Source organism: Prunus persica, chromosome G1, assembly GCF_000346465.2.
Source record: "Prunus persica cultivar Lovell chromosome G1, Prunus_persica_NCBIv2, whole genome shotgun sequence".
NCBI lineage: Eukaryota > Viridiplantae > Streptophyta > Magnoliopsida > Rosales > Rosaceae > Prunus > Prunus persica.
This window is the reverse complement of record NC_034009.1, coordinates 20477534-20549476: the sequence shown is the minus strand read 5'-3', so window position 1 is coordinate 20549476 and position 71943 is coordinate 20477534. Positions and strand designations below refer to the sequence as shown.

General features: G+C 37.0%; 7 protein-coding genes and 1 long non-coding RNA gene across 15 annotated transcripts; 5 read left to right on the top strand and 3 right to left on the bottom strand.

Annotated features, from left to right (window-relative positions):
* Positions 7757-8662, top strand: LOC18790237. Its single transcript, XM_020555408.1, has one exon. The coding sequence runs from the start codon at positions 7757-7759 to the stop codon at positions 8660-8662; it is 906 nt and encodes a 301-aa protein (XP_020410997.1).
* LOC18789006 (endochitinase EP3) lies at positions 22117-23741 on the top strand. Its single transcript, XM_007223762.2, has 2 exons — positions 22117-22466; positions 23187-23741. The coding sequence occupies exons 1-2, from the start codon at positions 22157-22159 to the stop codon at positions 23591-23593; spliced, it is 717 nt and encodes a 238-aa protein (XP_007223824.1). The 5' UTR covers positions 22117-22156; the 3' UTR covers positions 23594-23741.
* Positions 29199-30976, top strand: LOC109946734 (eukaryotic translation initiation factor 3 subunit A-like). The gene is made up of 6 exons (XM_020555405.1): positions 29199-29211; positions 29304-30158; positions 30249-30481; positions 30576-30663; positions 30769-30855; positions 30953-30976. Exons 2-6 carry the CDS (start codon positions 29370-29372, stop codon positions 30974-30976), a joined length of 1221 nt encoding a protein of 406 aa, XP_020410994.1. The 5' UTR covers positions 29199-29211; positions 29304-29369.
* LOC109946860 lies at positions 31043-31406 on the top strand. The gene is made up of 2 exons (XR_002269940.1): positions 31043-31183; positions 31345-31406. It is a non-coding gene; the product is annotated as an uncharacterized LOC109946860 (long non-coding RNA).
* On the bottom strand, positions 32496-34857 carry LOC109946731. The gene is made up of 3 exons (XM_020555396.1): positions 33702-34857; positions 32839-33546; positions 32496-32683 (listed from the first exon to the last, which is right to left on the bottom strand). The coding sequence occupies exons 1-3, from the start codon at positions 34807-34809 to the stop codon at positions 32496-32498; spliced, it is 2004 nt and encodes a 667-aa protein (XP_020410985.1). The 5' UTR covers positions 34810-34857.
* On the top strand, positions 37446-38753 carry LOC18791427 (endochitinase EP3). The gene is made up of 2 exons (XM_007222453.2): positions 37446-37911; positions 38225-38753. The coding sequence occupies exons 1-2, from the start codon at positions 37491-37493 to the stop codon at positions 38629-38631; spliced, it is 828 nt and encodes a 275-aa protein (XP_007222515.1). The 5' UTR covers positions 37446-37490; the 3' UTR covers positions 38632-38753.
* Positions 38721-39331, bottom strand: LOC18788234 (PHD finger-like domain-containing protein 5B). The gene has a single exon (XM_007224960.2). The coding sequence runs from the start codon at positions 39296-39298 to the stop codon at positions 38966-38968; it is 333 nt and encodes a 110-aa protein (XP_007225022.1). The 5' UTR covers positions 39299-39331; the 3' UTR covers positions 38721-38965.
* LOC18791159 lies at positions 60370-68122 on the bottom strand. Of its 8 annotated transcripts, none has more exons than XR_002271241.1 (9): positions 67874-68122; positions 67408-67552; positions 62512-62883; positions 62370-62404; positions 62161-62253; positions 61954-62076; positions 61361-61837; positions 60882-61143; positions 60370-60803 (listed from the first exon to the last, which is right to left on the bottom strand). XR_002271241.1 is itself a non-coding variant. In XM_020562193.1 (9 exons), the coding sequence occupies exons 3-6, from the start codon at positions 62638-62640 to the stop codon at positions 61448-61450; spliced, it is 735 nt and encodes a 244-aa protein (XP_020417782.1). In that variant the 5' UTR covers positions 62641-62883; positions 67408-67552; positions 67874-68122; the 3' UTR covers positions 60370-60497; positions 60683-60803; positions 60882-61143; positions 61361-61447. The 8 variants fall into 8 exon arrangements, 5 of the variants coding, with proteins under 5 accessions (XP_020417782.1, XP_020417794.1, XP_020417779.1 ...); XR_002271242.1 differs by having other exon boundaries at positions 61361-61773; positions 67874-68121; XR_002271243.1 differs by having other exon boundaries at positions 61361-61761; positions 67874-68121.

Genomic DNA, 71943 nt, shown 5'->3' with positions numbered 1-71943 from the left:
CCTATTATCTATAATAAAGTGAAAATACAGGCAATGACCATCACTATAGCAGATTATACAAAGATCTAATAGCAAGTAATACACAACAGAGACGACGGGTTTTAAACAAAAACAGACGTATTTGGCATATATAGACGACGGATTTTCAACAGACGTCGTCTAATATAAGTAATACAAACGACGGTTTATGAAAAAACCGTCGTGTATAAGTAATACAACGACGGTTTTTTCATAAACCGTCGTGTAATCGTCGTCGTATGCCTAAAAAGGCGTCGTGTCTCAGTTTATTTTCAAGAACCCAAAACCCATTAAGAACACAACATATATATGAAACCAAGCAAGAAACCAACATATACATGAAACCAAGCATGAAAACAATAAATCTATTCCCAATTCAACATAACATAGGGTGATTAAAAGATCCGACAAAATTAAAACCATTCCCAATTCAACATAACAGATAATGTAATCCATGAACCCATTAAACATAAAATCCATGAACCCATTAAACAGAAAATCCATGAACCCATACCTATAAGCACATTATTAACAGATCGCAAAGCATATACCTAAAACCCTTTAACAAAACAAGCAAGAAACCAACATATACATGAAACCAAGCATGAAAACAATAAATCCATTCCCAATTCAACATAACATAGGGTGATTAAAAGATCCGACAAAATTAAAATCATTCCCAATTCAACATAACAGATAATGTAATCCATGAACCCATTAAATAGAAAATCCATGAACCCATTAAACAGAAAATCCATGAACCCATACCTATAAGCACATTATTAACAGATCACAAAGCATATACCTAAAACCCTTTAACAAAACAACCTAATATCATTCAATGAATTTACAAGGGGAAGATAGGGTTTGTACTTACAGGTTGGACGAGCTCACAGATTCGACGGAGCCTGGAGAGTGCAACTTTTAATTAGAGCAGAAGTGAGAGAGCGAATGTTATGTTGCGCGAAATCTGAAAATTTTAGGGTTCAGGGTTAGAAGTATAAGAATAAGAGCCAAATATAAAAAAATTTAGGGCGCGCGAAAATTTTTAGAGCGCGCGCTCTTTAAAACGTCGAAAGAAAAACCATGGCGAAAGTTCTACAAGAACCGACGTAAATGTAATATTCCACGACGAAAACACTGAACGTAACGCCGTTTATTTTGACGTTCATTTTTCGGATTAATTTTAAATTTATTTTGAATATTTTGATATAAAGACGACTGAAAAACCACGTCGAAGTTAAGAAATTGAAAACGTTGTAAATTATAATAGACGACTTACATATTAAAATGACGTCGTTTAAAGTGGAAACCATGTCGGATATTTTACTGCACGACGTAACATATGTATTCCACGACTCAACCACCGTCGTTAATAATTAATATCCTAAACCCTTAAAACTAAATTATATAATTTTAAAAATTAAGTTTATAAAAGGGTTTATGGTTTTACAGCCTAATATATACCCTATACTACCCAAAAATTATATTTTAAAAATAAACCCCAATAAATAACAACCCTAATCTCTAAACCCTAAACCATAAAACTAGAAGTGATTTTATGACTCATCAAAACAATTTTGTTTTGGATGGTCATTTTAAATTTTTGTTATTCAAAATGAATTTTTTCAAGGTTTGGGGGGAAGAAAATATATCAATGACTTCATAGGAGTTGACTTTGCATTTTTCTGATTTATTTTAGATTTATTTTGAATATTTTGATATAAAAATAATAAAATATTCTTATCACAACAACAAACCACGTCGGTGTTAATAAATTTTAGACGTTGTAAATTGTAATAGACGACTAAGTTGCTGAAATGATGCAGTTTAAATGAGAAACCATGGCGGATATTTAACTATCCGACGTAAAATATATATTCCACGACTTAACCGCTGTCGTTACAAAGTACTACCCTGAACCCTTAAGAAATTGAAGACGTTGTAAACCATAAACGACTCAATTGTTCAAAGAACGTCGTCTAAATATCCTTTTACGTCAGATTTGGTTAAAACGAAACAACAAAAAACGACGGCTTTTGACTTTATTACCTCGTTGGAAAAGTATTACACGTCGATTACGCAATTTGTATGTTTTTTTTTTTTTTTAAATTTAAGAAAACCTCAACAAATTTTTACATTATATATTATAGACAAAATTTGTACATTATACATACATATCAAGTGTTCAATAATTCCCCTATTCCAGGTGAAGGCAAACAAACTCTGACCATTCATTCCGGACTTCATCAATTGCTTCTTGGGGGTATGGCGCTTCCTGTTTTCCCTTGGCATACTGCATAAACAATGACTATTAGGGTTTATAAATAAAAAGAAATTCAATCACAGACGACGATATTTTTCATAACCGACGTACTATATCTATTCAACGACGGTAATTTTACATGGCCGTCGTTGATAATACAAAAAACGACGTAAAATGTATGAAGGTAATTTCTTCTTACCTTCTTCTCAAACCCCAAGGAAGGATCCATGATGATGTCCCTCATGAAGCGCATCACATAATACCCGCATTCGACATTGCTGGGTTGCTTTGGTGTGCCTGACAGAGTTTTCCAAATGACTGCCTTACGGCCTGGTCTGGCTATGTGAGAATTATACATTTTTATAGCACTGTTCACAATGTTTTTGGCCTCTTCATCGACCACACGATTTCCTGGCAGAGGATCCAGAAAATAGACGGTTTCTCTCTTAGCTCTTACAATCAGCAAGATCCAATGACAGCTGCACAAAATTAATATAAAAACGATGGTTATTTACAATAACGACGTATTATAATATTTCACACGACGAAATAAAGTAGCAGTCGACGACATTTTACATTTATCACGACGATAAATAACTACCGACGTGGTTAGTAGTTTCAAACGACTCAATAAAATAAAACACCGACGTGGTTAGTTTATACGCTGTAATTTATTGAAAATCATAAAAACAAAATCCTGTTAAGGAGACTAACCCTGGATTGTAAGGCATCAGGAAAATCTGTTCACCGTCAGTCTTCTGAAGTCGAGCTGCCAGTAGGCGTGATCTGTCAGCTATTGTGCCAGAGCTGGCACTAACTGTAGCAGGGTCGATAAAGCCAACCATAACGAGTGTAAAGCTCTTTTCAAAACATCGTGCAAGTGCCTAAATATATAAAATAATATAAACAAGTCAGCACAAAAAAACACACGACGGTTGAATAATCAACAACTTTAATAACCTGTTTAAAGAAATAAAAAAAATGACGTGGTAATTCAATAAAAACGACGGTGGTAAATACTAACGACGTGGTTAGTTAGTTAAGACGACGCAATAAATAAACCAACGACGTATTATTTTAGAATGACAAACCTCATATATACAAAAAAACACGACGGTTATGTATAACAAAATGACGTATTATAAAATTTCACACGACGTACTGAAATAGACAACGACGTTATGATATACTAACGACGTGGTTAGTTGGTTAAGACGACGCAATAAATACACCAACGACTTATTATTTTAGAATGACAAACCTCATATATACAGCAATGACAGTGGCTCCTATTTCTTCCATGCCTGCAAATTGTGTAATATCTTCAGGCAGGAGGAAGGTATCGCGCTCTAGACCAAACACCTCCTTATCAATTGTAAAGTGCAGGGTCTTATCCTGAGGCACGAGTGTCGTTTCCACATAACGACAAAGGGAATTTAAAGAAGATGGCGCCTCCATATTTGAATAATCAACAACTTTAATAACCTGTTTAAAGAAATAAAAAAAATGACGTGGTAATTCAATAAAAACGACGGTTTAAGGAATAAAACGTCGTCTGAAAACAATTTAAACGTCGTCTGAAGAAACCGTCGTGGTGAATAATTTATTACGTCTTAAAAAAAATTCCGCCGTCTAAGTTGTAAACAAACGACGGTTCAAAGAAAAATATCGACGTCTGGAATTTTGAAAAACAAATAAAAAAGGCAAAGTTATGTGAACATACCTGGTCGTCATCTTCTTTCTCCTTTTCATCATGTTTTTCTTCTGTCTTCCCTTCATCTATTACGTCGGGAATGACTAACTCCGTCGTCTAAAAACCACAAAGTTTTAAAATAACGACGTTTAATGGTGTGTAAAATAAGTAAACTAAATACGACGTGGTATTGAAATACAAACGACGGTTTATGTTTAAAATCGTCGTGGTATGTATTTCAAACGACGGTTTTATTAATAATAACGACGTCTAATGGTTTTTAAAAAAAGAGAGAATTCAAAGTTCAGATATGTTACCTTTTCTTCCTGATGTTTCCCATTTTTGGCAGTATCATCCTCAAAATGCTGGGATCTCACATCACCTCCAGAGCAGCTTGCTTTGTCACACATTGGATTTTTGGGACTTTGGCTAATTCTGGGTTTAAGCATGCTTGGATCAAAATTGGGAATTAATTGGGAAAGCTGACTCAGGAAATGCTCCCTCTCAGCCTCTACCAATTGTTTCGTTCTAGCCTTCATCCTTAAAGCCTCTTCCCTTGCCTTAGCCTCCATCTTTTTAGTCTCTTCTTGAAGGAGAACTCTTAAACTGTCCTTCAAACGGTCGTCAAAGCTCACTCTCTGTGGTTTGGGTAAATTGAAATATTACCTTGGTGAGATCCCAGCACCTACTCCTCTGACTCTGCCTGGATGCTCGGGGCCCAAAGCCATGGTCAGCACATCATTGCTGCCAGAAACAGTGACTTTGCCTTCCGAGACTTGTTTTTGCAATTCATCCTAAAACAAAGATATATAAAAAAGTAAGAACAAAAACACACGACGATTATTTATATACAAACGATGTATTATATAATTTCACACGATGCAATAACATATAAATCGACGTTATTATAATTTATCACGACGGTAGTTATACCGACGTGGTTCTCTTTTTAAAACGACGAAATTAATAAACCACCGACGTCTTATGCTTTATTTACAGATAACAGAGGGATGATTCAATATTCACACCTTTAACGACGTAGTTTAAAACATTTCGACGTAGTAATTTACTACAGACGACGCGAAAATGAACCACCGACATCTTATGCTATAATTACAGAAAACAGAGTTGTGATTCCTGATTTAGACCTTTAACGACGTTTTTTAAAATATGTCAACGTGGTAATATCATTCACACGACGCAAAATATAACATAAGACGTAATAAGAATTATTCACAGTTTAATAAAAATTTAAAACAGAGTGAGTAGGCTTACAATTAATTTTGCTTTCTCTGCCACCTTTGGATCAGGGATGTTACCATGTTTGTCCTGTCTAGCTCTCTTCCATAAGGTAGATCGATCAATTTCTACCCCAGGCATGGTTTCCTCCAATTGATCCTCCAAACCAGCATATCCTTTTCGAGACAATTGATGATTGTACTCGAGTTTCTCCCTAATCTGTGCATGTTGAGAATGCACAAACTCAAAATCTTTGGATAACCTTGAAGCTACAAAGGCATCCCATTGTGCTTTCTCTATGAATTTATATGTTTCAGGGGGTTGGCTTAATCTCTCCCTGTCATTGGTGTATGGAAGGATATATTGCCTCGTTAGTGTAGACTTGAAATCCTTCCATTTCTTGGCAGCAGAAGCTAATACAGAGCTCTTGCCCCCTTGACCTACCACAAAAGCAAGGTCAACTGCTTCCCAAATCTGCTCCTTTATATCCTTAGGGATTTGAGCCCATTTCATGTCCACAAGTGGAACTCTGGAGCGTGCCAACACACCAATGTAGGACTGCATCTCACTATGTGCTTGGCCAATTCCTTTCCCCCTTTTATTGTACTCAACAATTGGCCTCAGTTTCTGAAGTTTTCTCTTCACAACACGAGGCATTGTGCTCATACCTCGACCAGACTTTGAATCATCAGAGATTGTTGTCGTGCTGGTTCGTTCTGTCTCAGCAGATGATGAAGCAAACTTCATCTTCTTCGAAGGCTTCACTTGAGGAGGTACCATTCCAAGGTCCTTACCTCCATTTTTCTTGGAGCCAGAATCCTTATTTTGGTCTTGGTGAGAAACTATTTTTACAGACAAAACTGCAAGTGAAAATATTTCAGGAAAAGATTAAGAACACAAACGACAGTTATTAATAAAATACGACGTATGATATGATTTTAAACGACGCAATGAAATAATCTCAGACGTAATAAATGTTTAAAACCAAGGTAATTAAACAACGACGAAATAATTAACTATAAACGACGTGATAATTAACTATACACGACGAAATATTTATATAACGTCGTGGTATTGATGTTCACACGACGTCAGTCGTAATATACCGTCGTCTATATAAGGATCCAAAACCCTTCTTTCTTTCTCTGTGAATGTTTGATTGCAGATTTAATTTTTCTGAACCATGGTTTTTGTTTTCTAATTTGATAAAATACAAGGCCAAGAAAGAAAGTTTAATCAGGGGGAGCATCCAGAAGTATGCTATACAAATTGTTGTACTCTTCTTTCTTCCTTCCATCAGTTCTCTACCTTACTAGGTATCCTCCAAGCAAGGTTTTAATGAGGCAACCAATCTAGGGACATGTGGTCTCCAAGGGGGAGTGTTGTAAAGAATAAACATGTGGAGCCCACATGTATGGGGCCCACAAAGAAATTAAGCAAAATATTTTGGAAGCTTATCACATGCACACTCACGGGCATCATTTTCTCTGCCTATAAATAAGGCATTATCTTGCCTTTGCAGTGTGACCAAGAGAAAGATAGAAGAGAAGACAAAGAGAGGAAAGAAAGAAGGGAAAAGAGAAAAGAAGAGAAAGGGAAACGAAAAGAAACAAAGAGAGGAAAGAGAAGAGAGGAAAGAAAGAAGGAAAAGAGAGAAGAGGAAAGAGAGAAGAGGAAAGAGAGAAAAGGAAAGAGACAAGAGGAAGAGAAGGAAGAAAGAGGAAAGAGAGAGCAGAGAGAAATTCTCCTAGAGAGAAAATTCAGTGAGCCACACATGTTGTAAACACTAAAGTTGTAGCCATATTATTTTATATAGTGAAAAGTTACTGCTGCTGCTCTCCGAGGACGTAGGCATAGCCGAACCTCGTTAAATGCTGTGTCTCATCTACTTTACGTGCAGCTCAATATTCGTACATATTCCAAATCATTTTATAACAAAATTAACTAAGTAAATGCAAAGAAATAAGATTGCAAAGTCGCATAAATATGCTCCTATCAATATATATATATATATCTTTAACTACAGTCTACAGTAACTTTATGCCAATTTTATAAAGTTGTTGTTGATACTTCTCTAAGTTGGAAACTTGCTTCTTTTCTGAGGTGGGAATAAATTACAGTGAACACTACTGAGAATAACTTTGCCACTAGCTTAAGAGATATGCATTCGGATTTCTCAAGCTAAGAGATCTTTCATTTCCAACTACTTGGTGCCCCGCCAGTATAATGATATATCATATAAACCAAATAAATAATCTTTTGTGGCAGATTTTTTTTTCTTTTTTAACAAAACAAATTACGGAAATTAGAAGAAGAAAAAAACAAAAATAGTTCTCATACAATATTCCCTCCCATCTCTCTCTCTCTCTCTCTCTCTCTCTCTCTCTCTCAATTTACTTTATGTAGCCTCTATATACTTATACACAACGTGTAGCTTAAAATCATATCCCACACAATTCATTCCCATGCAATTCTCCAAATCCATCAATTAATTTATACAAATACCTCCAAGTAGCAATTAAACCCATCAAACTCAACCCATGGCTGATCATCCTCTTGTTCTGCAGATACATCCACCACTACCGCACCTTCAGCGCTCCTCGAGCACGGAGCTGGGTTCAGAACTAGCAAATTCATCATCAACACCACCACCAGCAAACCCCATGGCAACAAATCCTGAACAGTTTGTGTTGCAAATTGGACAATCATCAAGAGCGCCACCACAGCATGAAGGTATTTTAAACCTCAAGGTAGTTAAGCCAATTTTGCTACACATAAACTCCTTAACACCATCACCAAACCCACCACCACCAAAGCCAGAAAACCAAAACCATGATCTCCCTGCACCATCTGATGATCAGAAACAGCAACTTAATGCTACAACACAGTCAAACCCAGCTGTTGATAAAATGAAGATTAATAAGAACCAAAAATTAAGTACTGCAGGAAACCTTGCAAACCTTTTACCCACTGGCACAGTTCTTGCCTTCCAAGCCCTCACACCTTCTATTTCCTACAACGGCCGATGCCACACGTTCAACAAGTACCTTGTGGCACTTGTCATACTAGCTTGTTCTGTCATATGTTTTGTGTCATCCTTCACTGATAGCCTGCCATGGGAAGGCAAAGTTTATTACGGCGTCGCCACATCCGAGGGTCTTCGTGTTTTGAACGATGACGATCACGAGATTGATAAAAACGAGGACATTCGGCAGGAGTTGAAGAAGTTGCGCGTCAAACCAAAAGACTTTATTCATGCGTTTGCGTCGGTGTTTGTGTTCTTGATCTTTGCTTTTAGCAGCTCAGAAGTGCAAGGCTGCTACTTTCCTAAATCAAGAGAGTTGGAGTATTCACTCGTCATATATTTACCTTTAGTGGTTGGCCTTTTCTCAAGTTTCTTGTTCTCCATTTTTCCGACTAAACGCAGAGGGATTGGCTGTGTATGAACAATCATGAAGTACACCAAAATATATATAAAGTGCGGTCCTCCGCATAGGATATATATTCTACCTTTTATTTTAGGGATGTAACAATTTGGTCCCTATCTATTTACCCGAAATCTGCTAGCACTCGAAAGAGATAAATAAAAATGGAACTTGCACCTCAAGTAACCAGATTCATTGTTTTTATGCCTTCATTGGTAAGCACTTTAATATTTTCTGGCAAAAAAAAGAGATAAGAACTTTAATATTTATCCAACGCAAACAAAATCAAGGGAGTCAGACTGAATCTGGAATGAAACAACATGATCAAAACTAGAAGCAAATTATCAAATTTCAAATGGTTATAACAATGAAAATAACAATACCATTGGAAAACAAAATAAAAACAAAATAAAGTAAATTAAATGACTAGGATTGGGCCGAAGGGTTGACTATTAGGACATTCTGGAATCACCAAAACTATCAAGAATCACGATTGGGATTAAACATCACCCAGAAATTATACACATGCAAAGTTGTGCATAACAATCTTCAAGAAAGATGGATGAAACTTGCAGGAGTTGTCAACTTGAAATCTCAAGAACAAAAGCAAAACATTATTGTTTGGAAATTGTGTGATCGATGGGATTTGTTGAAATTTGTTTGAAATCAATTGTGTACGTAGAGATCCTCAACTATTCTTCTGACTTGCTTACATACTTGACAAAACCCTAACTTGAACATAAATCTAACTTTTCTTGGCAACTAGGACTACTTAGTGTGCAAGACTTCTATCTTCACAAGAATCCCTATTTAAATCAGATGAAACATATCATAATTTTATATATTTCATCCATAAGGAGAAAAAGCCTTATCATAATTTTACCATATTTTTGTATTTGACCAACTAGTTACTAAATTTATTGATTTAATAATATTGAAAAGTTATTGAAGTGTGGCCTACAGCCAGAGTACCTAAATGAGTCGTTAAGTCATTGTATCTGTGATATTGGTCATAGCTAGCTAGTAATATTATTTTCAGTTTTTAGTTTGCAATTTTCAAGTTTCAGTTTTCACTTTTATAAAACTTCAAACATAAACTTTGTTTGGTAACTATTCAAGTTTTCAAAATAAAAGAAAAACTGAAAACTATTTAAAAGTTATTTGGTAATTAATTTATGTTTTCAATTTTATGTGGAACTTGGAAGTGAAACTTTTTCTTGAGGTCAAATTGTGCATTTGAGGTTATAAAATGAAAGTTCATGTTACAAAGATTTTGTATCATTTTTCGTTAATTATTTGAAGTTAGGATGAATTTTTGTGAATTTTGAATTTGGAGGTCCCGAGACTAGGAATTGGTCCATTGCCAAACACAACAGTGGAGCGGCAGGGTCCAAGTAAGGAGGTCCCAATACCTAGTTTTGAAACTAGAGTGCAATGCATATGTGGTTATGTCAAATTGATGAATGAAAAATTAGTGTGAAAAAATGAAAACTAAAAACACTTTAAAGTTGTTTTTTATTATAAAAAATGGTGATTTTGAAAACTAGTTTTCATTTTTTCAAATACAGAAAATGAAAATATTGTTATCAAACATATTTTCAGCTGAAAACGAAATGGTTATCAAATGCACATAAGATAATATTTAGGGTTCAATACGTCTTCTTTTTTTCTTTGAACAAGAACAAGATTTATTAATATTCTCGACTCCATGTGATGGCTGATGGAGTACACACGCATGCACATCAAGTCTCCAACTGAGAACTAAATTCTCATTCCAAGACAAGGGGAAGAAGAATAATTTTTTTTTTTTTCTAATGGATTAGTGAATCAGATGCTATATGTACTACATAGAACTCAATGCCTGGTGTTTTAACTATGTGTTGTTCTTTAGGAAAAAAGAGAGAAAAGTGTGCAAATAATTTATTACTTTTTTTTTGGCCAAATGTGGAAGATTTTATTAAAATACGAAAAGTAACGTTTGCATCAATAGCTAACAAATTAAACAGCCACACTGGACTAATGAGGCCCCAACTATGAGTACCCCCAGCGCGATTACCACACTGTTTTGTAAACCAGAGTCGGATTTGAGATTTTGAGGTCTTTGTGAAAAACTTAAGCTGAGGCTCTCACATAATCTAACACAAACTTACATTGTGACATACAATAATTTTATTTTTTAAGTAAAAAATAATCATCAATTAGCATGCAAATCACAAATCAAATTTATAAAAATTTTGACATTTCAGTTTGAGAAACTTAAATACCAGTATGTTCAGTATAAAGACTAGGTTTTCCTTTCAGTGCTCATTACTATATCAAGACTTGTATATAGTATAATTATGTGTGTGTGTGTGTGTGTGTGTGCGTGTGAAGTCATGTAGAATCAGCATGATGAGACAAGTCATGTAGATTGAAATCTAGATATACAATTAAATTTAAATTGAGATTTTTTTGATTATTTGGTTTTGAGTGCCCTTTATGATATTTCTTTTTTCCTTAGTCTTTTAGGAATTTAGGAATTAGTGTTTTTGAAATCTTTGATACTGGAAAAAATAAAATCAAAGGATTTAAAAAAAAAAAAAAAAAAGGGAAAGCGATAGATTGGTAATGATTATTACTTAGTAGAAAATAAGAGTTTAAGAAGGAGAAGACATGAATTTTTATTTCTTTTGTTTTGAGTGAGAGAAAGTGTATACTGCAACTTGGTAAAAATAAAACTACTAATATATACGTGTTCCCCTTTTCTTTCAATTTTTTGTTGTTGTTGTTACAAAAAAAAAAAACAAAACAAAACCAAGTGAAGTTAAAAATAAAACTATTGTTATACAGTGGCGGAGTCAAGAATCTTACCACAGCGGGTCTTAGTATAAAAGTCCCAATAAAAATTGAGGATGGAAAAAAATATTGAAAATGAAATCATAGTACTTTCATTCATAATTCATATCAGAAACAACATCACAAGCTACAATTGTCCACGATGAGGTTTCATATTTTGAAAACGTAGCATTATAGCTTCATTTTAAATACAAGCAAAAATATCTCTCTCAATATAAACAATCAAGCTATCACTCAACCATTGATCTCCTATTTTGTCCCAAAGTGGACCCTTAATAATATTATGACGAAAAATGCCCTCTCCAATGAAGCAGTTGCAACTGGTAAAACTAAAGACATTGTAATAAGCAAATGCACATAATTGAATACTTGATGCATCCTTGTCTCCACCATTTTGTTTTTTTTGCAAGATCACCAATCCCTTCCAATTGAGAGAAATCACTACTCGAATACACATAATGAATATAAATCTCAAGTTGATCTTCAAGTGCCAAACGATCCTCATCCGAAAAGTCTTGAGGATAAAATTGAGCAAGACGAAGTAGATTTGGTTTATCAAAAGCTACAAATGAATCTTTCGGACTCAAACATGCCATACAAATAAGCAACTCAGTATTTACCTCATTAAAGCGATAATCTAACTCCGTAATTTGCTCATCAATGACATAAATAAAGAGCTCCACACGATAATAATGATGATTTATCTTTATTGGAGCATTACACGTTGACCTCCCTAGAAGTATAAATGCCTCTTCCATGTTAGGAACATCAATATGATGTTTGTCACAAAAAGAAGATACTTCATTAACCAATGCATTGAACCCATTATTCCTCATCCAATGTAGCTTTTTCTTGGATGATTTCACTAAAGCCATTGCATTCACAATTTATTGATCTTTCCTTTGCAATTCTTGTGACACATCATTTGTGAGTCCCAATATGGCTTTCATCCAGAAAAGGTGAAACACAAATTCAAAAGTACGTATTTCTCTCATTAACTTATTTGCTTCACCCGCATTATCATTGGGATTATCATCAATAACCATTTGAAGCACATGAACCACGGATGAATATATAGAAGTGATGCTAATTAAGGTACCGTGGATCGTGGTGGTGCCGCGGTGAGAGTCTTCAACTCCGACCATGAGGCCGTGAGGCTACAAGGTTATTGTGGCCATGGGGCCATGAGCTTAAGCCGTGGTTTATTCTACAGAGCCTTGAGGCAACGCAAGGCCTATGGTGACAACGACTTGCAGTGGTACCGTGGTATGGGCTGTAGTGGCATCCGTGACCACAGGGACAGGCGGTGGAGCAACTGGTGCGGTACTCTCACCCACGGTGCTAGGAGGCGGAGCATTCATCTCAACCGTGGGGTTGTGGGATGGATAGCTTGGGCCCGTCGTGCTGCCTTGCTTCTCGTGCGCTTGCTTCCAGCCGTGGTTGTTTAAAAGACTTTGGTTGAGCGATGAAAAAGACGAAACAGATTCCTTTGATCAAGAGCACACGTTGAGTATAACTCGTGCTCTCAATGAAAGCACTAATTTGTTTGTGCAAATTTCTCAGGGAGAATATTCGCGTGTAGATTCTTCACCCTTAGAGCTTCCATCTCACTCTTCCTCAATTCATGCAAAATAAATAGGAGTAAATAGACCACACCCGGAAGATGTTGGCTAAAGGCCCTTCTATGCCTAAGTTAGTTCAATTGGATCTTTGAGAAAAAAAAATAAGGCAATAGCTAAAATGGGGAGTTTTCTCTCAATGGGACTGCCAGGTGGCCTTAGCCATGTAGGAGAGAGGGGAGAGAGAGTGGTGACAGCAAGGAGACAGAGAGGGATTTTTCGGTTGAGAAAGCGTTACCTCAAATGTCTTGTGTGGCTATGTATTTATAGCCTCTTTGTGTGCTAAGGTTTTGGGAGAATAATCCTTATTTGGTTAGGATTATTCTTCCCCAAAAAATGATAGAAATTACTCCAAGAGATTTGGTGGAGATTGGTTCCTTGATTTAGGAAGATATTTCTATCTTAAATCAAAGATAATTTTCCTAATTAAATATGAATTAATTAGGATAATTAGTTTGACCCACTACTACCAAAAACACTTTGCGCGACGAAATAAGTTTGTTGCGCAAAGTAAAATTTCGCCGCGCATGATCCATCGCGCAAACCTCGTGAATAAAGGGTTTGCACGATGAAAAATATTTGTCATCGCGCAAAAACCTTAATGTCGCGTAAATCTACCTTGAGTGACGAAAAATATTTTTCATCGCGCAAAAACCTTAAATCTACCTTGAGTGACGAAAAATATTGGTCGTGCAAAGTTTTGCGCGACAAGACCTTATTGCAGTTTTGCACAACGAAAAAGTATCGGTTGCGCAAAACTTTGCGCGACGAAAAAGTATTGGTCGCTCAAAGTTTTGCGCGACGAAAAGTATTGGTCGTGCAAAAGCAAAAAAATTATAAAAATAAAAATCCCACATCCGATTTTTGGTACCCGCCCAAATTTTGAAAGTTTTGCACGAGGAATAATAACGTTGCGCAAATATTTGGGCGACAAAATATTTTTTGTGTTTTAAAATTTTTTAATTAAAATAAACTAATTTAATAGTTTGCTCAACGAAATATTTTGTCGCGCAAGGTTTTTGACTTTTTGTTTTAATATTAATTTTTTCGAATTTTGACTTTTGAAATTTAATTTAATTGTATGATTTTTTTTAATTACTTTAATTTAAATTGACATATTCAAAATAAAATTACATATGAAAAATAGTGATCAAATTATCCAATAAATAAATAAATATATAATATTCAAAATATACTCACAAATTAACAAAGTACAATTATAAAATCCTAATCCAAGCCTATTGTGGTGGTAGTAGCGGAGGATATGTTTCGATAGCGTCCTAATCGTCAACTTTGGCCGTCAAAGTGTCAATGGTTCCCTACAAAAAAACAAATATGGTCAAATAACAAAAAAACAAAAAAAAAAGAAAAAAAAAAAAGCATAATCTCCCCTAAAATTGTTATACCACAAATCCAACCCAAACTTCAATCCTCACCCTATACTCAACCCCAAACCCCACACAAACTCAAAACTAACTCCAAAAACACATATTAATGAAAAAAAAAATTAATTTGGAGAGAATATACCTTTTGGCAAGATTGAGAATGAGTGAGAATGAGAGGGAGAAGTGAGTGTGAGAGAATTAGAGAAGATAGTGAGAGAGAGAGAGAGAGAGAGAGAGAGAGAGAGAGATGAGAGAGTGAGTAAGAGTGACAGATAGTGAAAAGAGAGATGAGAGAGTGAGTGAGAGTGAGAGATAGTGAAGAGAGAGATGAGAGATTAAGTGAGAGGAGTGAGTATGAGAGAGGGTGGGATTTGGGGAGAGAGAAAGAGAGAGGAGAGAGGTAAGAGTAGATAAAGACATTGAGAAAATGGTGGAGTTATTTTGGTTTTAAAAACCATATCACTTTGTGCGACAAAAACTATTGGATTATTGGTCGTGCAAAGTTTTGCTCGACGAAAAATATTGGTTGCGCAAAGTCCAAAAGAAATTTTAAAAAATTAAAATTTTCCCACGTCTCATTTTTTTACCCACCCAAAATTTTAAAGTTTTGCGCAATGAAAATAATTGGTCGCGCAAAGTCTAAAAAAATATTTCCCACGTGCCATTTTTGGTACCCGTCCAAATTTTTAAAGTTTTGTGCGACGAAAAATATTCGACTATTAGTCGCACAAAGTTTTGTGTGACGAAACAAATTGGTAGCGCAAAGTCTAAAATTTTATTTTATTTTTAACTTTCCCAAGTCCCATTTTTGGTACCCGCCCAAATTTTTAAAGTTTTGCTCGACGAAAAATATTCGAATATTGGTCTCTCAAAGTTTTGCATGACGAAAAAAATTGGTCGCGCAAAGTCTGAAAAAAATGTTTAAAAAATGTTAAATTTTGTGTATATATATTATACACACACACACCATTCAACAATCCAACCGTCAAACTTGTTTGTATATACTTCAAGATCGTATACCGCAAAAAATCGCAAACAACAAATATTCAGATATCTAGTAATGGGACCAAACTTTTCGATGATCATGATTTAATGATTATTTTAACTCCGATTTTGATGATTTTTTACAGCTACACTCCTTGACCCTATATGAATACAATGACTAAATTTGGTCTTCAATTTAAAATATTTACACTAGTAGATACAACAAAATCTTATGTTATATTTAACAAAAGTATAAATAAACTCTTAATTGTTCGTGAATATATTGTTTTGATGGCATACGTATTCTACGAAACTAGTTTCAACGATCCAATCGTCAAACTTGTTTGTTTATACTTCAAGATTGTATACCCCAAAAATCGTAAAAAACGAACATTCAAAGATCTAGTAACGAGACAAAACTTTTCGATGGTTATAAATGAAAAATCACGATTTAACGGTTATTTTAATTCCGATTTTGATAATTTTTTTACAGCTACACTCCTTGACCCTATATGAATACAATGACTGAATTTGATCTTCAATTTAAAATATTTACACTAGTGGATACCACAAAATCTTATGTTATATTTAACGAAAGTATAAATAAACTTTTAATTGTTAGTGAATATATTGTTTTGATGGCACACACATTCTATGAAACTAGTTTCAATGATCCAACCGTCAAACTTGTTTGTTTATACTTCGAGATAGTATATGCCAAAAATCAAAAAAAATAAACATTGGGAGATCAAGTAACGGGACATAACTATTCGACGGTTATAAATGAAAAATCACGATTTAACGGTTAAATTAACTCCGATTTTGATGATTTTTTACAGCTACACTCCTTGACCCTATATGAATACAATGACTGAATTTGATCTTCAATTTAAAATATTTACATTAGTGGATACCACAAAATCTTATGTTATATTTAATGAAAGTATAAATAAACTCGTAATTGTTAGTGACTATATTGTTTTGATGGTATACGCATTCAACGAAACTAGTTTCAACGATCCAACCATCAAACTTGTTTGTTTATACTTCGAGATCATATACGCCAAAAATCGGAAAAAATAAACATTCAGAGATCAAGTAATGGGAAAAAAACTTTTCGACAGTTATAAATGAAAAATCATGATTTTACGGTTATTTTAACTTCGATTTTGATGATTTTTTACAGCTACACTCCTTGACCATATATGAATACAATGACTAAATTAGATCTTCAATTTAAAATATTTACACTAGTGGATACCACAAAATCTTATGTTATATTTAACGAAAGTATAAATAAACTCTTAATTGTTGGTGAATATATTGTTTTGATGGTATATGCATTCAACGAAACTAGTTTCAACAATACAACATTCAAACTTGTATGTTTATACTTTGAGATCATATATGCCAAAAATTGAAGAAGATAAACATTCAAAGATCAAGTAATGAGACAAAACTTTTGACGATTATAAATGAAAAATCACGATTTAACGGTTATTTTAACTCCAATTTTGATGATTTTGTATAGCTACACTCCTTGACCCTATATGAATACAATGAACTAATTCGATCATCAATTTAAAATATATATTTTTTAACAAAAACCGATCTGAACTACAATAATATATTTTTCTAACAAAAATCCGATCCGAACTAAAATAATAAATTTAAAGCGACTTAATAAATATATATACCGTTTAATTTCTTAAGTGTTATGCATACAAAATAAAAAACAAAAATAAATTGGTTTAGGTGACAAAATGTTTGGATGACGTCATGCAAAGATTTTAAAAAATAATTATTTTATTTTATTTATTTTTGTAAAGACTTTGCGTGACGAAACACACTTCGTTGCTAAAGACTTTGTGCAACGAAGTTTATTGTTTCGTCGCGCAAAGTCAATTTGAGCGACGATGTATTGTCATCGCGCAAACGTTTGTCGAGCAAAGTTTGGTCGCGCAAGACTTTGGCGACGAAGTATTGTCATCGCACAAAAATTTGTCACGCAAAGTCACTTTGTGCGACGAATTATTTTTCGTCGCACAAAGTTTAGTCGCACAAGACTTTGAGTGACGAAGTATTTAGTTTTGTCACGCAAAGTGACATTGAGCGACGAATAATTTTTTGTCGCGCAAGGGTTTTTTTTTACTAGTGACCTAAGGGATATTCCTTTTTTCATGTGTCGTCTTCTTATTGGCCGATGAAATATATGCTCCCATAAGGTATACTCATTTTATTTTAGAGTTCGTTTACTAACACTCTTTTTTTATTTATTGGGAATAAGAATTTTGAACTTAAACAAGCTTATATATATTTCATATCATTGCTTTCCCTTCAATAATCAATATGTCAATAATTAAAAAGAAAATTTTCTTCATTTTCTTATTTTGAAGAATATAAAGTCCCACATTGGAAACTTAATAAAATAAATACAATATATAATAAGTAGTGCATTTTGTGATAAAATTATACACCTACTAAGCTTTGTATTTAAAGATAATATCAGTCTCGCTAGTAGTAGTTCGTCTCGCTGAAATTTAACACCCTCTTACACATACATGAAATGAACAATCAATCAATATGTCCTCAATTTCCTCTCCTTCCCCTAGCAATAAATATATAGAACTCAGTCTCTCAATTTCTTCCCTTCTCAACTATCATATACACCTCTTCATAAAAACCATCATGAAAAAACACAATTTGCAAATCAAATTAATGTTAAGGACCAGCTGAATAAAGTGCCAAAGCTTCAAAAGGTGCTCTCGGGCTGGGAGTTAGTCAAGAAAGCGTGAATGGTTGACCTGGTGAACGCGGACAATTACAGGTGGCCCAGGACAATACACCAAGACACATATAGCAAAAGTCAACAGACACAATTTTACCTCCTACTTTTGGTTCTTATATTCTCTTTTCACATGCCAACATGCGACTTGGTTTTTTTTTTTTTTTTTTGTCAACCATGCGACTTGGTTAGATAGCCGTCAAGATCGTGAACTCTTTTTCATGCATGCAAAAGTGCCTTGATGGACTGGTTACAAACAATAACTTTGATACATATATATATATATATATATATATATATATAAGCATGAAATTCAACGCACTGATATTATATGACTAATTTTTCCTAATTTTTTTGGAAGAAGACAGTGGCCATAAATATTCTTAATGTATATAAAAATAAATGCTGTTATTTTCATTCATGTCCCATTTTTTCACCTATCTTATCTTCTCATTTATCATATTTAAAAAAAAAAACAATTCCATCTTTTCAACTACCGTTATTCATAAAATACCCTTTAATTACTAATTCAAGTAAATTCTATTTTTTCTTTTTCTTTTTTATCCTTCTTTCTTATCTTCCTTCTTCCCTCCCCTCACTCTTCTTTGTTCATTCAATCTTACACCATGAAGCAAGCTGGTTTCTTCATCTTCGGACAATCTTGAGACGTCTTTTTCTTTTTTTCTTTTTTTTCTTTTTTTTCTTTTTTTTTTTCCAGATTGAAAAGTCCCTTTCTGTTTTTTAAAATTTCAGCGTTGTAGTTGGGTGGGTGGGTGCTGGGTGCTGGGTTTTTGCTTCTTTTGTTTTTTCCATACAAACTTAAACAACTCGCCCAGTCATCCACCATGAAAGCAACATGTTTGAAGCCAAAAGCCCATGCATATGGAAGTATCGTTAAAAAAAAACTGCAAAACACAGTTTAGATAAATGTATATGTAATATAATCGGAATATAGACTGCCAATTACTTTTATGAAGATTCATAATGTACATAAGAGAGAATATACCTTCCAACCAATGGAGTGGATGAGATTGAGAAGGCAACGAAGGTGGTTGTGGCGGCTGCCACAAGAGTGCAAAACAAAAATAAATGGGCTTGTGACGTGCCATGCGTGTGTTGGTTTTTTTTTTTGTTTTTTTTGTTTTTTTCAATTTTCAAAATTTTTAGTTTTTTCTTTTTTTTCTTTTTAATTTTTAACAGGTGAATCTTGTTGATATCGTGACTAACTGAGCAACTAGCTAGGCAAGATCAGCCACGTGCCATACTACGAGAGGTCATCATCTTAGCCAAAGAAGCCTTACCACAAGTCACAATTAGGGGCAATGTCAAGAGTCCCACATTAGAAGACTACAAGAGGTAGAGACTCCCCTTCACCTATAAAAGAAGACTACTCTCCACTTAGAAAGAGGTCTTGGGTCTTGAATTCTTGGGCTTTGTACCTTAGGCCTTGGGCCTTATTCCCTTTATATTTGGGTCTAATCCCCTTGTACAAATGTAAACAAACATTATCATAATGAGAACTTTCTTCTCCGTGGACGTAACCCATTATTCGGGTGAACCACATATATCTTGTCTTCTGCATGCTTATTTACTTTACATGCACATGCTGAAGGTCCACATATTCACACATCATCCACCACTCCACATCTGTCTAAGTTACTCCATTTTGAGCATCAACAAACCTTGTCATTCACAAATTATAACAAGTTTTTTTTTTCCCCAAGTCCTTAGTCATTTCACAAAGAGTAAATTTATTTTTAAAAATTTGAAAATAAGGTGAGTGCAAAAATAAGACACAGGGTGGAAATAGCGGCACTCTACAAAATAAGTGGAAGTAAAAAAATGGTTGACCAATTAGCCTTTCACTTCTTTCTTTCTTTTTCTTCGTCCCTTTTTTGTGTGCAAGAGTGGAGTAATTTGAACTTCAAATTTCTACTACTTTTCTTCGTGCATCCTGATTAGTCAATACTCACAATATTCCTGTTGAGATTAATTTTGAAAATTTCATTACTAGTTTTATAATTTCTAGAAAAGTCTGTTATGTTAACATGTGTTTAAGAGTTCGATAGCAGTTGGTAGTAGGCATTTAATTCCTGTTCTAGGAAGTTCTATATCTTGTTTAAATATGAGCCCGTGTATCTGAACTTTAAGTACAGAAAAACAAAACAAAGCTGCAGCCTAAAATAGCATTGTAATCAGCCTCTCTTATCAATCAAACAAGAATATTCAGCAATCTAAACCCATACTTATTTATTCCACCTTGCTTCAATACGAGGCTTTTTACGTACTTGTTTCTTTTTCTTCTTATTTTTGTTTGTCTAACCAAATTAGATAGTTCCTAATTTAATAAATTATAATATCAATCATTCTAAGCCTGTAAAATGGGTCAGGCCGGGCAAGCTGAAGGGATTAGCCCACGCCCTAATGAGTCACGTTCTTTTTCAGCGTTAAAAGTTGAACGGGTCAGGCCGGTCTACCCTATCTTCAATAAGCTAAGTACAAACTCTACCAAGATCAAAATTTTTTTCCACAATTTCATAATTGAATTCGTGGCCACTACTGATGAACACTTCGACTCGGCCTTGTCCTCCATCGCTGCTTTATTTAACTCAAGTTCTACCACCTAATCAGACCCGTCGCTGTGCGTAATTAGGTCGAGTAGCAAGCCAAGAACTCGGAGTCATGGCAAGGAGAGTTCTGAGGGCCCAAGCCAAAGTTCAAAGTTAGAGCTCTAGTTGTGAACTCAGTCCGGGAATCGATTGAAAATGTATGACAAACAGAGAATTCGAGTTGGAGTGTTGAGTAGTAGAATTATTGGAAACAATAATTGATAGAGACTAAAGAGAATCAAGAAGAGGAAGAGAGCAATGAGGGGAGTGAAACTTTAGAAAACGGCAAACTAACACCAGTTAAAAATATAAATAAAAAATAATTAAAAAAACAAAGTGTCCGTTCGTTTACGTTTCCAAGGGCCTTTTTCGTTTTCGGTTCTCATTGGCTTCTTGTTTTAAAAAAAACCTAGTTTTGTTTTCTGAAAACATTTTTAAATCTAAATACAAAATTTGAAAACGTCAAATTACCATTCTTATTATTTCCTGAAAACAAATCAAAATTCATCTCTATTTACTCCCATGCCTCTCTCCTCTCTCTTTATTTCTCTTCTAGTAGCCCACCACCCCATCGTATTCTCGAATAGCATGTCTATTACTCATTGGTTACAGATGGCCCTTACAGCCACCCCAATCCAGTACCACAAATATTTGTGCCCACATGTTGATTTTTCTTGTAGCGAAATAAAAAAAATAAAACTCTAGGGGTGATTATCACTCAGCTCACCCGAATTAAGTGTACGTTTTTTGACTCCACTACGATTATTCTGTGTGACACATGATACACACATCACTCATTACTTTATCAAGAAATTAATGAACTTTATTGCCACCACTTTAGCAAATTGATATTTTTATATATAAAAAGAGAATATGTTTTATTATCAGCCGATTTGATGTTTCGGTTATGCCGCTGCCTACATAGGATTCTTACTGTTAAATATATGGAGTTGATCTACCAATTTGCGAAGGAGCCTAGAATGTTTGACTTTTTTTTTCCTTCATGTTTTTGAGTTAATAGTTCACACGTTATTCTTTCTATTTGAGCCTGAGAAGTCATAACAGAGGATCAATTGTCCTACATCCATGGTTAAAGTCAAAAGTCAACTCTGAGACCAGTCACTCAACCCTCTCCTTCTAGAAAATTAAATCCACTTTGAAACCCAACTCAGAAAATTCAAACCCACAACTACCCATGTGGCCTACCCTGCCCACATTATTATTCATTTTCTCCACTATAAATAATAATCAACTCTACCTTCATTCTCCATCACTCATTCGCTGCCTTAGAAACCAAAATGGCTCAAATCACTGTACCCAGCAACATATTTCTAACCCTTATTATTGTAGCTGCAGCTGTAGCTGGGTATGTGGAGGCTCAAAGCCCGAGCACTAGCGACGTGTCGGTGGCTGATATCGTCACGCCCGAATTCTTCAACGGCATAATTGGCCAGGCCGATGCAAGCTGTGCCGGCAAGAACTTTTATTCCCGAGCTACCTTTCTTGAGGCTCTCAAGTCTTATGATCAGTTCGGTAAGATTGGTTCCATTGATGACTCTAAGCGTGAGATTGCTGCCTTCTTTGCCCATGTCACCCATGAGACTTTTCGTAAGTTCTTTATTCTCTCATCAATTATTTCTTCCACTTTATTCATTTTTTACATGTATTTGTAAAATAAAAAAACTATTTGTACCATGCATATGTTTATACAAGTTGATTGATAATTTCCTAATACAATATGTCAATGCCGTATAATAAAATAGCGTTATCATTTTTATACTTCCATCAATGACAAACTTTTCCTGATCATTGCTTTATACACGCCACTTTTAAAGTTGTATATTTAGTGTAGACACGGGTTTAATTTATTTGTATCAAGTTAACTGACAGTACTATGTTTCCAATAATAGAAGTAGAAAATAGATGTTTTCTTTTTTTTTTTCTTGTTCAAAATTTTCATTTTTTTATAGTTTTTTTTTTTTTTGAAAAATGAGGGGAAACGATGATGAGGAATCCACAATTTGAATATTATGAATATGGAGACGGGAATGGAGAAAAAATTAATGGGAAATGGAGATAGTAATGGTGTACCCTGGCCCGATTTGCTCCATTTATTGTCACCCCTAGTAGAAACTCTACAAAGTTACATCCCTTGTAGATGAGTCTGTCTTCTATTAGAAACTACAAAGTTACATTCCTTGTTCTATAAATAGATATTTAAGCCATTAATATGAGGTTGATTAAACTGTGCTATTTTACATATAACCCAAAAACGCAATTGGCAAAAGATCCCAAAAATTGAAGACAACATGATGTTTGATTGTGCAGATTTCTGCTACATAGAAGAGATAGATGGACCCTCAAAGGACTACTGTGATGAGACCAACACACAATATCCATGCAAGTCAAACAAGGGCTATTACGGGCGTGGACCAATCCAACTATCATGGAACTTCAACTATGGCCCAGCAGGAGAGAGCATTGGCTTTGACGGATTAAACTCTCCTGAAACCGTTGCCAATGACCCTATCATCGCCTTCAAGACGGCATTGTGGTATTGGATGACCCATGTCCGACCGGTCATCGGAGAAGGTTTCGGTGCAACAATACGAGCCATTAATGGTGCCCTTGAATGTGATGGTGGAAACCCTGATACTGTTCAGAAACGTGTTGAGTATTTCACTGAATATTGCAACCAACTTGGTATTGCTCCCGGGGACAATCTCACTTGCTAGGAGACATCTCAGTTTACTCGCTAAGCTTGAAACATTCATCTCCTTCGATTGTTGTTATATTGTTTAATAAAAATTATGTATCAGACATATAAAATAAAATAAATACTACGAATTGCATTAAAAATGATCAATGTGCTTTTGATTTAGTAAGTAATTGTGGGAGCAAATATTTTCGTCTCCAATCACAGCACGCCATGTGGAAAAGAAGATTATCCCTTAAATTAATTAATTGAACTAATTAATTAATTTATAGGGATAATATAAAATATTATCTTTATTTAATAAGATAATATCATTAATTCAGATATTATCCTAATAAGGAGATATAATCAAGTTTGACTCAATCTCTATGAATTTGGGTAAAGAATAAACTTCTCCTAATAAGAGTTTATTCTCTACGAAACCCTAGCCCCGAGGCTCCTATAAATAGATGACTTCATTCATCATTCACGGTACTTCAAAGAACCTACTCCTAATTCCGAGAAAAATACCCGAAGCTCTCTCCCTCTCCACTTTCCGCTCTCCAAATTTTCTCCATACGGCTCCGACCGCCCGGTTGACACTATACATACAACTCCGTACCCTTTTGTTAGCCATTATTTTCCTACAAACACTCGAACTAACTTAGGCATCAGAGGGCCTCTGGGCAACACCTCCCTGGTGTGGTCTATTTACTCCGGTATTTTTTTACAGGAATTGAGGAAGAGAGAGAAGGAAGATCGAAGGTTGAAGGATCTAGAAGCGAATATTCTCTTGCGAGATTATTTGCACAAACATTTGGTGCTTTCATTGAGAGCACGAGTTATACTCAACGCGTGCTCAAGGAATCCGTTCCTCCTATTTTCCAATCCACTGAAGCTTTCCAAACAACCATGGTTGGAAGCAAGCGAACTAAGAGCAAGACCGTCGCGATGGCTCAATTCGTGACGGCCCAAAGCCACTCCTCCCACTATCTCGAGATCAACATGGTGGCACCACCACCTATCACCGTTGTGAACCCGCAGAAAATCCTTGCTGCCGCACCACAGCAGCCACCCCATGTGGCTGAAACCACCGTGCCACCTGTCAGACTCGCAGCTGGGACCACCGCACCGACCTCTACCGTTGTCGTACCATCTCAAGGCCCCGCAGCTGGATATAGCCACCTTCATAGCGCCGCCACCGAGCATGGTGGAACCTAGGATGGGCTCACTACCACTGCCAACTTTGGCCCAATCTTGGAGTAACTTCAGTCATTCGCTCCATTGCCTCCACGCTCCCGTGCACCTCCAATGAAACCCTAGCCCATGTGCAATTGGGCTCTACACACTTTTCTCCTCCTGATTCACAAAGTGAGTAGACCTTAATATGAGAGTTGACCAACTAACTCAAAGAATGGACAACCAAAACAATTTGATGAGGTGGCTCCTCAACCAAGTAAACTTGGCTCAAAACCTTGGCATTGGTCAAGCAGGAGTAAGCAAACAAGGAGAGAGACAACAACACGATCGGCTTGCCGACATATCGCAAGCATCTACGAACCATACACAGAGTAGACGAAATCTCCCATTCAAATTAAGTTTAAGGACCAATGTGCGCAAAAGGCTGGGCCCACAACTTGACATCTGCGCCCACTGGGCCCACAGGGAAATGTTCATGGGCTAGGCACTTAAGGAGGTCAACCTGACAACCATCGCAATGAGGATCGTGAGGAAAGGTGCTCTGTTGTCCACTCGCAGAGAAATATTCATGAAAGGCTAGGCCCCTAGGGAGGTCAACCTGATAACCCTCACAATGAGGACCGTGATGAAAGGTGCTCCGCTGCTCGCTCTCGAAGAACCAATTCTCGTCACTAAGCTACAGAAAATTCCTTGCAAGCGGTGGACATCACGGTTGGAGGTCTGGGAACGGTTTTAGTCTGACAGGTCAGTGCGACGATCCTCATGGTTGGTGGATCGATTCTGATTAGGGCGTCCAATTCTAACAACCATGACAGCAATATCGGAGGTTCCAGCAGGGCTCGTGAGGCTCCAAGCGTGCGTTTCTTTTCTTCTTGGCTGATGGAGGCATATGCTTGCATAACAGACAACAAGGGATTCATCAAGAGAATTGGGCCACGAACAACACTGTAAGACTCATTCAATCCCATAAGGAATTGCATGAGTTTGTTGCGATGACTGTGGGCTACACAGGTACAGGTAGAAGAATCTGTGTAGGAAGCAAGTTCATCCCAAAGACCTTTCAACTTGGTGTAATAGGCATCAACTGACAATTGGTCTTGTGTCAATTATGAAGTCTCCGTTGAAGTTGGAAGATACAAGGAGCATTGCTTTGAGAGAATCGTTCATGGAGATCCTCCCAAATTTCACGGACTGTGGTGTAATATATGACACTATCTCTGATTTCGGGATCAAGCGTGTTGACAATCCAGGAGAAAACCATGTCATTACAGCGCATCCACATCGCATGTTCATCAGGATTGGATTTCGATGACAGCTTTTTGAGAGTTCCATCAACGAAACCCAATTTATTCTTGGGTTCTTTAGTTTTAACTCATAAAAAACTTAACTAATTTGGAAGAAAGATACTGAATTTTGCTTAATTAATATAAAACCAAAGCCACCTAATTTTACCAAAAGGACATCCAACAACACTAAAATTACTACATGTGCCATTGTGCTTAACTGTCAAATACAGTTTATTTAATTATAAACCAAAACTTAAAACTGTCAAAACGACATAACATTCCCACAAAACACAACACACAATGACACTACTCAAATTGAATCAGTTCCAAAAACCCTTTCGCGCGACCTTTCATCTCTCACTCCAAAAACGCAACCGACTAGTTCCACACTGACCACCACCAACGAGCAGAAACGAAGACGACGAGAACGGCGACGAGCAACGACCACCGACGACGAGCAAAGACCACCAACGAGCAGCAACGACGACGAGCAGCAACGACGACGAGCAGAAACCACCACCAACAACGACAACCACTGACGACTATCGAAGCGATTTTCACTCTCTTGGGAAAAAAACAGTAAGAAAATGACCCTCTAACACAGATTTGTCTTCGATTTTAGGGATTACACATTTTTGCTGTTGTTCTTTATGCAATGCAGTTTTTGGAAAAATGGATGAATCGTTGGATTCAAAACTACTCTTCGTTTAGGTTTTGCTTCGTTTATAGGGATTAACCATTCAAAATCGTTGGATTCAAAATTTCTGGTTGTTTGTACTAAATTTTGAACCAGAAACTGCAATGCAGTTTCTGGTTCCATAATTCAATTTCAGAGTTCTTTTTGCTAGGGTTTATGGGAATGTGATAACTGCTCATGAAGTTAAATGTGTTTTGATATTAGTTTTAGCTACTGTCTTTGCATTTTTGATTTCTGGTTGTTTGTACTAAATTTTGAACCAGAAACTGCATTGCAGTTTCTGGTTCCATAATTCAATTTCAGAGTTCTTTTTGCTAGGCTTTATGGGAATGTGATAACTGCTCATGAATTTAAATGTGTTTTGATATTAGTTTTAGCTACTGTTCTTGCCTTTTTGATTTCTGGTTGTTTGTATTCGATTTTGACCAGAAACTGCAATGCAGTTTCTGGTTCCATAATTCAATTTCAGAGTGCTTTTCGCTAGGGTTTATGGGAATGTGATAACTGCTCATGAATTTAAATGTGTTTTGATATTAGTTTTAGCTACTGTTCTTGCCTTTTTGATTTCTGGTTGTTTGTCTTCGATTTTGACCAGAAACTGCAATGTAGTTTCTGGTTCCATAATTCAATTTCATAGTGCTTTTTGCTAGGGTTTATGGGAATGTGATAACTGCTCATGAATTTAAATGATATTAGTTTTAGCTACTGTTTTTGCCTTTTTGATTTCTGGTTGTTTGTAGAAGATTTTGACCAGAAACTGCAGTTTCTGGTTCCATAATTCAATTTCAGAGTGCTTTTTGCTAGGGTTTATGGGAATGTGATAACTGCTCATGAATTTAAATGTGTTTTGATATTAGTTTTAGCTACTGTTTTTGCCTTTTGGTTTCTTTTCACATCAAATTTTGAGCAGCAGTTTCTGGTTGTTTGTTGCAGATTTTGACCACAAAAACTGCAGTGCATATCACAAAATGGAACAAGAAATGTCACCACAAAAGAATGAAGCTGAAAACCAACCAAAGCGCAGAATCAAAACGATGGCTCAAAGGATCAAAACAAAGCCAAAGCCAAACTATGATCGGAAAGCAAAGCACCCGGACTATGTCCAATTTCGGTGCAATGCCTATGCTTTCAACAGCATCATTAGAGACATAAAGGACAAGCTCAATGAAAGGCAGAAGAAGCTTCTCAAGAAAACCCCTTTCTGGAACTTGATCGAGCTGTTTTACCGCCAAAGAATTGACATGAATAACATGAATAAGTCGGACATTGACTTAGCACAGCTGCTCAAGAAATTTGATCCGGATACAAAGTCCTTCAAATTTGGAACCAAATCATTCCAAATCACAAGCAATGCAGTGACTCAAATTCTAGGACTGCCAAATGAAGGCAAATCTGTCAAACTTGTCAATGATAGGTACACTGCTACCTTCAGAACAAGGCACTTTGGAGAAAAGGGAAAACCTTCAAAAAACCAGGTAGAAGCAGAATTACAAAAGACAATTGCCTTGGCAAACCAACCGAAGAAAGAAAAGGCAAAGACAGAGCAAAAGAAAAAAACGAACAAAGGAAAAGAAAAGAAAGAAGCTGAAGAAGAAGAAGAAGAAGAAGTTGATTACGACAAGGAGGTGGTCAGCCTAATATTGATTCTGCTGTGCATGACATTCCTTTTTGCCAACTCTTCATCTACTTTGCATTGGAAATTATTTGAGCACTGCGTGAATCTACTTTGCATTGGAAATTATTTGAGCACTGCGTGAATCTAGACACACTTTCAAGCTATTCGTGGGCAAGAGCTGTTTCAAAAGCAAAGAAGGGAGGAGAAGCCTCTATAGGAGCTGTTTCGGGTTGCACTATCCTAATATTGGTAAGTAAACAGTGGCTTATGCACTATCCTAATATTGGTAAGTAAACAGTGGCTTATGCAATGCATTTTGAGTTTTAGGCAATGCAGTTTCCATTTAGTGCAATGCAGTTTCTGTTTTATCCTATGCAGTTTCCAACCTAATTTCTGATATATCTTGTTTTTGAACTGTGCAGTTTCTACTGTGTGAGAGGACAAACATCATACAACCAATCCTTGGCAAGGAGAAAGAAACTCCTGCCATTCTTAAATGGAGTCTTGTGGAACTCCACACAAGATTCAACCAAATAAAGGACTTGAATGACATCGAGGTATGCAATTTATCGCATGTTCTGTTTTAATGTATCTTGAATGTGAATCCATGCTAAATCATTCTCATTGTACAGGGTATTTTCAAAACTCCTAAAAAGCGAAAAACTACCAGGGAAGAGGAAGACACTGTTGAGAAGGTAATTGAAATCTGTATACAGTGCATTGCAGTTTGTGTTTTCTACATTGCAGTTTGCATTTTATCCAATGCAGTTTCTGAATCATTCAATCTCATTGTACAGGGTATTTTGAAAACATATAAAAAGAGAAAAACTACTGGAGAAGAGGGAGACCCTCTTGACAAGGTATAAGAATCTCTAAACAGTGAATTATGCATTTCGGTTTTCGTTTCCTCTAATGCAATGCAGTTTCTAATTAGTTTCTGTTCAATATGTAGGAAAAAGAAAAAGAAGATGATGAGGGAAAACCTGATGATGCAATTCAAGACCTCTTGGTGAAGTCCATGACAGACCAAATCAACTACCGCCAACAACAAGATCCTAGCTTCGTTTGCCCGGAAAGATTACAACTGTGGAAGGATGAAAAAAATGAAGACAGTGAGAAGAAAATGAAGGAATTGTGGGATATATTTATCCAAGCAGAAAAGAGATCAAAGGAGCTGGAAGTGGAGTTGGCAACATACATAGAGAAATTAGATAATGAAGAATGTGTGACTGCCACCATGACAGTGGAATCTACAGTTCAGCTTAATGAAATACAAAATCTGAAAAGGAGGATTGCAGAATTGGAAGGCAAGGAAACTGGTATTGACATGGAGAAGATTGCCAAGAAAAAGGAGATTCAAGAAAAGTACAAGGCAGAAATTGAAAGCTTGTTGTCAGACCCAACAATCTTTGAAATGGAGATGGATCTGCCTACAAAACAACCAACACAACCAGTTGAAGAGAAAGAAGAAGAAAAGAAAGAAGAAGAGAAGCAACAAGAAGAGAGAGAAGAAGAGAAGAAGCAAGATGCTCCAACACCTGATGTTCCTTCAAGAGTACAAAGGGTGAAGAACAGAGAAAGAAAGAGGCTTCAAGCATCTTGCTATGTGTACGAAAAAAATAAGAAAACAAAAAAGGAGGCAAAAAAGGATGATGAAGAACTACCACAATTCAAGCTTATCTCTTCCGTGTGTTATCTGCTTTACAGAAATGGAAACTGCATTGCAGTTTCCGTTTCCTGCAATGCAGTGTGTTATCTGCTTTACAGAAATGGAAACTGCATTGCAGTTTCCGTTTCCTGCAATGCAGTGTGTTATCTGCTTTACAGAAATGGAAACTTCATTGCAGTTTCTGTTTTATCGAATGAAGTTTCTAATTAGTTTCCTTTCAATCTGCAGTTAACACAAGAGGCATCTCAGCCCGATGCCACAAATCCAATTCCTGACCCCCCTAAAGGAACGAGCCTTCATGATTCAATACCTGTGGATCTACAACAATCAAGTGATGAAGATGAAGGACAAAAAAAGCCAACAAAGAAAAAACTAGGATGGGGTCAGAAAAAGGTGTGGCAGAAAATTCCAAAGCCGGACAGGGAAAGAATTGAAAAACGCTACTTAAGCACTCAACTTCGGTAACATCTCTATTCCAAAATAACAATTCTTTCATCTTTTAATTACAATTAAACTAAAACTAATCTTGTGAATTTCATGTATTCGAATCCGCAGTGATATCTTTTGGGCAGGACTCAATGATGAGAAAGTGACAAACCATGATCTCAAAGATATTGTATGGGACCTGGAACTGTCACAAAACGTAAGTATTTACCAATTCTATAACACACACTGCACTGTATTTTTTATTTGTGCTACCTATATTCCCCATTTATAATTCCATTTTTCTCCAATCAATGTGAAACAGGTTATTGAGGCCTATATCCACATAAAGGAGGATAAAATAGAGCCCATGCAGACAGAGAGTCCACAGTACATGTCCACATGGACTTGGGTAAGTATTATTTTAAAAATTCAAAATTTTTTAAACAGACAATGCACTGCAGTTTTCGAAAAATATATACTAACAAATTGCCATTCTGTGATATCAGGCTTACATGCAAAGCTTCCTATAGCCATCTTGGCACAGGTTCCTGTATGAACCCTTACTTGAAAAACTCGGGAAATGCAATGTTCTTTTCTTCCCGATTATTTCACAAGAAGAGTTCCACTTCACACTTCTCACATTTCACAAAAATGAACGAAAGTGGAGACACTACAATCCACTTAGATCGTTGGGACGTAGAAAAGAAGAAAGGTGCATTGACATTGCTCGAAACTTTGTAAGTGGAATGAAACTGTCTTAATTTCTCAGCACAAACACAAACAGAAACTGCATTGCAGTTTCTGTATTATACATACTGCCTAATTTCAGACCAAAACTATAATATGCAATGCACTGATTACCATTTATTTTTCTCTTTTTTTCTTCTTCTTTAAACAGGTTAATATTGTTGAAGGGTGGCTAGAATATATAAGACCTCAAGCACGAGTGTTCATAGAAACAAAAAAAAAACCAACACTTGTGAAGCAAAAGGAAGGGCCCCCGACACTTGTACAAAAAGATTTGACTCCAAATGAAGAACTCACTCTCAAATGGATTATGCAAAATCCATTGCAGTTTTCATTTGAGGATGACATGGAATGTGCTCAACAAAGTGCATCTTCGTAAGAATTGTGTCTACTCAACTATTCATTACAGTTTGAAATCATTCAAAAGCAAAAAAAAACTAATCTCGTATTTCATTTGCAGATTGGATTGCGGCATGTTCGTCATGTTCTATATGGATAAAATAGCACAAGGACAGCCCATTCCAAAAACCGTGGACAAGAAATTCATGAATGAATATCGAGCACAATATGTCACAAAACTCCTACACCACAAAAACTGTGTAATTAATCGTCTCTAGTGATTTGCCTTTCGTTAACTCAAGACAATATGTATCTTAATTCTTGTGGATGTTTGTAAATATTTCTAGTTATGGTATATGAGAACATATTTCCTATACATATATAAACTGTAATATAATCTTGGAACAGGATGCAACAAAACCAAAAGGAAACAAACAAACTGCACTGAATTTTCTGGTCAAAAATACTGCAACAAATTAAAACTGCAGTGCAGTTTATATAAATAAATAAAAATAAAAAATCAGCTCAAAAAATGTGAAAAGAACCCAAAAGCCAAAGCCATAATCAAAGTACTAAAACTTTGTTCAAAACACATTTAAGTAGGTCAGCATTGAAATGTAGTTTCTGCTCATAATCTGCAACAAGTAAACAGAAACTGCACTGCAGTTTCTGCAACAAAATCTGAAATAAACAGAAACTGCAATGCAGTTTCTGCAGCAAAATTTGCTCAAAATCTGAAAACAAGCATTGAATGGCAGTCGAAAACGAATATCCACTCATTAAACAATTGTATAATTTTCATTAACTTCAAAAAAGAATCACAATATCCAATTAGACGCTGTGTAGCCAATTACAAGGAACTAAAACTGCAATACAGTTTTTGCAGAAAGTGCAACGCAGAAACTGACTATACATTCGCTAAACCATATCTAAAATAAAAAATTGTCAAATGAGAAGGAGTGTTCATATAATAGCCTTGCAAGTCTTCCTATTGTGCCCAGCAACACTGCACCGACTGCATTTCAATGGCCTTTTAAATTCACCAAAAACTTTGATCCTCTTTGTTGGTGGTCTTCCGGCTGGCCTCTTTGTAATTGGCGGAAGCACAACTCCAGCTGCAGAACCATTGCTGCCCAATCCTTTCCCAATATCTGGAATAGGAAAAATAGGACTCTCATAGGCTTTTCGAAAGAAGTCGGTTTTGTAGTAACACTCCACGTAATCATAAACTGAATCTCTCTTTGCTAGGATTGCAGCCACCGCATGTGTGCAAGGAAAACCGTCAATTTGCCAAAGACGCAAGAACAAGTCCTTTGCTCGAGATCAACCATCACAGAATAATCAGCAAATACTTCAAAAACAGTGCAATTAGAACGACAAACTGCCCAAGTCCTACCGGCCTCCGCATTTTCACAGAGTCTAGTCTCCATCTCCGGACACAAAACTGTTGTCCACTTCTCCGCTTCAATTCGTCGTTGAGAATTCAATACCATCAATTTCTGTCGAATCCCTTCTATCAAAGGTAGCACCGGCAAATCTCGAAACACACCAACCCAATTATTAAAGGACTCCGCTAAACTGTTTGCCATCTCCCCATAACGCATTCCTTTGAAAAATGCGTTGGCATAGTGATCTCTAGACAAATCAGATATAAATGTCTTCACTTTCGAACTCCCAACAATCACCAACTCCTCCATTGCTACCTTAAACTCTTCCTCCGTAACAGCATATGCGCATCTACTAAATAAATTGATAACACGGTCTTGGAGCAGTTTTCCATAACCTGACTTCGGGTACTTTGATATCAAATTCTGTTTGAGGTGATAGTAACAGTAAGAATGAGGCCATCCGGGAAACACAAACCCCATTGCATTTAACAAACCTTGATTGCGGTCCGAGAAAAAGGTCACCACTCTCCCCATCGGTAGCAATATAGAAGCCAAATGTTGAAGAAACCAAGTCCAATTCTCCTCTGTCTCAGAATCAACAACTCCAAAAGCTAGAGGATAAAACCCTGCAAAACAAAACCAAAAGCACAAGTATAAGCAAAAAAGGGAAACTGCAGTGCAGTTTATGAAAACAAATCTGCTCAAAAAAGGGAAACTGCAATGCAGTTTCTGCTAAAAATTGCAACAAATGAAAATCTGCAATACATTACAGTAACCATACCTTGATTTCCATTCTTTCCCGAAGCACAGAGAAGCTGCCCCTTGTACTTGCTCTTCAAAAACGTAGCATCAATGAACAACAAGGGTATGCAATATTGAAATCCAGCAATGCAACCACCAAAAGACACAAAAAACCGTCGAAAGCGATTAATTCCAGCTTCACAATCAAGAGTGCAGAGAGAACCAGTGTTAGTTTCCTTTACGGCATCCACATACCACACTAACTCGTTGAAGGACTTCGACTCATCACCGTGAACGTCCAATTTAGCTAACTCTTTGCCAAACCATGCGTGGTAGTATGAAATGTCTATACCATAATAATCGTTGAACTCGTGTATAATCTCAACTGGCTTCAGCTCTGGTTTTGCACGAATTCTGTCCACAATGAGGGAGGACACCACACGAGACCTCATCATCTTACTCTTTGATTCCCGTATCTGACCCGCACATGTATGAACATTATTTAACGTCCGAATTACAAAACTGCCAGTAGCTTCACAACGAGAAGCATAAACACGCCAGCTGCAACCCTCCAATTTCTTATTCGAACAAACAGCAACCACCCGCTTCTTGTCATTGCCGGCATATTCAAAATTAAATCCTACTTCAAGAGCGTACTTGCACAATTTCAACCGGAACTCCTCTGCACCACCGTCAAACTTCTGCCCCACATGATGTATGTATGTCTCCCACTCATTCGACAACAAAGGCTTAGCACTTGCTCTCTTCGACCTGCCCAAAAACTCGTTTCTGTCTTCGACAGTACTAGAACACGACGACTCGCCCTTTTCACATGCTATCAACTCCTTATTTACACAAAAATCACCACTATATTCACTGCTCCCGCATAAATCCTTCACTAAAATATCAACAGTCTTCTCATTTGATATCAACAAAAATGTCCTCATCAAGTCCAAATCGCTATCCGTTTCTAGAAAACAACTCGGATAACTGGGCACCGAATACCGTAATGTGAAACAACCCAACTGCAAACCCCTAAACCTCAGACACAATGTCTTCAAAATATCAACCATGGATGACTCTGATGAAACTGAAAACATGATGGTTTCCGACTTATATGTGCACTTGGCAATGACACACACCTCCATTAGCCTTGAAAATGCAAACAAAACAACAAACAAAAACAGAAAACAATTAAAATCACTAAATAATGTACATGAGCAGTTGTAACATTCCAATAGAAATCCAAATATTAGTATGAAATCGAATTATGAAACAAGAAACTGCACTGCAGTTTATAGTCAAAAACTGAAATAACAGAAACAACATTGCACTTTATGTACTGAATATCAAAACACGTTTGACTTCATGAGCAGTTATAATATTCCCATAAACCCTAGCAAAAAGCACTCTGAAATTGAATTATGGAACCAGAAACTGCATTGCAGTTTCTGGTTCAAAATTTAGTACAAACAACCAGAAATTTTGAATCCAATGATTTTGAATGGTTAATCCCTATAAACGAAGCAAAACCTAAACGAAGAGTAGTTTTGAATCCAACGATTCATCCATTTTTCCAAAAACTGCATTGCATAAAGAACAACAGCAAAAATGTGTAATCCCTAAAATCGAAGACAAAAGGAAAACCAACCAGAAAATTGAGCTCCAACGGCGAAAACGAAAACGAAAACGAAAACGAACGAAATCTGCCTGCCAAACTAACGAAATCTGCCTGCCAAACGAACGAAATTTGCCTGCCAAACGAACGAAATCTGCTGCCAAACAAACGAGAACGAAAACGAAACAGAGAAGAACGAGGACGAAAACGAAATCTGCTGCCAATACTCGCGCCTTGTTTAAACATTCAGGGGCAAAAGCGTCATTTATTTTGTAGGTTTACAAATGGGCCAGGTTTTTTAAGAAGAAGGGTAGAATTGTCTTATCAGTTGTTAAATTTTACCTGGCCCAACGAATCTGGGCCTCTCTTTGGGCTAATCCAAAATAGTAGTTTTTTCCTAGGTATTAAAACTAAAACCAAAATATCCAATATCTTACAAACTAATTAATAAAGTTAATTATGTCTAAAACCTAATTTTTCTTTTATTCTTTGCGTTCAATGAAACAGTCATGAATTTGCGCCACGTATCATAATTATCTCCATTCAAGGGCTTTGGTACAATTACCAAACCTGGATTATCTGAATTATTGATGTGGTAAGGGCTTGAAGGTTCAACCTTGAATGTACAAGAGGAATCACCTATGGTTTCCGGCGGCGAAAGATCTGCAGCACGAGAAGGTAAGGTGCGGTAGGAAAAGAAATATGAATAGCTAGGGTTTAATGTCCTACTCTGATACCATGTAAATATGATATTGGAAGAGAATAATTTTAATTAATAGGTATAATTGGTTTATACAAGAGTGTCTTAGTGTACAAGAAAACAAGTCCCCTAATCTAAGAAACCTACTAGGAAAGTAAATCCTAATTACAACAGTGTTATTAATTAATATTATACAAACTTATCTCTGGGGCTCTGAGCAGGTCAAGTAAGCGTGAATGGTTGACCTGGTGAACGTGGACAATTACAGGTGGCCCAGGGCAATACACCAAGACACATATAGCAAAAGTCAACAGACACAATTTTACCTCCTACTTTTGGTTCTGATACTCTCTTTTCACACGCCAACATGCGACTTGGTCTTATTTTTTTGGGTCAACCATGCGGCGTGGTTAGATAGCCGCCAAGATTATGAACTCTTTTTCATGCACCCAAAACTGCCTTGACGGACTGGTTACAAACAATAACTTTGAAACATATATATATATAAGCATGAAATTCAACGCAGCGATATTATATGATTAATTTTTCCTAATTTTTTTGGAAGAAGACAGTGGCATAAGTACAAAATTTGAAAACGCCAAATTAGTGTTCTCATCATTTCCTAAAAACAAATTAAAATCTATCTCTACTTATTCTCATGCCTGAGCCTCTGTCCTCTTTCTCTTTAATTCCCTTCCAGTAGCCCACCAACCCATTGTATTTTTGAATCTTAAAAGTGAAAAGGATTGTATATCGTATCTATTACTCATTGGTTACAGATAGCCCTTACAACCATCCCATCCAGTACCACAAATACTTGTGTCCATTATTGATTTTTCTTGTAACGCTGTGATAAATAAAATTTAAAAAACTTGGTCACTCAGCTCACCCAAGATAAGTCTAGGTTTTTTGGCTCCACTACGATTATGTTGTGTAACACATAATACACTCATCACTCATAACTTTATCAAGAAATTAATAAACTTCATTATTGCCACCACTTTAGCCAATTGATATTTTTATATATAAAAAGAGAATAATGTTTTATTATCAGCCCATTTGATGTTTCGGTTATGCCACTGCCTACATAGTGTTTTTTTTTTTTTTGGGTGTGTTTTTTGTTTTTGTTTTTGTTTTTTGGGTCAATTAAATATACGGAGGTTGATCTACCAATTTGTGAAGGAGCCTAGACTGTTTGACCTTTTTTTTTTTTTTCCCTTCATGTTTTTGAGTTAATAATTCACACGTTATTCTTTCTATTTGAGCCTGAGAAGTCATAACAGAGGATCAATTGTCCTACATCCATGGCCAAAGTCAAAAGTCAACTCTGAGACGCGTCACTCAACCCTCTCCTTCTAGAAAATTAAATCCACTTTGAAACCCAACTCAGAAAATTCAAACCCACAAATACACATGTGGCCTACCCACATTATTATTCATTTTCTCCACTATAAATAATAATCAACTCTACCTTCATTCTCCATCACTCATTCCTTGCCTTAGAAACCAAAATGGCTCAAATCATTGCACCCAGCAACATATTTCTAACCCTTATTATTGTAGCTGCAGCTGCAGCTGGGTATGTGGAGGCACAAAATTGTGGGTGTGCTTCAGACTTGTGTTGTAGCAAATATGGGTATTGTGGCACAAGTGATGACTACTGCGGCACCGGGTGCCAAGCAGGGCCGTGCAAGACGGCGCCTCTAACCCCGAGCACTAGCGACGTGTCAGTGGCTGATATCGTCACGCCCGAATTCTTCAATAGCATAATTGGCCAGGCCGAGGCAAGCTGCGCCGGCAAAAACTTTTATTCCCGAGCTACCTTTCTTGAGGCTCTCAAGTCTTATGATCAGTTCGGTAAGATTGGCTCCATTGACGACTCTAAGCGTGAGATTGCTGCCTTCTTTGCCCATGTCACCCATGAGACTTTTCGTAAGTTCTTTATTCTCTCATCAATTATTTCTTCCACTTTATTCATTATTTGCATATGTTGGTCCAGAATGTAATTCATTTTTATACTTTCCACCTGCAACTTTTAAAGCCGTTATATATTTAGTGTTGTTTCTTATGATTGTTGTAGTAGTGCCCACGGTCAAACACGTTGACACGAGTTTAATTTATTTGTATCCCAAAAACGCAATTAGCACAAAAACACGTTCCACATGCAACTATTTTACATATAACACAAAAACGCATTAGCAAAGGATCCCAAAAACTGAAGGAAAAATGATGTTTGATTGTGCAGATTTCTGCTACATAGAAGAGATAGATGGACCCTCAAAGGACTACTGTGATGAGAGCAACACACAATATCCATGCAAGCCAAACAAGGGCTACTACGGGCGTGGACCAATCCAACTGTCATGGAACTTCAACTACGGCCCAGCCGGAGAGAGCATTGGCTTCGACGGATTAAACTCTCCTGAAACCGTTGCCAATGACCCCATCATCGCCTTCAAGACGGCGTTGTGGTATTGGATGAAAAGTGTCCGACCGGTCATTGGAGAAGGTTTCGGTGCAACAATACGAGCCATTAATGGTGCCCTTGAATGTGATGGTGGAAACCCTGCCACTGTTCAGAAACGTGTTGAATATTTCACTGAATATTGTAACCAACTTGGTGTTGCTCCCGGGGACAATCTCACTTGCTAGGAGACATCTCAGTTTACTCGCTGAGCTAGAAACATTCATCTCCTTCAACTGTTGTTATATTGTGTAATAAAAATTATGTATCAGACATATAAAATAAAATAAATACTACGAATTCCATTAAATGTGATCAATGTCCTCTTGGTTTAGTACGTAATCCTTTTAATGATAAATGTATCTTCGTAAAACATTAATGAAATACCAGGAGCTTGTTCATCCACAAAAAAAAAAACATCTTAGAGGTATTACAAACCCAAGAAAACTGAAAACGACAACATGATTTTAGGGGAGCTAAGCCGAACTTCATCGGTGAAATTGCCAATTAATCGTCAAGTGATCATCTGTTCTTGAAACCATACTTTTTACGTTCATAGAACAGATCGGTTTTGGCACTTCCCAAATTCACAATTTTGGGACACCCGTCTCTGTCTTTTTCCAGCTGAGTACACTCTTTGCAGTAGTAAGCGTCAGAAATTCCAACCCCTCCACACACAACACACCGGCCCTGGAATGATCCATAGTTGCACTCATCGCACACCCGAACAAGCGTGCAAGGGCGCACCAAAGAATCGCAGATTACGCACTTGCCGTCACACTTTTCACACAACCTTCCGATGGCTATTCCGGGTTGCTTGCGGCACATAATTAGGTCAGGATTATGCTTGGCCATCTTTCTACTTATGTCACCGCATTATTACATAGGCCAATATGTCTTATATATTGGTAAAGTGAAGACTAGTGTGACAAATGAGAAGGGGCTTTTGGGGCTTAAATGAGAAGGGGCTTTTGGGGCTTACTTGCTGACCAAGAACAACCACTTTCAAAAGTCAACATTATTTAAGCTGAAAAATGTGAGATAGTTATTGGTTTTCTTGGTAGACAAGGGACAAGGACATGGAGTTCATTTTCTGAATTGAATAAAGTAGCAGTCTCCAAATGCTCATGAGATCAAGTAAAAAATGGAAGGGGAAAGGTGATGGCCAGTTGGCTTATGGCTTGATATGTCACAGTGGATCCACACAAATTGCTTCTGCGTGAGTTTAATTTTTGTCTTATTTAGAACAATAAATATAATTTAAATATTTTATAAACTAAAACGATGATTTACTTTTGAAAACGATACCTAGCTAAATTTAAATCTTTGTAATTGCTAGGTGTGAATGGACTAGGATGTATTAGTTCTTGGTCTATAGGACATGGAGTAATAGAATGGATTTATTCTTAAAATATTAATAAAAATATTTTATTGGAATAGGAATGGAGGAGTAAACCGTCGGTGATTTAGATATCAAGGATTTGGTGGTCGGGATGAAGATCCTTCCATTAAAGAAGGATTTGGCAGCAGTTAAAGTGGCCGAATCGACCGTGGTTGGCCGGAAAAACCATCTTGGACTACTAAGCTTTTCAACTTTGACTGCATAAGAATACAGTTTTTATTTGGGTCAATATAAGAATATAATAAGGTAATGTTTTGCGACTTTCCTAAGGATTGTTGACTTTTGTGTTATATTTTGGATAACTCTTTGTAATATTAGATTTCCTAGTCATGTAATTACTCTCTGTGATAGTGGAATTAGGATTGTAACTCTATGTGTATATACATCCCTCTTTGTGAGATGAATAACACACAACAATATTAAACCAAATAATATTCTTCTTCTTGGCACCAGGCCCAGGTTCAAAGAAAAAGAAAAAACCGTCAAGCAAATTCTATAGACCACTGCCGCATGAACCCACTACTGTCGAATCTGGCAGTGTTGACTCGAAGAAGCCACCGCCACTACCAAATCATGTAGCACCGCCGTATCGCCCAGTCGACTCACCACCTTGGCTCCGGATATAGCCGCTCCACATCACCTCCCATCTTCATTCTCCTATACTGATTCCGTCATTGTTCAATCTCATTGTAGACAAATGAATTTTGGTGGAATAAATTCCATTGGATAAGAAATAATTAGGGTTCGGTGGATTGAATTATGGGCCCCATAATTCACCCATGTGGTGTATGACTCATCAAAATTGGATTAGTTGGCAAATTGACACGTGTTGACGTCCGACGGAGTGCATCAAACGGTTCAAAGTGAAGACAAAATTAAAAGAAAGAATCTTCTGTGATTGACTTTGATTTAAATCAAATATTAATCAAGTCAATCAATCGAAGATAATTTGGTTAAATTGCCAAATTATTGTAATTGATTTTAAATCAAATCAAAATCCCACAAAACAAGGTCTTAAAGAGGGAAAGTTATTTAGGTCAAGCATCCTGCAGGAGCCTATAAATAGGAGGCCTCAAGAAGAAAGAAAAGAGCTTAGACAGACCAAGCATTCAGAAGAAAGAAAAAACTCTTTGCATTTAGTCAAACAATATGGGTAGAATATTTTTCAGGTTGTATTTCATTCTCCAAAAGAAGGTATTTATAGTACAAGGATGTAACCCTAGCATGGTCAAACTAGGAAACAAGATAAAAACATAATTACACAATATCTGTACAAAAAGGAAATAAATATAATCATAATAAACTAGGAAATAAATATTTTAATTAAACTAGGATCTACCTAACACTCCCCCTCAAGTTGGAGCAAAGATGTCACGCATGCCCAATTTGTCAAGCGAGTTGAGAAAGACGGTCGTAAAAACATCTGCCAGTTGATACTCGGATGATATAAACGGAAAAGAAATAATTTCAGCATCCAACTTCTCTTTAACAAAATGTCGATCAACCTCCACGTGCTTTGTACGATCATGTTGCACAGGGTTATGTGCAATTGCAATTACAGCTTTATTATCACAATACAAATCCATGGATTTCTGGGGTCCAAACCCAAGATCTCTCAACAATCTTCTCAACCATAGTAACTCGCACACACCTTAAGCCATCCCATGGTACTCGGCCTCGGCACTTGACCTAGATACCACTTTTTGTTTTTTACTCCTCCAAGTAATAAGATTACCACCAACAAATGTGAAATACCCAGACGTAGAACGTCTACCAGGGACTGAACCAGCCCAATCAGCATCCGTAGAACCTTCTACATATGTATGACCATACTTGCAAAACATTAACCCCTTTCCAGGAGTTACTTTCAGATACCTCAAGATGCGCATCACAACACCCATATGATCTTCACTAGGAGAATGCATAAATTGACTCACTACACTCACTGTATATGCAATATCAGGACGTGTAAGAGATAAATAAATCAATTTCCCCACAAGTCATTGATAACGCTCTTTATCTGTAGAGACTTGATCAGGATACAATCCCAACTTATGATTCTGTTCACTAGGGGTATCAATTGGTTTACAATCTAACATTCCAGTCTCTATAAGTAAATCCAAAATATACTTTCTTTGAGACAGAAAGATACCATGTTTAGATCTGGCAATTTCAATCCCAAGAAAGTACTTCAAATCACCCAAGGACTTCATCTTAAATTCTGAAGCCAGATACTTATGAAGATTTTGCATTTCTGCCTGATCATCTCCAATCACAATCATATCATCAACATAAATAATTAAAGCTATCAATTTACCTTTATGACACTTTAGAAACAAAGTATGGTCTGAGTTACTCTGCATATACCCAAATTTCTTCATAGATGCTGTAAATCTCCCAAACCACACTCTTAGAGACTGCTTCAATCCATATAAAGACTTTCGTTGCTTACACACAACACCCTCCTTAGAGGTTACAGGAATACCAGGAGGGAGATCCATGTAAATCTCCTCCTTGAGGTCACCATGTAGAAATGCATTTTTGACATCGAATTGTAATAAGGGCCAGTCGCGGTTAGCAGTCAGGGACAATAGTACATGCACAGTATTGAGCTTTGCTACTGGAGCAAATGTCTCCAAATAATCCACTCCATAGGTCTGAGTATAACCCTTGGCTATCAATCTAGCCTTGTAACGACTTTCTTCCCTCGTGGCAAAGGAACTAAATCCCATGTTTTATTCTTATTCAAGGCATCCATTTCAACATTCATGGCATCCATCCATTTGGGATTAGATAAAGCATCCTGCAACTTAGTTGGCACACATACACTAGATAATTGACACAAATATGATGGATATGACTTAGACAAACGATGAGTTGACACATAATGGCTAATGAGATTTTTAGACCTGGCATGTATATCAGGAGAATATTGTACTTTAGGTTTCCCACGAGTGGTTCGTGGGGGTAACTGATAAGCAGACACATCATTAGAGAGTACCTCATCATCATCACGAGTTGATTGGGACAATGGCAGGGCAGATGGGGGTCTTATATCGATCTCATCTTCACAACAGTCACCAATATCACTGTTACATTCTTCTAACAAAGGGCAAATCTCATCAAGGAATTCAACCGGCGACCGATCGTTATCTTCTGGGCGACCGGTCGGTTTTGCACAGATTGTTGGGTGACTGGTCGTATCCTCTGGGCGACCGGTCGTTTTCACACAGTCGTCACGCATCGTGCTGTGCAACCGGTCGTCACCCTTTACTCGACCGGTCAATTTTGTACAAATTGCTTGGTGACAGGTCGTGTCCTCTAGGCAATTGGTCATTGGCACTTAGTCGGAGATTCCTTCAGATGCCTTTGTACATCCAAGATTTTCCATTCCAAGATTTTCACATGCATTTTTTTGCCCAAGATCTTTCATTCTGAAATTCTTCAATTCACTCCTCCTCTCCTCTTGAATTGGAGAGGAGGAAGAGACATAATACGGTACTTCTTCATGAAATGTGACATCTAAAGTAACATGTACCTTTTGTAAAGGAGGGTGGTAGCACTTGTAACCCTTCTAAGTGGTAGAATAGACAATGAAGACGTAGCGGAGAGCACATGGGTCAAGTTTACTCCGTTGATGGGAGTAGACATGAACATAGGCAACACACCCAAAAACTTTAGGGGGCAACTTGGAGACTGAGACAAGGGAAACATGGTCACCAAACACATCATGTGGAGTCTTGAAATCAAGAACCCGGCTAGGAGTACGATTAATCAAATAAGCAGCAGATAAAACAGCATGCCCGAAAAGATGATGGGGAACAGACATGTCTAACATAAGGGAGCGGGCAACTTCAAGTAATTGATGATTCTTGCGTTCAGACACACCATTCTGCTGAGGAGTAAATGGGGTTGTCGTTTGGTGAATAATACCTTGAGCACGGAAGAAAGATGTCAAAGTGTTATTCACATATTCACCTCCGTTATCAGTCCGGAATACTTTGACCCAAGCATGAAACTGAGTAGACACCATAGTATAGAACTCTGGAAGGATGAAAGCAATATCATGTTTATTTTTCAGTAAGAAAACCAAAGTGAGTCGGGTACAATCATCAAGAAATGTGACGAACCAACGAGATCCGTTCGAAGTAATGTGAGTCGGGCCCTACACATCAGAATGCACTAAATCAAAAGGCTTTGCAGCTTTACTGTCACTGAAAGGAAACACAGTGCGATGACTCTTGGCCAAAATATATGTCTCACACTTAAAACTGGACTTATTACAAGAGCGGAATAAAGATGAAAACAGACACTTAAGGTAGCCAAATGACGGTGTCCCAAGTGACGATGCCATAACCAAATTTGCTGTTTGTCTTTGACATAGCAACTTTGAACAGTATTAACGACACGATCACGAACTGGTGCAGAAGGCAATGTCAAATAATATAACCCTCTATCTGTTTACCATGCCCAATCGTCTCGTGAGTCTTGAGATCCTGAAAAGAGCAATGCGTAGGATAGAAAGTAGTAGAAGCATTAAGTGTATCAAGTAATCGACCAACAGATAACAAGTTACAATGGATATTGGGAACTAGTAACGCACGAGAGAAGGACAGAGTAGGAGTGAGAGAGATTGTGCCCTCACCAGTAATTGGAGAGGGCAAGCCATTAGCACTAGTTATGTATGGGTCACAGGTGTTACTAGACAACTCATCAAAAAATTTTGCATCATAAGTTATATGATCAGAAGCACCAGTGTCAATTATCTAAGTATTGGAGCCAGTACCTGGAATAGAATCACAAACACACAAATTTGCAGAAGTAGCAGCAACAACACCAACAATGGAGTTATCACCCATGATTGCAACAGAAACTCAACAGATCACGATAGAGTATATAACAGAACACAGCAGAGGCACAAATACAGAAGATGCACGAAGACAGGGACGAATACAGCAGAGTACACAGCGGAACATAGCAAAATGCACAAATACGGCAGATGCACGAAGACAGGAATGGCACGAACACAGTAGAGGCACGAACAATACAACACAACACACAAACCCAAGAGGGCACACACAACACAGGTAGAGAGAAAAAAAAAATATGGGGATAGAAAACGGGTGGGCACAACACACAGGTTACTAGAAAAGTAAGCTCTGATGCCAAGTCAAACAATATAGGTAGAATATTTTTCAGGTTGTATTTCATTCTCCAAAAGAAGGTATTTATGGTACAAGGATGTAACCCTAGCAGGATCAAACTAGGAAACAAGATAAAAACCTAATTACACAATATCTGTACAAAAAGGAAAGAAATATAATCCTAATAAACTAGGAAATAAATATCCTAATTAAACTAGGATCTCGCTAACACATTCTTCACCTCACTTCGGAAGAGCCACCAAACACAACAAATACGTGCCGGTTCCTCCACCTTAGAAAAATTCAAACACCAAACAAGCCTTGTGCTACCCGTTTGATCAAGATCAAGCTCTACAACCCTTGTATCAAATACAAATTTTCTTTAAACCCTTTGGAGATCGAATCAGAGGATTTAATACAGAGATTGCAACCCTAAATTTCATTAATACAAATATTATTTTATACACGTATTCTTGTCTCATTTGTCACAGGAAATTCGTGTTTACAAATTTGGCACGCCCAGTGGGACCTTCTCTACCTCTCATCTCTTTTTCCAGTTCCAAAATCAATCAACAAACTGAAAACGATGGCTTCCAAGAAGATTCAAACCGTTCCTGCGATGAAAGGCAAAAGCGTGAGCTCCTCATTCTCAAGCGAAGAATTTGTTGGGGTCGTCACCCAGAGCAAGGCCAAGGCGATATCCGCAACTCAACATGTCATTTCCATACCGACTCAAGCCAAGGCGAAGGATGTGAACCGAAGGCGTGAACCGATTATCAATCTGGCCTCCTTGGGGGCAAAGAAGAATACCTCCTAAGCGGATGAGAAAAACTCTCGGAACCAAGAAAGGAGTTTTTCAGGCTCGAAGAATTCAAGAGAACGTTCACTCTCACCTATTTCAGATGCTGACTCGAGCATAGGCTTGTACCATAGATCCCCATCTGGCAACCAATAGAAGAAGATTGCCATGAAACCCTCGACATCCATAGGTGAGTCTTATTCTATGGCTATGCAGGTCATGGTGATAGAAGCGATGTCTATTGAAGAACTACTGGCCCATATGAGTAAAGCGGTCATGAAACTGACGAAGATGGTTGAAGAGAAAGATGCGCAGATTGCTTCTCTCACTAACAAGTGGGAGGCACATCAGGATAAGGAGCTTGGTCAAGACGTACACAAGAAAAGACCACATCATGAAGCTGAATCCAGTGAGAAAGGATTGGGTCATGAAACAGAGTTGGGTGTGAAGTTGCACGGAAAAGGCGACGCTGCCTCGGTGGTTCTTTATCGATCCAACAACTGTAGGACATGATCACGAACACTATCAGGGTTCAATACGGACCCCCTTCCCGAGACACGCTTATATATTCCAAGCCATACACCAAGAGGATAGACAACCTGCGGATGCCGACGGGATATCAACCTCCCAAATTCCAACAATTCGATGAAAAGGGCAACCCAAAACAGCACGTTGCACACTTTGTCGAAACATGCAACAATGCTGGGACGAAGGGTGACCATTTGGTGAAATAATTTGTTCATTCCTTGAAAGAAAATGCATTTGATTGGTATGTAGACTTAGAGTCTGAGTCCCTCGACAGTTGGTATCAAATGGGGATAGAATTCTTGAATAGATTCTATAGCACTCGTCGCACCGTGAGTATGATGGAACTCACAAATGCCAAGTAATGGAAAGATGAACCTGTTGTCGATTACATCAATCGGAGGCGCTCGTTAAGTATGGATTGCAAGGATAGGCTTTTTGGATATATTGGCCGTTGAGATGTGCATTTAAGGGATGCATTGGGGGTTACTCTACATTCTACAAGGGATTAAAGCCCGCACGTTTGAGTAGCTAGCCACTCATGCCCATGATATGGAGTTAAGTATAGCTTGCAACGAAAGAAAGCATGAGCCTGTCATGGAGCATAAAAAGGAGAGTTTTTGGACAAAAGACAGATAAGCCTATCAAAAAGCCTAACAAGGAAGCAATGAGAATCAACACTATCCCGGTCAAAATCTTCACCCGAGATAAGAAGGGAGAAGTCAAAAGGATGGAGCCATCCTGAGAGGTTGATAGATGTCAACGCACCTTGAAGGAGTTGGAGAAAAAAATGTACCCTGTCCTTGATTCCAATGTCGCAGGTATGTTGAGGACTTGCCTGAAAAAAGGTGATTAAATTGCCAGAATGTAAATGGCCTGAGGAGAAGAACCGGGTTAACGAACCTAAGTTTTGCAAGTACCACCAAATCGTCAGCCATCCAGTAGAGAAGTGTTTCATGTTGAAGAAGGTAATTATGAACTTAGCTTGGCAAGAAAGGATTGAGTTGGACATTGACGAAATCGTAGATGCGAACGTTGCCACAATTGTGTTTGGATCCTTTGATCTGGTGTCGTTGCCCGCATTGTCGCAAAAATTAGAGTTTCAATCAACAAGAGATATACACAAGGTGATTGATTTGTGTACAAAAGAAGTGGCAGGCGAACCAGACAATCGTGGTGATGATGGCTTCATTGGTGACTCGCCTTTTGTTGACAATGAAGGACGGACGCCCGTTACTCGACAGAAGTCTCGTACGAAGCGCATTCCTCATCAAGAAAATGTTGAATTAAAGAAGGAGCGGCGAAAGAGAGTCTCACACCAACACTCTAAGAGCAAAACTAGAATGATGGTGAGGAGAGACTCTGACCAAGAAAGTGGACCACTAATCCAAGGGCTAAGGACTCCAATTATGCTAGGAGCATACTTTCCCAAAGTGTTCTTTGCAAGAGGGCCAATAGAGACAGTTCATATGACGACTTGCTATCAAGTGGATGATGAAGATGCCTCGGAAGGAAAATCTGAAACTCATGAAGGGCAAAAGGTCTCAGCACAGGTGGAGGATTCACCATCGCACTCAAATATTATAGAAGCGGTGGAACTTCCTGAAACGATACGTGTAGCATTTGTAAAGGTGCTTATGGATCTCAATATTCATCCAAGTAAAACAAGAAAGGCCGAAAATTAGAGCTTGAGTCTCAAGACCATGTTATTTATTGCGCGACATGTGCTTCCATCACATTCACCGATGAAGATCTCTTGTTAGGGTCCAAACCCCATAACTGTCCACTTTTCGTGTTAAGGTATATGCGAGAACAAAACTTAGTCACATGCTCGTGGATGGAGGTTCAGTAGTACACATCATGCCTAAGTCCACAATGATGAAGTTAAGCATTACCATGAATGAATTATCTCGAAGTCATCTCATGACTCGAGGCTTCAACCAACTAGGGCAAAAAGCCGTGGGCATGATCAGAATTGAGCTCGTGACAGGTGATTTAAAGTCAAACACCCTATTTCACATGATTGATGCCAAGACTTCCTACAATCTTCTCTTAGGAAGGCCATGGGTACATGAAAATGGAATAGTGCCTTCAACCTTACATTACTGTTTGAAATTTTACAAAGGTGGAGTGAAGAAAATCTTTGGTGGCATCAAACCATTTACTGAAGCCGAGTCTTATTTTGCTGACGCCAAGTTTTACATGGATGAAGACATGGTATCTGAAGTTATTCTCGTTGAGGTTCATTCGACAGGCAAGGCCATACCAAGAAGAGATGAGCATTCAAAGTACCTTTCCACTGAAGAGAATGGCGACAAGAAATCAAAAAGCACTTCGTCTGGACAAATAGGATCATCACTGATAGATTCACAGAAGGTGTCCATTCCTGTTCTTCGTTATATCCCATCATCCCGATGGAAGGATGGACAATCCCCATTTGGAAAAGAAGTAAAACTAAGGAAGTTAAGGGAAAGTGACATGAAGTTTTTGAAGGAGTCGACAACCATGCCTTTGCCCAAGTTGAGCAATTCAGACGTTTCAAAATCTTCGGTACCAAGGTTCGTCAGACCATCACAAGATGCAACACGACACGAATCTCTTCCGGTTAAAAGAAGTAAAGAAGGTTTTGATCCTAATGCCTATAAACTCATGTCAAAGGCAGGTTATGACTTTGACTTATCTCCTTCGCTGGGAGAGCTTCATTCAGATATCACCGGAGAAAGGACGCAGCCTGAACGAAACCCAAAAGAAGTTGAAGAAGGAAGGTTACGTAATCAACTCAGCTAGTAGCAGGGTTAAGATCTCTGATAGAAGGGAAGAAAAGAAGGCAGACGCTCAACACATTAGTATCGAAGTGGTCGAAGAGGAAGAAGAATTAAAGGCTACGAAGAGTGCCTCAATGTTTGACCGTTTAGCCAAACCTACCCAACAGACCTCAGTTTTTAGCCGCATCAAAGAATCAACATCACGACCCTCTATGTTCAAAAGGATATCTGGATATAATAGTGAAAGGGGAATTCCCTACGCAGATCGGCGCTAGAAAGACTCGAAGTTCCAAGCAAGCCATCTGAAAAGAAAAACCAACAAGAGTTGAAAAGTAGAGTTCATGTTGATTCGACAGAAGATAATGAAATTTGGTGCCTAATCCCATCACATATGAAACGTCACTCAACATTTGACGAAACTTCAGGTGACCAACTAAAAGTAAAACAATGAACAATCATACATACTCGAAAAACTTTGAGTCAGCAAAATAAAAGTGACGATGAAGAAGTAGAGGTCTTAGCTGTTCATCACGTTACGATTAAAGAGCTCGATGAAGAGGAACTTTTCAAGGATGAGGTTCATGATGCCCCTGCCACACTAGAAAGTGGGGGACAAGCGATTGTAGATGAATTAAAATAATTTAACTTGGGCACAAATGAAGACCCAAGACCTATCTTTGTTAGTGCACTTTTGAATCCTAGTGAAGAGGAATCATATCATCAACTGTCACTTGAGTATAAAGATGTATTTTCTTGGATGTATAAGGAGATGCCAGGCCTCGATCCAAGAGTTGTTGTCCATCACCTTGAAATCAAGCTTGGAACGCGTCCAATCAAACAAACTCAATGTCGTTTTCGCCCGGAGCTTCTAGGTCAAATAGAAGCCGAAGTCGACAAGTTGATCACTGCTGGATTTATTAGGGAGGTGAAATATCCAATGTAGATCGCAAACATTGTTATGGTGAAGAAGAAGATCATTGGACAAATTCGTATTTGTGTTGACTTTTGAGACTTAAACGAGGCTTGCTCGAAGGATGACTTTCCATTGCCTAAAATTGAGCTCAAGGTAGATGCAACCACAGGTCATGAACCCTTATCTTTCATGGATGGTTCATCTGGATATAATCAAATAAGAATGTTGCCAAATGATGAAGAGCTCACAGCTTTCCACACTCCGAAAGAAATTTACTGTTACAAGGCGATGGCATTTGGCCTAAAGAATGCAGGTGTGAACTATCAGCGTGCAATACAAAAGATCTTTGGCGACATGCTTCACAAGAATGTCAAATACTATGTTGATGACTTGGTGATCAAGTCACAAAGAAGAGACGATCACATGAAAGACTTGAGAATGGTGTTCAACAGATTGCAGAAATACCAACTAAAGATGAACCCACTCAAGATGAACCCTTTAAAGTGTGTTTTCGGCGTCAAGTCAGGTTAATTTCTTGGTTTCATTGTTAAGCATCGAGGCATCAAAGTGGATCAGTCTAAGATTAAAGCCATCCGATATATGCTCGAGCCAAGAAATTTATGTGAGTTGAAAAGTTTACAAGGACGTCTCGCTTTTATTCGGCGGTTCATCTCAAACTTAGCGGGCAGTGTCAGCCTTTCAGTCGTCTTATGAAAAAGGATGTCCCGTTCGTTTGGGATGAGGCTTGTCACAATGCCTTTGAGAGCATAAAGAAGTACTTATTGAGTTCACCACTGTTAGGAGCTCCTATTCCCGGCAGACCATTCATATTGTACATTACTGCTCAAGAGAGATCAATTAGAGCCCTATTGGCGCAAGAGAATAAGTCACATAAAGAGCCAGCACTCTACTATCTAAGCCGAACTCTTACTGGTCCAGAACTAAACTACATGCCTATAGAAAAGACGTGACTTGTACTTGTTTTTGTAATCAACCAGCTATTGACCCATTACGAGGTTAGGAAGGATGATTTAATTCCATATCACCAAATGGCCACGCAGTTACTCGAAAAGTTTGTCTTCGTGACGCTGGAACATGTGCCAAGAAAAGATAACCAAATGGCAGATGCCATAGCGAACCTTGATGCTATCTTGGCGTTGACAAAAGATGAAGCGGTGAATCTTCCAATTTGCCACCGTTGGGTCGTTCCGTTAGCACTTGGGGCATCACAAGAAGGAGTCAACGTCATCTCAGTATTGTTCATTGACATTGACGACTAAAGGCAACCTTTAATTGATTATCTTGAGCATGGAAAACTGCCAGATGATTCAGGACATCAATAAGAGAAGCGACGTTGAGCACCTAGATTCATTTATTCCAATGAAATTCTCTACCGTCGTTCATTCAAAGGCGTGTTTCTGAGATGCTTGGCCGAAGAATTTGCATCCAAAGCGATAGAGGAGGCTCACTCAGGTATTTGTGGAGCTCATCAATTAGGACCAAAACTAAATTTCCAAATAAAGAGGATGGGCTACAATTTGTTTTTTATTTTGTATGCATAACACTTAAGAAATTAAAAGGTATATATATTTATTAAGTAGCTTTAAATTTATTATTTTAGTTCGGATCAGATTTTTGTTAGAAAAATATATTATTGTAGTTCGGATTGGGTTTTTGTTAGAAAATATATATTTTAAATTGACGATTGAATTAGTTCATTATATTCATATAGGGTCAAGGAGTGTAGCTGTAAAAATCATCAAAATTGAAATTGAAATAACCGTTAAATGGTGATTTTTCGTTTATAACCATTGAAATTTTTTGTCCCATTAGTTGATCTCTGAATGTTTATTTATTCCGATTTTTGGCGTATATGATCTCGAAGTATAAACAAACAAGTTTGACAATTGGATTGTTGAAACTAGTTTCGTAAAATGTGTACGCCATCAAAACAATATATTCACTAACAATTAAGAGTTTATTTATACTTTCGTTAAATATAACATAAGATTTTGTGGTATCCACTAGTGTAAATATGTTAAATTGAAGATCAAATTCAGTCATTGTATTCATATATGATCAAGGAGTGTAGCTATAAAATAACCGTTAAATCGTGATTTTTCATTTATAACCATCGAAAATTTTTGTCTTGTTACTAGATCTCTGAATGTTTATTTTTTACGATTTTTGGGATATACAATCTCGAAGTATATACAAACAAGTTTGACAGTTGGATCGTTGAATAGTGTGTCTATATATATATATATAATTTATTTATTTATTTATTAAGTAACTTTAAATTTATTTATTTTGTACGTATAACACTTAAGAAATTGAATAGTATATATATTTATTAGTAGCTTTAAATTTATTATTGTAGTTAGGATTGGGTTTTTGTTAGAAAAATATATTATTGTGAATTTTATGTAAACTTTATAATTATATAATTATTTTTTAAATATAACAATGGGGTCGTTGTGCAAAAACCAATAGCACGACATCATAATGTAAACATGCGTCGAGCAAACCAATTAATTTTTTTATTTCATTATACATTATAAATTTTAAGATATAGTTGTTTTCATAAGTTTTTATTATTTTTTGAAAACTTTGCTCAACGAATATCAATATTTCGTCGCCTAACCCTTATTTACTTATTTTTATATTTTATATTGTTAAACTAAATTATTTATTATTTTCTTTGCGTGACGAAAACACATTTGATCCCCTTAACCTTATTTATATTTTAATTCGTAAAATAAAATAATTTTATTTTTTATTAGTCATAACAATTATTTTTATAAATATTGCGCTACGAACCAATTTTTCGTCTGTCAAAAGTTTGCGTGACCAACAGTTCGTCACGCAAAACTCTAAAAATTTGGGCGGGTACCTGAAAAGGGACGCGGGAATTTTTTGGTCGCGCAAAACTTTGAGCAACCAACAACTCGTCGCGCAAAACTCTCATCTTTCTCTTCACTATCTCTCACTCTCACTCACTCTCTCATCTCTCTTTTCACTGTCTCTCACTCTCACTCACTCTCTCATCTTTCTCTCACTATCTTCTCTAATTCTCTCACACTCACTTCTCCCTCTTATTCTCACTCACTCTCAATCTTGCCAAAAGGTATATTCTCTCCAAATTTTAAATTTTTTTCATTAATGTGTTTTTGGAGTTAGTTTTGAGTTTGTGTGGGGTTTGGGGTTGAGTATAGGGTGAGGATTGGAGTTTGGGTTGGATTTGGGGTATAACAATTAGGGGAGATTATGCCAATTTTTTGTTTTTTTTTGTTATTTGACCATATTTGTTTTTTTGTAGGGAATCGTCGAGACTTTGACGGCTAAAGTTGAGGATTAGGACACTATCGAAACATATCATCCGCCACTACCACACTATGCGAAAATTGACTTTTAGCTTCGGGGAATCTCCGTTGCTAAAGGTACCCAACAACCGAAGTATTGGGAACCGATGCATATGATATAGTGATACGCTTCGGACATTCCCTGTCGCTAAAGATGAGTTACGACTTCGCTCTTCCATAATCGTCGATACCTAAGTTGTTACCATATGCCAAATAGGGCATTGACCTCTGATGCCTAAACCTTTAATAGCATCAGGGAATATATCAGCACTGATGCTAAATAGTCATTATAGCATCAATGGTTTTGTCTATATTGAAGCGTGTGCTGACTTACGACTTCAGAAAAGATGACACTGCTGTTGCAAGTTATGGTTTACGCATTCATTTTTTGTACTAATGCTGAAGTGAAAAACCAACAAATAGTTTGACTTTCTACAAATATTATTGACCTTTCAGATTATAGGCTTCGGTTCCCCGATAGTGCGGATGTTTTTAATTTTTAACTTCAGTTGTTATGGAAAAACTGAGGTTGTTATACACAATAGACATCCTTTGTTACTAATAAAGTGTAAGCAATTTTCACATTTCACATCATATTTTACTTAGTTTTTGTCTCAAAATATAGAGGCATCTCATCCATTTCATATATATTGCCATTGCAACATAAAAAAAGAATCCCTATATAAGGTGCACATATGAGTTATGCCAGTAAACCAAAATCCAGTAAACCAAGCACATGTCCTTTAGGGACTTGCTTTATGCAATGTCAATCCTCTCAACGGATTTTGTTTAAAAGGGATTAAACTTTATGACACATTATATAGCTTTAACCCAGCTATTTATACATCTTTAGGAAATCGCTTCTGGCGATATGCTCCATGCATTTAATAACCCTTAAAGATAATATGTTGGTCTCCGTAATTGTGTAATAAGGGGGGGCACAATTGAATCTGTAAATATGGAGAAAAACCCAACATTCCTTGTTTCTGCCAGAAACAGTGTGTCAGAAAAAGCAAGTATATTCCCTTTTATTCCGAACACCCAAGTATAAATTTCAGTATTAACATCTTTTGGGATTCGTACTGTGGGTTTGTTCTTTCACGTTCATTCTCATCTATAATGGAATTACCTCATTCCATTTTGGCCAATAATATTGTCGACATTTAATAATTGAACGTGGTTCCAATCAACACAGCCCATTGATGATTTGAGTAGCTACTCCAAAACCAACAATTGTCATTCATCAATTCATGATCAAAAATTGTCATTCATCAATTCATGATCAAAAATTGTCATGAATTCATGATCAAAAATTGTCATTCATCAATTCATGATCAAAAATTGTCATTCATCAATTCATGATCCCACCATTCTCATGTGCATGCGCATGCATCAATTATAAGCATTTCTTTGCCTTTGGGTACCCAAGCCACTTCATGGGGCTTTTATTATGTGAGAATGTGAATTATAACCTCCATTGGAGCGTTATTTAGCAATAGGGCGTGGATAATCTCCATTTAGGGAGTTGGAACATTTAGAACCCATATATCTGTCATGCTGAAGGCATGCCACAGATTAATACATACATGTCAATTATTTTCTGGGACCTTAACCCATATTATGGGACTTTAACCCATATAATTTGCTACGCATTAGGCGTGCATAATATCAATATTGACATGTCAAAGGATTGTCCTTTTGGGACTTCAATCCACATCATTTGCTACGCAACAGGCGTGCATCATATTGATCACTGCTATACCCATATTCTGTTCTTATGGGACTTTAATCTATGCAGTGTATTATCAATGTATTCAACTTACACTCTGTAAAATTTGCGTTAATAATTCATGGATACATATAAGCCATTCTTTTGGAATGGACTTATCTTTCAAGATAAAATATCAAATAAGTATATAAGCATAAAATAACACAAGTATTGCTTACGTCCTTAGGTGGGAGAAACTTTTCTCAAGTATCATTCAAGCTTGTATCGGCCCAGTAAATGTAGCGCTTGATGATCTAGTTATATCCTGCAAGAGTAAAATCACAACTCTTTTCTCTGTCAAAAACAAATAACCCTCAGAGAGTTACAAAAAGAGAAAAAATGCAAAAACTTGTGATATTGATTGCAAGAGAAGGTAAGCAATTAGGGAAGGAAGCTGGTGGGAGCAGACAACAAGCTCAGCAATCAAGGAAGGAAGCTGGTGGGAGCAAACAACCAGCTCTCATTTCTCCTAGTCTAGAAGAACTTCCGGAGATTAGAGCATAAGGTTGCCTTCACAGTTCCCTGATGTGGCGGAAACGTGATCAGGGATAATCTCGCTTCCTGAATGGATTATCAGAGATAGTCTTGCTTCTCGGGCATGTTAAGTGCTCACTGATAAGAAAAACAAGTAGATATCGCATCACTAGGTATGGAGAAAAACTGGATGTCTTCTGCAAAGAAACTTTCGTTAGTAACACATTTATACACAAATAAAAGGAATAGGTAGAACCGGTGAATTTCAAATTAACCATAGAAAAATTGCGAGATTCTCGGGGTACTTTTGAAAAAGTAGCTCCGTGAAATCCGCAAAGCAAGATCGGATGTGCGGTAAAGTAAATGTGCTTGTATGGGCACTAATTCTGCTCCATACATTTAAATAAAAGTAAAGGCGTGGACGATAAACCCGCACCACCCTTTTAAATATATACTGTTGTATGGGTAATAAACCTACACCATACAGTAAATAAAATAAATGTGCGATAAAGTAAATTTCATAAAGTATGAGGGTCAATTCCACATCATACTTTAAGTAAAAGTAAATTTGAGATAAAGTAAAGGCAATTATTGGTGGGTTCTTATCAACACCACGATCAAATAACATAGTAGATAATATTATTATCGTTTGTGGAAGGCATCATGCTTGTCTCTCAAATCAAATGCTTTCCACCTGTAATCTGCACACAGTTGGTTTGCTCGTATATCTCTCTTGCAGACCACAGCTCCTCCACTACTTTTCTTCCTTACATCAACATAAGGGTTAGTAGTATAGATAATAGTGCAACACAAAAATTATACCTGAGAGCTTCTCGTGCTGATAACGTGTTATAAAATGAACTGAGATATGTGTGAATATTGAGCTGCACGTAAAGTAGATGAGACACAGTATTTAACGAGGTTCGGCTATGCCTACGTCCTCGGAGAGCAGCAACAGTAACTTTTCACTATGTAGAATAATAGGGCTACAACTTTAGTGTTTACAATATGTATGGCTCACTCAATTTTCTCTCTTGGAGAATTTCTCTCTTGCTCTCTTTCCTCTCAACTCACTCACCCTCATTCTTCCTTCTCTTCCTCTTCTATGTGTGTAAACTTCTCTTGATGGAGGTATCTATTTATAGGCCTAAGACATTGGTTGTTCACCTCACAATATAATTGGTAGACAACATCATTAATATTCTTCAATCAACAACATCATTAATATTCTTCAATCAACAACATCATTAATATTCTTCAATCAATTGGGTAGTGGTTTGGTTTGGTGGGTGAGTGGTTAGGTTTAGTGGGTGTTAGTTGGCTATGTGGGCTTCACCTATTCTCCTTTACTTATTCTCCTTTACAACAATAAAAAAAATTTGGTATTTCAGCTGAATCCAATCATCCAATCCTTAAAAAAGACTCAAAAAAACTAAAGCTGTATATAATTTGTATAAGTACCTTAGTTCGAAATGCAAGGGTTGAATCTTCACAAATTTCCTTCATGTACCGCATCACACAATAACCACAAGTCTTTCCATCAGCTTGTTTAGGAGCACCCTACATTATCCACAAAACACATTCAGCATTTAGTACTTACGTTCCCTAAAATTAATCTTACTAAATTGTCAAATACACACATACCGAAAGCATAATCCATGTTGGTGGTCTACGCAGGCCTCTCCCCTTTTCAGCATTGAATTGTTTAATTCCACTTTAGCACAAAAATAACAGAAGATTTCAGGCTGTAATACAAAGGAAAAAAATTGACATTTTAAGGAAATAATTAAAACAGAATGACTTACGCGTTTACAATATATTTCCACACATCATGAGGGTGACGAGCCCAAAGAGGATTCATGATATGCACATTGTCTTTCTCTTCGTCAATGATTGTAAGGATCCAATGACCCCTACATATTAATTTAAAATATATTAGTAATAGTCATAAATATATATTCTAAAAAACAAACCACTTTACTTACCCAGGATTGTTGGGATCAAAAAGATGTTGTCAATACTAGCTTGGTTCAAAGCTTTCACAATGTATTGAATCCTCTCTGCCTCATTCGGTGAGTTCAGATCATGAAAGGTACGACTTGGGTCCATAAATGCAATCATTGGTTCCCATTCTTGGTCTTTTACCAACTTATATAAATAGCTGTTAACCATTATCATAGGGTCAATAAACTGAAATACATGATTAATATCCTGTAACAACTCGGTTCTTAAATAATATTTAATTATTAATTTATTAGAGGGAAAGACAATTTTAATAGTTTATTGGAGAAAGTTGACTTTTCGCTTGAGAAGGAATTTGGAGATTTCAATTATACCGCTGTGTAGAGCACGTCGAGATGAGTCCGTAGACACGTAGTGAGCTCAAATCGGAGTTGTAACGAAGAAGTTACGATCAAAAGAAGTTCAGTGGCACAATAGTAAATTTTTTGAAGTTCAGATTTCTTAAACCCGGATTTTTCTTCTCCTTCGAGAATATCACGAACAGCCATTTTCAAACTTAGTTTTCTCCTCAGTCCAGCCACCAAATCGAGTGCCACAACTTGCAAACTCTTCCTCTCTCTCTCTCTCCTCTTTCCATACATGGCCATATCTAGCCACGATTCTAAGCTATTAAACCAGGTAATCGATCGAAAACAGAGCCATTTCGGGCTGTTTCGAAACGGCAACTCTCAACACCAATTCCGGCCATCTCCGGCCTCCACAACTCAGGTAATTGCATCCAAACTACTCTCCTACCTTCCCTTTGTGTTATTCCTTGAAAACCTGAGGTGAATCCATTACAATTTCTCTGATTTCGAAACTAAAATTTTCTAGGTTTTTATGAGACAGAAAACTTCGTTCGAGGGCTGTAAAGGTGGAATTGATCGTCGAGCCAAGGTATAAAGTTACTCCCCTTGATATGCTTAATCCGTAGGTATGATTATTGGCCGGTAGTTTGGAGTTTTCCGATCGCCAAAAAATTACTCAATACACCCACCGGCGGTGGAGGCGCGTGGTAGCGCGTCGTCGGGGTGTAAATGTTGTATTTTTGTCCTAGAATGTTTCCCACGTCATCCCGAGCACAATGGTATGCTCTGATTTCAATTTGGTTATCGTTTGGTCGTCGATCGGATATCGCATATTAGGCGTTATCCGGGTTCGATACGTTTGAACCATTGGATCGTAATCAATTTAATATATGTTGATTTAGGTAATTCTAGGATCGTATAGGATTTGATGGATACTCCGAAATCGTGAACCCTAGGGTTAAATAACAGTAATCATCCGATCATGATCAATCCGACCGTCCGATTTAGACCAAACTTGCAGGACATCATTATTAAAATATGTAGAACCTATAGAAACTTTCGGATTGTTAATTGGAGGTCGTGGACCACACGGGGTCTCGGGTAGATTGATGTGGAACTTTATCGCTTAGCGAGTCTCGGGTCCTTTCAGACCGTTCTAACCATCCGAAATGCTTAAGTGGGCATAGGAATGATCTTAAATTGGTGCACGCACTTTTAGGAGATGGGGGTCAGGGTTTTTAATTAAAGATTATATTGAGTAAGATTATTAATAAAATATTATGATGGTTTAATCATGTATACGGGCTCAGGCAAACCCGCAAGAGGGACCTTCGAAAGGTCCAGCTCAGACCAGCAATGAGTGGACTTTTGTTTTATAAATGATTTATGCAATTCAATTCCAGTATTTGATCTTGAATAAGTTTTATTCAAAGATTAGTGCTATTATAATTTGACATGTGCTTTTAAATATTTTAATTTATATGCTGCCGAGTGGGATATCCTTTAAGGATATAGGAAAAGGAAATTCTAGCTAAATATCAGATAAATGACAGCAGAGTTCTAGATTTAACAGAAATTCAGTTACTCATAAGATCTTTCTGAAATTTTATATTTTTTTTTAAAGCCACCTTAGGTACCCAGATATAAAGATGTTGCCTTTGGAATTAAAGTTGCCTCGGAATAAATGTTGCCTTCGGAATAAAATTGTTGCCTTCGGTATAGTTAGCGCGCTTGACAGTTGCCCCACGAGTTTCGGGGAAGGCTGGACCGTGGGAGCGAGAATGCGGTTCAGGTTGACTAAGGTCTCCTGAATGCTGCGAGATTGCGGCTTGGGTCGACCTTCTATTACCGAGACCTGCGAGGACGTGTCACAAATTGTGACACGAGGAATTGACGGATATCAGGAATTGACAGAAATAAAAGGGTACACCTAGGTGGTAGTTTTAAATTGATTTCAATGCTTTTAAGAGAGTTTTATTGACCATGAGTATGATTGGCATATACGTATATAAATATATGAATGCATTGATTTCAGTACGAGTATAATGAAGAGAATGATTTAGTTTTGCATAACTGTTTTACAATGGGGTTAGTATGTTCTTATGTATTTTTCTAAACTTTGTTTTTGGTCCACTCACATTTTTAATGTTTTGCGCCCCTAGGCTTTATATGTGCACCAGAGCGCCACCACCGGGCAGATTTCATACTCCGCTCCACTCTCTCTCTCTCTCTTCGTAGGATTTTCTTTTGAAATCAAACTATGCTGTTGTAGATTCTTGAATTAGTTGCTCTGATGAATTGCCCTAGGACTTTCTGTATAGCTTGAGGCCATTTAGTTCAGTTGAATAGTCTGGATGTAGATTGACTGCATGCTGGCAGTTGCGATATGTATATTTATGCTTTTAACAGGTGAAAATTCTGGGAAATGATCAAATTATAGGGGAGACTTTGCCGAATTTTCAGTAGAAGTTGAACTTGTAATAAACTTGAATTTTAACTAGAAGGGCAATTTAGTAATTGTGCCTGGCACCCGCCAAGTGTCGAACACGCACAGGGTTCGGCACGGATTCCAAAGTGGAATTTGGGTCGAGTCCTGTCATATCCAAATATAAACGTAAAATTATAAAACACAAAGTGACTATTACCTAATATAAGCGGTTATTACAGCTTGTCCTATTTCATTCATTTGAATGAAGTTGATAACATCTTCTTTTAGGACATATATCATCTTTTCTACCCCAAATATGTCCTCATCAATATATGAAGCGAGAGTCTGACCTTGGGACATCAGTTTCTGTGCAAAGCCGTATAAAATCTTGCAAGACTTTGGTACTGTTTCTGGGATATACTGAAACAATGACTTCGCTAATTTTTCCTTTGTAGTTTTCTTTTTCTTCTCCTATCAAATATACCAAAAGGTCACAAATATATTAGGGATAATATGAAATAAAACAAGTTCAAAAGTAAGGTTGCTTACCACTATATCATCTATAAAAACTATAAGATACTCTGGCCAAGCTACTTGAGACCCAACAACATCCTCAACAGTATTCAACACTCCTTTCACTGGTATCGGTAGTGGAGAAGCTCCATTTAAGGCATAATTAACAGAGACTCTTACATTTCCCTCTCCTAAAGGAACATTATGAAGCAGCTGTTGAGGCACATTGATGTCAAAAATTGTGCCACTTGCAACAATATTGTCCTTTGAGCCGAAAGCTAATTTGCAAATCTTTACCCTAATACACATATAAAAGACATGTAAACAAAAAATATAAAAATCAAGCATACCTTAAACTAAATTAAGCATATGCATATTATAAAACTAAATGAAATTTAGCAAGCAATATTGTCTTAATATCAAGTTCAAAATCTGTTTTTAATTTGCAGTGCCTAAATCTAATACTACAATATTAATAAGTGCATAATATCAAAGTAAATTCAAATAAACATTACCTTGTTTGCCTGAACTTCAATTTGCTCCACCACATCATCACAACCATCCTCACAAACTTCTTTACCAACAGCAACTTCTATAAATTTTTATGGTATGTTTGTTGATGCTTTCTCGAACATGTGAGAAATATTTGGAATACGGGATGAGTTAGATACATTACAGGTTTGACCAGAAATCGCCACCTTCAGCATCTCTATTTGCTTTTGAAGAAGTTCTTGCATAGCTTCGTGCTTTTTCTGTTGTTCTTCCATAATCTTTTTTGTCTCTTGCAGCAAAACATCTCGTTCTTTCACCATTTCCTTTGACACGCACTCCCTCTTTTTCCTAGGAACGTTGAAGAACGCATTTGGCTTCACATAGCCTCCCACACCCCTCACCCTTCCACCATGTTCAGGGGTCCCTAAAGCCATAGCTAAGACATCATTATAACCAGATACAGTTATAAGGCCTTCTTCTTTCTCCTTCAACAATTTCTCCTGATTTAGAAGGACACGCACACACACACACACATATATATATATATATATATATATATATTAGAATGATATAATTTTGTTTTACAATTGACTGATTATTTTACATATATACTTACAATTGTTCCAGCCAATTCAACTACCTCCTCATCAAGAATCTTCCCGTTCTTATCTTCACGTGCTACCTTCCATAGAAGAGCTCGATCTACTTCCTCATCCTTTGCCACTATCTTCTTATCTACCTATTCAAGATAAACCAAAGTTAGCACAAAGCAATTTACTCCTACTGACCCAACTATATACAGATTCTCCATATATATACTTACCAATTCTTCTACCACTCCAATATATCCCTTACGGCTAGTTCTATGATGGTATTTACATTTACTGCAGCTCTCCTTTTGGAGTTCATGGATTTCCTACATTATAAACAAGAAGTTTATGTCATATTTACAAATCTGATCATACCTGCCAATTTTCACTCAATCTAGAGATTACAAAACTTTGCCAATCTGATAATTCAATGAAGTCATACATTTTAGGAGGCTTCTTCAAGGCTTCTGGTCATTTCTATGTGGAAGTACACCAAGAATGAAATAAATAAGGAATCTTGATCTTATGAGAAATCATTAAAATAAGTATAAAAGAGTTATTCAATATACGTAAATTAAAATTACCGTTATTTTTGTCCAGATTTTCTCCTTCAAATGGTCATCCACTGCTAGCCAACTGCTTATATGAATGGGGATTATGGTTCGAGCCATTACACCTGTGTATGACGCATATTGTTTGCCCACCTTCCCCATTGGTTCTCCTTTTGGGCTAAACTCAACTATTGACTTTTTCCCTTTCTTTTTTTTTTCTTTTGAATTTTATGCATTTCTGTTGGACCACGCTTTCTTTTAGCTTCACTCGTGATGCTAACAGTTGTTTATGATGAAGAAGCTTCCTTTGATTGGGGTATATCCGAGTGGTTCTCCGGTTTCCCTTTTGAGCGTTTTACTGGAATCTTCTTTGGTGAACCCATAACAAGATTGATTAAGGCAAAACTAAACACCAAAAAGCAAAACATTATTAGTGAATTGTATATATGCACCAATATGGACAGATTATATATGAATCGATAACAAGATAGATTAAGACAGATTAAGAAAATTGAGCAGTAATATGATGTATTCTAATATGCATTCTAATATATATTAAGACAGATTATATAGATTAAGACAGATTATATATGCATTCTAATATGATGTCAAGAAAGAAAATTCTTACATTAGAAAATTGAGCAATGCTTTGGGCATTCCACACACATAAACCGACATCTATGCTCTTTTATTTCAATTAGTGACCCATATACCCTCGCAATCTGTTCGAATGTACTTCGTATCTCCCTCACCCAATTCATATTTAAATTCTTCAACCGATGGTAGTCCATTGGTAAATGATTGGTGTTCAAGTATAGCATCTTCTAACTCATCACCATGAACATAGACTCTATTCGGCATTGAAAGCACAATTGACTAGCCATCGTTTTCACGGTCATCAATGTAAAACACTTGACTCACGTGAGTGGCCATAACAAATTCATCCTTTCTATAACCTCTCCTATTAAGGTTCACCATAGTCAACCCGATGTCATCGTCATATTTGATACCTTTCTCATTCTCAACCCATGCACACTTAAATAAAGTCACCTGAAACTGATGATAATTAAGCTCCCATATTTCTTCAAGAACTCCATAAAATTTCATGTTTGAAACAACTGGAGTTTTATCCTTTGCACTCGAAACTTGCATAGTACTTGCTACCAAGCAAACCCCACTATTTTGGATAACACGCTCGTTGTCTCGTGCTTTGGTGTGGTATCGGTATGCATCTATTGCATAACCGCTATATTTCATAACTCCTTTCAACCAACCACTTTACAGTGTCTGTCACCGCATTCATATTCATGCATAATTGACCACCCACCTAGGATAATAAAACAGAATAAATTTGTTTGTCGTACCAATTAAATATGTTCAACACGAATTAGTACTATAACCACAACTGACCCTATGATGAAACCAACTAATAACCTTTAGTTGTGCATGTCTTGTATCCATTTTTCATCGTTTGCTTTCCTAGGATTAGTCTCCTTCAAATGCTGCTTATGTTAACTGTAAAACATTACAATGCACAAATAATAATTTTGTTATTAAGCTGACTTAATAAATAAATAAAAAACAGTAGAGTTGTTTTCAAAGATAACTTACTTTATGTAAGGATCAACTTCCATTGTATTACCAAAGATAGTTCGATGTGCTTGCTCCCATTTGTCATGCGGCATTGATTCTATAACAGTGCTTAATAAAGCAGTGCTAGTATTTGCTAGATCTAACCTTGATGTAGGTACCCCAATTGCACTTAAATCAGCCATGTACTCTGAGCAAAACTGTATAGATTCTTCCACATGGAAGCGTTCAACAATACAACCCTCCGGATACACACGATTGTGTACATAACCCTTTAATACCTTCATGTATCTTTTAAAAGGGTACATCCATCTATAAAAAACTGGTCCACACAAACGAACCTCTTTAATAAGGTGCACAGTTAGATAGACCATTATATCAAAGAAAGATGGAGGAAAAAATTGCTCAAGTAAACACAATGTTGCCACAAGGTCCGATTATATCCTATCAAGGTTAGGTACATCCACCACTTTCTTACATAAATCATTGAAGAAGAAACAAAATCTTGTTATTGCATATCTAACATGTTTAGGCAACACACCACGTATAACCACGGGTAGCAATTGTTGCATCAATATGTGGCAATCATGTGACTTAAGACCAAGTAGTTTCAACTCTTTCATGCATACAACGTTTCTTATATTCGAAGAGTAGCCTTCAGGCACTTTAATACCCATCGATGCTTTGCACATTGAAATTTTCTCCTTCTTATTCAATGTACACATTGATGGAGGCAAAAAAGTTCTCTTCTCCCCAACTTGTGGCTCCAAACCAATTCTTACCCCCAATTTAACAAGGTCCTCACGAGCTGCCTCACCATCTTTTGTTTACCTGGGAATGTTCAACAATGTACTGAAAATACTATAGTATAAAATCTTCTCAATGTGCATAACATTAAGGCAATGTCGAACATAGTGTGATTTCCAATAAGGAAGATTAAAGAAAATTGATCTTTTCTTGTAATAGTTAGTACAACCTACATCTTTCTGCTTTCCAGTTCTCTTCCCCCACTCATAGTTTATGGACTCGACTTCTTTCCATACTTGTTCCCCGATTAGAGGCATTGGTGGCGAGTCAAGTTCTTCCTTACCATTAAATTCTTCAGTTAATTTTCTGTAAAGATAATAACATGATAAGAATCTGCGATGGCCAGTGAATGCCATTTTATTTCCATGTTCCAACCTTTCCGCATATGTCTTGTCACCATATATTGGACATGCATAACACCCTTTCATAGTGCACCTAGACAAGTTACCATATGCCAGAAAATCATTGATTGTCCATAAAAGGACAGCTCTCAAAGTGAATGACTCTTGCCGAAAAGCATCATAGACTCCCTCCACCCCATCCCATAGCAACCCTAAATCATCAACTAATGGTTCCAAGTAGATGTCTGTTGTTTAGGGCCAGAAATTAACTATGTTAACATAATAAACTTCCTCTTCATGCACAACTCTAGAGGCAGGTTATATGTCACCAAAATCACTGGTCAGCAACTATATCTACTACTAAGAGAACTATGAGGATTGATTCCATCCGAAGAAAGAGATAACCTAAGGTTTCTTGGCTCACTCCCAAAATCTGGCCACTTATAATCAATCATCTTCCACGATGGCGAATCAGCTGGATGACGCAATCTACCATCCTTTATTTGAGCTTCATTATGCTAAGTTAAACTTTTAGATGTTTCCAAGGACTTAAACATACGTTTAAACCTGGGGATAGGAGGAAAGTACCATAAAGCCTTTGTTGGGACCCCTTTCTTCACTACGTTCTTCTTTGTCACCTTTCATCTTGAAAGGCCACATTTAGGGCAACTTGTCAAATCATGATACTTCGTCCTATACAAAATGCAATCATTAGAGCATGCATCTTCTCATATTTCAATCCCAATGCATTCAACGTCTTCTTTGCCTCATACATAGACGAGGGTAGCTTTTGACCGATCAGGAGCAAATCACCAACTTCGATTAGCATATCCAAGAAACAATTGTCGGTCATGCCATGCCTTGCTTTAAGATTGTACAACTTAACCAATCCTGATAACTGATAGAATTCATACTGAGAAGGAAAAAGGTCTGTAGGTGTTGAGAAAAGCAATGTCTATAATTCTATTAATATTGATAATGGGTTACAATTAATGTAGCAGACAATGAAAGACTGCGGCTCTTGACATTTACAATTGAGGTCAAAGGTGTGTATATATACACAAGAGACTACATAGAAAACCCTAGGGCAAGGACCCCTGAGGATGACTCAGTAGATAAGAACAAGGAATATGCTTGTCCTTGTGCTGAATATGCCTTTGTGACCGTTGGAGCATAGTAGCTGTCATAGCATGGGTGTGTTAACCATTTTCTGGTTTTTGCTGGGTGTGATGATCATTTTGATCAACCATAGAGTTATGGCTAATAATAACTTGGTGTGCTTATGACACCTAGGATAAAGAGGCTTCTCGGCTTCCTCCACAAACTTCTTAAATTCCTCTAGATTTTCAGTGAAGTGAACATGTGCACCTTCGCACATGTCAACCGTTTCACCAAAAAAATCACATTCCGGTTGTGGTACTTGATTTACAGTTTCACTAGCATTTATTTCAATAAGCTTGGCATGCCATATCCAATCCTTGTATGTTTGGTCAAAACCATTAAAATACATATGCTCCCTTATTACTCTAATCGTAAACTTTCTTGTATTCCCACATTTCTGGCATGGTCAACGAATGCGTCCATGATCAATAGCATTTGCTAATGCTATCCTTAGAAATTATTCAACTCCCTCTTCATACTCTTTACTTCTCCTATCGGCAAGCATCCAAGATTTTTCCATAATTGCTTAACCCATCATTTTTACCAATACACAATAAAGTTAGAGGAAACACTAGGTCATATTCAAAACAAAGAGGGCATCAGCCAATTGCATGCCACTCAGCTAAATTGCAATGATGTTACATGAATTACATACCACATGCATATTTAACTTAGGCCTTGTTATTTCAAAATCACAATGAACATTACAGAACCTAGTAGTAACACATTCAAATTTACACTCTAAGCCATCCATTGCAATGGAAATTACAGGCACAAAATTGATCTTCCATCATTTAAATAAAATTGCACCACAATATTTCCCACAGCTGCCAACAAAGAACCAAAGTTTTTTTTACTAACACTCAAAGACCAAACCAGAGTATTCAAACAGTTTTAAACAGAATGGTATCCAAATAGAAATAGTAAAAGCATAAATAGAAGCATACGAAACTCAGAACTCAAATAGTGAGAAACAAATACACTCAAAAGAGTAAAAGCATAAATTGAAGAGGAAGATGTTTTGTCTTACTTGTAGTTATCAAGATTCTGTACATGCAGAGATAAGAGACTGCACCAAAGGCAGCTGTGTGAACTCCAAAGGGAATGCAAAATTTGGACTTCAACTGACCACCAAATGAGTTGTTGAAGGTTATTGTGGTGCCCTTACTCAGTCTCTGAAAGAAGGCACCACTTTCAGTAAACAATGTCAAAAAACCACAACCCTTAATAAATTGAAAAATAAGCTTCAAATTGCAACATGCAACACCTATGAAAAATAATAGAACTCAGAAGAAGAATAATCAAACCCTAAACTTAAAAATTCTATGTATAACAAATTACCCAAATCAAAAAATGCCGTGCATAGATCTGCCAAACTATGAGTTTAACTTTACTAAAATTTCGAAAATAGAATGTAATTCACAACGCAGAGAACATGAGCAATCTCAGAGCCCTAAAACAGATAGAGTAATTAAAACGCAAAAGCAAACACGTACCGGTAAAGGATCGGAGTTACGAACCCTAGCTGAAGAAGAAGCGTCGAGAGGAGTGTAGGACACAAACGAAGAGCATAGATCTGAAAACGAAGAGGTGGTAGACAGAGTGACTGTTTGTGACTGGATGAGGGAGTGATGACAGAGTGCCGGTGACTGGGTATAGCGAGAGAGGGTTTAGGGTGAATTGGGTCCTCTGTGGGTATCGAGAGAGAGGAGGGAAATTTTTTGAGAGAAGGGGGAAAATCTAAAATATTCACAAAGGGACGAAATTTTTTTTTGGGAAAAAACACTGTAGCGGTCAACTATAGGCTTTTGGCATCAAAGCTAAATTGGCGCTTAAATTTAATTTTTGCCCAACAATTTTACACATCGGTATATTTCAAACATCGATGCTAAATATAATAAATGGCATCGGTAGGAAAAACCAAATATTTGTGGGCCTAATATACTAACAACATCGGTATTTCATTTCACCGATGCCCATGTAGTGTTGCGGAAAGTGAAATTTGACATAGTGCCACCACAATAGGCTTGTATTAGGATTTTATTATTGTACTTTGTTAATTTATGTGTATATTTTGAATATTATATATATATTTATTTATTGGATAATTTGATCACTATTTTTCATATGTAATTTTATTTTGAATATGTCAATTTAAATTAAGGTAATTTTAAAAAAATCATACAATTAAATTAAATTTAAAAAGTAAAAATTCGAAAAAATTAATATAAGAGAAATAATAAAACAAAAAGTCAAAAACCTTGCGCGACAAAATATTTCGTTGCGCAAACTATTAAATTATTTCATTTTAATTAAAAAATTTTAAAACACAAAAACTATTTCGTCCCCCAGGGTAGTTTGCGCGACGTTAAGGTTCATCTCACAAAGTAGCTCTTCGTGACGAAGATTAGGTTTTGTTGCGCAAACCCTATCTTCATGAGATTTGCGCGACGGATCATGCGCGACCAAAATTTCGTCGCACAGGTTTTGCGGGATGAAATTGTACTTTGCGCAACAAACTTATTTCGTCGCGCAAAGTATTTTTTGTAGTAATGTTGTCTTTTAATTGATTGCTCATTCTAGTTTGGTCGATATTGATTCCTTGAATAATATCTGCTTATACTGTTTGAAATCTATTGATAAAATCTTGTGAAGAATGTGCAGGTTCAGTTCTGAAGTTCACTTTGTTCTAGATTTTAATTCTTATTGTTCAAATGTGGTTTTTCTTAAGAAAAGGCCAAAGGGGGAGATTGTAAGGATTGTAATAAATTGTCTTTGACTCTTCTCTGGGATCAAAACCAATGTATGTTGATTAGGAGTCTGCTTAGTTTTAAGCTAGTTTAGGTCTATTGGTGAAGTCAGAATTTATCCAGTGATCTTTACAAGTCTTCATTGCTGCTCAAGGTAAGTCTAATCATGCATTCACTCACGAAGTATCATGCATACACTCAAACTAATTCCCACATTCTAAATGTTTATTTTGTGTGTGATTTGTTTAAAATTGGGAATGAGATGTATTGATCCATACAAGAACCATATTTCTAATCAATACTTAACTCCAAACAGATTATATCAAAATACTCTTTGTGCATTCTTTGGTCCTTATGGATCCTTTAAGGTAAACTGCCGAATACCCCCTGAACTATATCGACTGTCTAAGTGTCCACTTTGAATTATTTTTTCAGCCAATTTAGCCCTTGAATTATTTTGAATGGTCAATTCAGCCCCTACCGTCAAGTTTTTAGACTTCCATCCAATTTTTTTATTAATTATAAGGGTAAGTGTGTCATTTTACAAGAATAATATCAAAAAATAATAAAGAAAATGTAACATCATGATTTCTTCTCTCTTTTTTTAATTATATTATTTTTCCTTTTCCTTCTTGTTCCTCTCTCTCTCTCTCTCTCTCTCTCTCTCTCTCTCTCTCTCTAATTTTTCCTTCTTATTCTTCTCTCCCTTTCACTTTCTTTCAAGAATCCGATTCAAATGCAACCCATATTCTGATATCCTTGTGCACCCGCCCCAGATTCAACAGCATCAACCAGTTCAATCTGAAGAATTTCTTCCTAGCCCTGAACCATTGTCCATTGCACCTCCAACCAAACCCAGAATGCGTCGGACACGAGAACTTCATGAAGCCTTTGTGGAAGCTGTGAGCAGAGCTTGACCGATATCCAGGATCCCCGAGTTTTTTGAAAATGGCTTCAGGTAGGTGATCCCAATTAGTGGAGTTGACTTTCCTTTTCCTGATGAGAAGTTGTCCCAACCATGCGAGCGAGCTCGGCATAGATGCCTTGATAATTTTTAATGAATAAGGTCTCAAAAGAAGTGAAGTCTATTAATTGAGTGCTGTTGGGGCATGAATTTCAGGGTCTGAGGCCTACAATTCCAATGTTGATGGAATTGATGGAGAGATGCTGGCAGCAAGAGCCATCATTGAGACCTGAATTCTCAGAAATTGTAAAGATGTTGCAGCACATAGCCAGGAGTTCATGAAGTCATCTTTTCCCTTCTTTTTTTTTCCTTCTTTTTTCATTTTTTTTTTTAGTTTTGTAGTTTTAACAATTTAATTATTTTAAACTTAAAAAAATTAAATTTTAATTGAACAGTGAGTCACGTGCCTAACATGTGACATTTAAACAAAAAATTGGATGAAAACTAGCGGCTGGGGCTAAATTGACCATTTAAAATAATTCAAGGGCTAAATTGACTGAAAAAATAATTCGAGGTGGACATTTCGATAGTCGATATAGTTCAGGGGGGTATTCGGCTGTTTACCCGAACCTTTATAATTTAGACAATCCAAAATTCTTTGGGCCTCTTCTTTGGGCATATCCAAAACAGAATTTGATATATAGGTATTAAAACCCAAATAGAAATACTCTAAGTCTCAAATCCTAATTAGTAAAGATTGTTATGTCTAATATCTAATTTTTTCGAAAGAAGACAGTGGCATAAGTACAAAATTTGAAAACGCTGTGGGGGTCTTTTTTTCTTCTGGCAGCTACAAATGGGCTGGATTGGACTGCTGTAAAGAGCAAAATGGATGAAATTATCCCTGTTTTTGAGTTCAAAGATCAGACCCCAAGAATACTTCGAAAGGATAGTGAAGCCTTAGGAAACACCCTAGTTACCTTCACCAATGAAAACAATGGCTGCTTATAGATAAATTCTTAGCTTGGCATGAGAGGCTTGTGGCATGGAAGCAAAGCTGCCATGAGTTTAGCATTGAAGAGGGAGAGCTGTAAGTGAGGTTGAGAGCAAAGATCCGCTTGACAAAATCTCTACCGTCAAGCACAACCTCCAATATTTGTCCAAGGCAACAGATTGGTGGGAGAGCAAATGTGATATTCATGGCCAAGTTATGGGAAACTTGGCCAACAAGTTGAACAATGCATATGCTGGAGAAGTGAAGCAAACTCTAAAAGCAATAAGTCGAAGCAAAGAGTTAGAGTTCCTCAAGTTAAAATTGGAAGAGACAAAGAAATATGTTGTCGAAAAATTCACAAAATCTGAAGAATATAACCATGAAATGGTTGCATGTTTCAACAACGGCTTCGAAATGTTTCAAGATTATGCTTCGGTCATCTCACCAGACTACAATTGGAGTGAAATTGATGTAGCTGGTGTCTGGGAGGTGCTGAATATGAGTGGAGAGGGAATGGCTCATCATAGCCTAGTGCAAGTAGCGAGGAGGAAGGCCAAAGACATGGATCTTTTGATGGACCTCTAGTAAGGGTGAGTGCTGGTTCAGTTCATGCGAAGCTGGGTGATGTGATGTCAAAGTGGTTGCCTTCCTTTTCCCTTCGCTGGATAGTATTGTTAGGGTTCGATGGCGATTTATTTTGCATGTCTAAAATGTAGTATGTAATGGATGTGCGTGTATTGTATGTAGATTGACTTGATATTGCTATCTTATTGCATGTGCATTGTACTAATATTGCCTCTGTATGCATATTGTAAAGAGCAAAATAGATATTGTATGCATATTGCCACCCTATTGCATGTATATGTAGATACTATTGTTATTGTATTGCGGTTATATTGCCCTAATATTGCCTCTCTA

What these genes read in the sequence shown, in the direction of transcription:
- LOC18791427 (XM_007222453.2), top strand. Translation starts at nt 37,491, where the DNA reads ATGGCTCAAATCATTGCACCCAGCAACATATTTCTAACCCTTATTATT. An exon ending in TGTCACCCATGAGACTTTTC is followed by an intron (nt 37,912 to 38,224) that starts GTAAGTTCTTTA and finishes TTGATTGTGCAG; the next exon opens with ATTTCTGCTACATAGAAGAG.
- LOC109946731 (XM_020555396.1), bottom strand. Translation starts at nt 34,809, where the DNA reads ATGGAGGTGTGTGTCATTGCCAAGTGCACATATAAGTCGGAAACCATC. An exon ending in GGGAAAGAATGGAAATCAAG is followed by an intron (nt 33,547 to 33,701) that starts GTATGGTTACTG and finishes TTTGTTTTGCAG; the next exon opens with GGTTTTATCCTCTAGCTTTT. An exon ending in TGATCTCGAGCAAAGGACTT is followed by an intron (nt 32,684 to 32,838) that starts GTTCTTGCGTCT and finishes TTCCTATTCCAG; the next exon opens with ATATTGGGAAAGGATTGGGC.
- LOC18789006 (XM_007223762.2), top strand. Translation starts at nt 22,157, where the DNA reads ATGGCTCAAATCACTGTACCCAGCAACATATTTCTAACCCTTATTATT. An exon ending in TGTCACCCATGAGACTTTTC is followed by an intron (nt 22,467 to 23,186) that starts GTAAGTTCTTTA and finishes TTGATTGTGCAG; the next exon opens with ATTTCTGCTACATAGAAGAG.
- LOC109946734 (XM_020555405.1), top strand. Translation starts at nt 29,370, where the DNA reads ATGACAGACCAAATCAACTACCGCCAACAACAAGATCCTAGCTTCGTT. An exon ending in TTTCCGTTTCCTGCAATGCA is followed by an intron (nt 30,159 to 30,248) that starts GTGTGTTATCTG and finishes TTCAATCTGCAG; the next exon opens with TTAACACAAGAGGCATCTCA. An exon ending in ACATGTCCACATGGACTTGG is followed by an intron (nt 30,856 to 30,952) that starts GTAAGTATTATT and finishes CTGTGATATCAG; the next exon opens with GCTTACATGCAAAGCTTCCT.
- LOC18788234 (XM_007224960.2), bottom strand. Translation starts at nt 39,298, where the DNA reads ATGGCCAAGCATAATCCTGACCTAATTATGTGCCGCAAGCAACCCGGA.
- LOC18790237 (XM_020555408.1), top strand. Translation starts at nt 7,757, where the DNA reads ATGGCTGATCATCCTCTTGTTCTGCAGATACATCCACCACTACCGCAC.
- LOC18791159 (XM_020562190.1), bottom strand. Translation starts at nt 62,640, where the DNA reads ATGGGGAAGGTGGGCAAACAATATGCGTCATACACAGGTGTAATGGCT. An exon ending in AAATCTGGACAAAAATAACG is followed by an intron (nt 62,254 to 62,511) that starts GTAATTTTAATT and finishes TTTATAATGTAG; the next exon opens with GAAATCCATGAACTCCAAAA. An exon ending in TTGAATTGGCTGGAACAATT is followed by an intron (nt 61,838 to 61,953) that starts GTAAGTATATAT and finishes CTTCTAAATCAG; the next exon opens with GAGAAATTGTTGAAGGAGAA.